Below are 71904 nucleotides of genomic sequence, written 5' to 3'. Positions count from 1 at the left end.
AAACTCATCAACATACAATAGAAAACATTGGGAAAGAACAACAAAACACTAAGATGCCCTTGTTGTTTTTGGGTTTTTTTTATGTTGGTTCCTTCAACATACATGTATCCATGACTGCACAATTCCAGTGTACAAAAAAAACAACACAAAAATATTAAATATATTTACATTTATAGACATTTTCTGTAGACAAAGGCATAGCACAATCTATGTTTCACAGTAAAATTAGAACCTTTTTATTTTTTATCCCTCAAACCATCTTTACACTTACTTTATTATCAGTAGTAGTATTAGTTTTATTTATCTAGGACATTCAAAAGACATAAGGGTGTTAGGAGTATTTTAGCTTTCAGTCTATGGCAGATTTGAACCTATGATGTCATTACAAAACTTTGACAAACAAGTGATAAACATGGATCAAACTGTCAGGAGCAGATTTATGACAGATGTTAGACTGACGCCTGCTGTGTGTAACTTCACAGGTCAAGTACAGTCTGTTCAGTATTTTAAATTGAATACATTTTGAACAAGCGTCCCTCATGGGTTTCAAAATATGCTTAATGATTATGCTCCATTCATCCACAGTGAAAATCGTCTCCAAATCCTTTTTTCCAAACTGATTTCAGTCCCTTATTAATATCACTAACTTCCGAGAGATAACCGTAGATGTTACTTACCAACAGAGGGAGGCGGCCAAACTGTCTATATTCAGAACACTAAAGATTCAGAAGGAAAAGTCAATACAGGTTGTCTTAATTTTGTCATGGAATCCCTTAGTCCTATCTAGAAAACGGAGTACTTTGTTGAAATTGGAAAATGTGTCTCAGATAAAATGTCCCTGACCTGTGGGGTGACCCAGGGGTCAATACTGGGACCCCTGTTGTTCAATCTCTACATGCTGCCGTTAGGTCAGTTAATACGCATCAATAATGTGTCCTACCACAACTCTGCAGATGACACTCAGATCTATATCTCACTGCAGCAGGTGAATATGAACCAGTGGATTCACTCACTGCATCAACAGATCAGTGTGTGGAGGAAAAACAACAAGACTGAAGTCATAGCCTTTGGCCCACAGAAACAGAGAAAGTGTCAGCAGTCACCTCCTGTCTCTCTCTCTCTAAAACCTTCAAATCAGACTAGAAATCTAAGTGTAATATGGACTCAGACTTGAACTTTAACAGCCACATCAAATCAATAACATCTGCAGCTTTTTACCACCTAAAAAACATTGCAAAAAATCAAAGGTTTACTGTCAAAACCAGACTTAGACTTATCCGTGCATTTGTCTCCAGTAGGTTAGACAACTGTAACGGCCTGCTCACTGGCCTCTCCAAACGAGCCTTAACACAGCTGCAGTACATCCAAAACACTGCTGCTCGAGTCCTGACTAGAACCAGGAAGTACGAGCACATAAGTCCTGTGCTCAGGTCTCTGCACTGGCTCCTGTAGCTCAAAGATTAGCCTAGGTCCAAAGAACATCTCCCACATGTTAGAGCCACATGAACAATCTCACACTCTGAGGACTTCAGGGACCGGCCTCCTGCTGGTCCCAGAGTCAGGACTAAACATGGAGAATCAGTGTTTCAGTTTTATGCAGCTAAAACGTGGAAAATTCTTCCTGAAGATGTGAGACAGGCCTCTACTAAGACAATGTTTAAATCCAGGCTCAAAACAGTTCTGTTTAACTGTGCATATGACTGAAAGGTTTTTATTCTGCACTCTTCCGTTTTAATGGTAATTTTATGATGAGCTGAAAATAGAGCAAACAGAGTGATAACCGAAGTGCATGAAATGTTTTAAATCAGTGGTTCTTAACCTGGGTTCGGTCGAACCCTAGGGGTTCGGTGAGTCAGTCTCAGGGGTTGGGCTGAGGTCAAAACACACACCCGACTCATATGATTAGCGGACTGCGAGCGTCTCCAGACGTTGGTCCAATTCAACAAATGCAGCCTTTGATGTGTCTATCGAAGTACCTGCCCAACTTAAATGAGCCGTTTGAACACTGCTCACGCCTCACAGACCCAGCTCACAGTCCTGCGTAAAGACACAGCCCTGATTTTCAGACGCTGTGCGCAGGAGCAGGAGGATCAGGAGGACGTAACTTTCGCCCGTCCCTCATGACGCGCTAAAAAGCTTGTCCGTAGATGTATAATGAAAATCCTGATAGGAAATCGCCACAGAAATCTATTTGATGTAGTAACAAGTTTATTATATCTGTGATAGATCTGCTCTTGTCTCCGCAATGACGTATCACGTATAACACATCAGACACGTCGCCCAAAAGTAGAGCCACAAGAGAGTGAAAATGAGCCAAAACAAAAGTGTTTGGAGAGCTTTTTAACAAAGGGGAAAAGGACAACTGAGGAGCCAGAAGAGGAGACTACGACCTCCAAGAAAAAGGAAGATAAATTTAAGAGACAACACCAGGAGTCCTACTTAAATATGGATTTGTCGCCACAGGTGATTCTCACGCGCACAGTCCGCTCTGTGTAATATGCGGGAAAAACAAATGAGGCAATGAAACCTTCAAAACTGCTTTGGCACATAGAGACTAAGTACCTGGGATTAAAAGCTAAGCCTTTAGAGTTTTTTTTTTAAATAAACTGGAGCAGACTAGACATAGTCACACTGCGGGTACCATTATCTCATCACTCCTCGATGGGTCCACGTCATCCTGTAAGGTATTTTTTAACAACGTAATACTACCCTCAGATGCCTGTAGCCCTACTCAAAGACCCCCACCCTGAGAGGGTCATAAAGCAATCTACAGCACTGGGGCCAAGAAGATAACACCTAGGACCAGGGCCACTTCTTATCTGTGGCCCTGTTCACCAAGGACTGAGTGCCCCCATCCTGTGAGGGTCATAAAACAATGAGATTGATTGACTTAAAAACGCACATTCAGGGATTTTGCCAAAAGGTTTTTAATGTGTAACCACATGTTGCCGAGGGGAAGACCCGCCCCACACACTGGGAGGCCTATAAAAGCTGGAAACAAACATCTCAGGACTCTCTTCCTATCCTTTCCTGAGAGTCCGGTGCTTCATTGTTAACTTTACCTGTGATGAACTCATTAAACCCTTCTGACTTATATTTCAGTCTCTTAGTCCTCTTCTACAATCCCAAAGACTGTCGTAACGGGTGCGGGAAGGACCAAGAGGTGCAGACTTGGGGGGCAAGGTTACAGTGTTTATTTACAAAAGGCAGTGAAAGTCAGTCTTAATAGTTCATATAAGTTCACACGGAGAATCACGGAGCGGGAGGCAGACCAGGCGGGCGGAGTGCAGGTCGGGGACGAGGAAACCAGGACCGGGGTGCAGGCAGGAGCAGGGCGAGACCGGGGCAGGCTGGTCCGGCGTAGTCCAGAGAGCGGAGTCCAAGGCCGAAGGTAAGCAGCAAGCCGGAGACCAAGACGAGACAGGTAGCGAGACGGAGGGATGACTTTACCGGAGCCGGAGCGCAGAGGCAGGAGCGGGGATGAGCGAGGACAGGGATCTGGAGGGTGACAAAATCCAAATGAGTACATGCAGACAGGTACCGGGATACAAAACTGAGCTAGAGCATTCACGTTTACACGCGGACGGTCTGGCGCCGAGTGTAGTCTGCCGAGCCCTCAAGTGCTCAGCAGCAGGTGGCGGTGATTACGCTGATGAGCTCCAGGTGCGGGAGAAGTCTCCAACTCCGCCCAGCTCCAGGCAGACAGGTCGGGGAGGGGTAGAGAGCACAGGAGGACAGGGACAAACGGGCATCATGACAAAGACACAAGTGCAGGGCTCCCTCTGATGCAGCGGTTTGGTGAGTTGTATTTTTTATGCACTTAACTTATTTTTGCCATATTTATCTGCCACGTGTAGAAGGCTTGTCCGTGAAAATAAAACCTACCGGTACATTATTCCGTTACATTATTATTATTATATACAATGTTATCTTCATTTTAGATGTCAAAAAGTATTTGCCGCTCCCAGTGTTTTATTTTCCGTGGAAACTGGATCCAAATGGCTCTTTGCGTGTTAAAGGCCGACCCCTGTAGCGTGATGGAAATTAGATGAACTACTGTTTTAAATGACTTATCTTGGAACAGTTTTCCAATTTTATCAATCCTCTTGCTATACCAGCTTTGCCAAAAGAACCAGAGGTTATTCAAGTGGACACTGCCTGTTATGAAAGGAGACGCTTTCTTTTCCTTATTAAGGTTATATATAAGTTTTGCCATACAGTTTGTGTTTGCATTATAACAGGAGGGAACTTAATGGTAATGTTTGGATTTTGGGACAAATAATGTACAGCATTATGATAAAACTGTTTATCATATTAACATAGAGCTTTTTAAGATTCAGTCTAGGTCTCTTTCCTGCTTTACGCCATATCTTAAAGTCATTATGAGTAACTTTTTAAAGAAACTGTACTTTTCAAGCAGCATACTTTTTACTTCCCATTGTGAGTGAGTGTTTCTTGCACCACTCCTTCAGATATGATTTGAATTTTTGTGTCTACACTTTGAAAATACAAGATTTGGGGCATTATTAATGTTTTGTTCTCTTGAGTAGTAGTTTTCACAAATATTTTTTTACTTAAGTCATTTCTTGGACCACTACTTTGTACTTCTACTTGAGTAATAGTATTTTGAAGTAACGGACTCTTCCTTGAATACAATTTTTGGCTACTCTAACACCTCTGATGAATAAATTTATGAAAAAAGCAAACTGTCAGTTCAGTTCACAAAGAATTCATAAACAGAGTCATCATGGCGTATCAAGTTTTAAGGTCATGTGCCAATGAGCAAGACATGTCACCTCTTGACTCAAACATGACTGTGGTTTGTCAGCAGTTGAGTGTCATATGACCACTGACAGTAAATACATAAATGAAAAAATAAAAGTGTTATTTTTTTCAGTTATATGTTATCATTTATTGTGTTTGTTGTAATAACTAATGCTACAAGTTAATATTATGGTTGCTAGGTAACATCATAGGCACATTTTTCAACCAGGAAGAAAAAAATATGAACTTCACAAAAATGACAGTCTCCGCCCACAGTGAGACAAACTCAGGAGTTTTTCTAGTTCTTCTTTCTTTTACATAAATTGCTGAAGTGAGACTTGTCTGTGTGGGAGCAGTGAGACACTTTGTTGAGCTCTAAACTATATTTACCTATAGCGATCCTTATTCAAATGTAGCCTTAAAGAGGAAGGACCTATACCGGAAAAAGATACCATCTCTCAGTAACCGCCAAGAGCAATGCATCTGCTCCTGCTGTTGTCTCTTTTGCTCAAAGGTAAGAAACATTTCATATTTTCAACAGACACAACATATGAAAACATCCAGACTGACACGTTAATTATGGCATGCAAAAGAGGAACTGAGAGGAGTGTCCGTTGGTTGATCTACAGGGATAGAAGAGTAAACAGTAATGCATAAGGTGTTTCAGCTCAACAACAAACACTACGGAAATATCAGTAGCAATCGTAAAGTTATTGTGTAAAAAAACAAGTTGATGCTAAACCTCCTCGACATAAGATAAGTGTGGCCGGGTTTTATTTTTTCATTTATGTATTTACTGTCAGTGGTCATATGACACTCAACTGCTGACAAACCACAGTCATGTTTGAGTCAAGAGGTGACATGTCTTGCTCATTGTCTTGCACGTGGAGTGACGGCCACAGTGGGGTGCTAGTAACATTGTGTCCTTAGGCAAGACACTTCAACCACGTTGCTCCAGGCCCCAGTATGAATGCATTATTATTATTAAGTTCTATCTGTATTTACCATAAGAAATTCAATAATATATTTAAAATACCAGATTTATTTCAAATTTTCCGGTCACAAAAATAGTAAAAGTAAAAATCGTGTAAAGAAAAATGACTAATTATACTGTGGAAAATACGATCTAAAAGGTGGTCAGCTTTTTACGTTTATAGAAACTGAAATGTCAATGTAAAATGGTCCATCGGCTGAAAAAAAAGACAGGAAGAAGAGAAGTAAAGTTAATTCTAATGAAACAAAGAAAGGACAAATTTTAAAGTTAAATGAGTTAAGTGCATTTTCATATTTGAATATTTAAGAGAAAGACAGAAGACACAGATATGGTCCTCACAATATATTTAACCAGTGGTCTTATTATGGTAGTATTTACAAATATCCAGAGGTGGGTAGTAGCTTTTTAAAGAAATTGAGTACTTTTCTTGAGTAATATTTTTATTGAAGTAACAGTACACATGCTTGAGTAAAAGTTTTGGTTACTCTTCCCTCTGTGTGCATTTACGAGTGACAAAAGCTTTATGTTTATGACATTTATGATATGATTTAGTATTTCTCATTTTGTATTTGTCCTTTGAAAATAGGAGATTTTGTGCATTGTTTAATGTTTAGTCCTTCAAATTCTATTAACTTTAAATTAGCGCATTGTGCGCTCTGCTGAGAAGGTGATTGGCTGCAGCCTTCCATCTCTACAGGACCTGTACGTCTCCAGGACTCGGGGAGAACAGGCCGTATAGCAGCTGACAATTCTCACCCTGGACATGGACTATTTGAGCCACTTCCCTCTGGCAGGAGGCTACGGTCCATTGGGACCAGAACCTCTCGTCATAAGAACAGTTTCTTCCCCTCTGCCATTTGTCTCATGAACATTTTATAATATCTGCACTAAAGTGGACACTTTATAACACCGGTCACTTTAATAAGTTATGTTTGCACTGTTGTTCTGATGCTGCTGTTGTACATATTTTCTACCTCTAAGTATTTTATTTTTAAGCATATCTTTTTTAACTTTGTGCATGCCCTTATTCATATTTGTTCAGTGTGTTTTTATGTTGCACTTTATCACCGCAGTAAGTTCCGAGTTTGGGAACTGTGTTTACTGACGATGGCAATAAAAGGCTTTTGATTCTGATTCTGAATTATAAATTAGATGTTATGGGTTATGTTATGTTTCTGACTGACTGAGTAGTAGTTTCCCCAAATACTTTTAAATTTTTTTTACTGGAGTAATTTATTGGACCACTGCTTTGTACCCACCTCTGATAAGGGAGTGTTCACACTTGCACATGTACAACACCAACATAGGACTAAACTGAGACTAAAGCTGAAACTAAACTAGGACTAAAACAGGACTAAAATCGGATTAAACCAGGACTAAAATAGAATTAAACTATGACTAAAACAGGACTAAAATCGGATTAAACCAGGACTAAAACAGTCTACTATAGGACCATACTGTGCTTAAACATTACCCCTAAACAATGTCTTGTTTATCAGCTCTAACTTCTGCTTTTTCTAACTGCGTGGGTTTATCATGTGTTCCAGTGTCTCGCGCTGATGACCTCACCCCTATGTCGGCGTATGTTGGGGAAAATGTCACGCTGCTTTCAGGGGCCCATCCATCGTGGGACCTTTTAGGCATCACCTGGTCTATATGGACCAACACCACGTGGATAGCCACCTATTCAGAGGGAAAAATAAATGTGAGCAGGTTTTATAAATACAAGGGGAGGCTCAGTCTGGATCGACATACAGGTATTCATGCCAACATCAACGCACACATTGTACACTTTGTAAACACATCCATAAGAATTCAAATTTGACACTGTGATCGTGTCAAAATATCAGAGAAAGCAGAGTCTGTTGTTGCCTGGGTGATAAAAGAGGAGGCATTTTACTTTTATGGGGTATTAACTGCTAACACGTAACATATTTAGATCACCAACTTAACTTTTATTGTTTTAAAAATGTCGTATTCAGAAAAAACAACATATTAATAACATGTTTTAAAATATTCATTTTTGACACTCTTTGCTCCTCATGGTAAGTCACTCCCCCTTCAGAGCACATTAGTTACAGTTACTCTTGTAGTTACTTTTACTTGAGTAGCACATTTCCAAATACTTTTTTACTCTTACTTGAAAAATTTCTTGGACCACTACTTTATAATTCTACTCCAGTAATATTATTTTGAAGTAATGTTTCTCTTAAGTACAATTTTGGCAACTCTACTCACCTCTGATAAAAACAGATTAGGATGTTTGCAATTTTGTAATTGTTAAAACCAAAATTCATAGTTGCAAATAATTTATTTTGTTCCCAGGGAATTTGCACATAAGTAACTTGAGCAGTGCAGATGGATTGGAATACACTGTGGAATTTTACAACTCCGAGAATGAAAATAAAGTTAACAAAATCAAACTCAGCATAAAACGTAAGTATTCATCACATTTATAATATGTTATTGTTACTTAACAGGAACTCTAACAGCAGCTGTTAAATATCACCATAAAACCATTCTCTATGAGCTGATTATTAACTGTTCCCATGATACTAAAATTGTAATTCCTCAGTCGTCCAGGTAGGTTCCATAGTGCTCCATGTGTGTATACTAGTCTTATACTTGTTCTGCTCAAAATCATTCTAAAGCTATTCAGGTTCATTTCTGTCCTGTAAATGTTACTTTTAGTATCGATACTTGCTCAAATGAGTATCTAGTTTTAATTTTAGTCTTGATTGGAATCTGATTTTTGATACTTTTGACAGCCCCACAGCGTACATGTGCTCTGCAGTATTGTTTTGACCACTCTTTTGGGGGTTCCATCATCTGAGGCTTGGAGCTGGGTATGCATTCTGCCATTGTGTCCTTAGGCAAGACATCCATTGGTGGTGGTTTGGGGGGTTGTAGGCACAGACGCCATGCATGTAACCACTTGACAAATTCAGGCTGTCACGGAGATTACATTAGGTTCCTTTTAGAAACTCTTTGCATGACTAATTCATATTTTATTCTATTTCTAACTTCATTTAATGTTTTTTTAAAAACTATTTATTTGCAGAAATAGTCTTAACCTCCTAAGACCCGAGCTTTTGCATGACATGCTTTATTAATTTCTCTTTGTTATTTAGGCTGATTGGACCTGATAAATAATGTAAAGAATTATCTTTTTACATTATTTCTGAGAAAAGTGATGTAAAATGACATGTGGACATTTTATTTTAATAAAACATTTGAATAATGACTTGCAAAAAATATTTATTAAGTGCCTGAACAAGCAACATTTGTCCTGAATGTAAAAACAAAATGAGAAACAACAGTTGTGCCTCTTGGAACAACGTGCCTCGTGTGAAGTGCTGCTGACAGGACCAGGAAAACATGTGCCTTTTCACACACACAAAAAAAAATGTTGTTGCTGTTCGTCTTCTTCTTTGCATTGTGGCCCAGACAACCCAGAATGTGTTGTTCACATATGTGGACGCCAGGTCCTAGGAGGTTAAATTAAAGGAACTGTATGTAAATACTGTCAGTGAACGAAGGTCACAAACATGAACTTGCTTCAGCGATATGGTACAACATTAGACAAAGAATAATAATCTATGATCAAATAACAATAAGGCCAGGCTTTAAAATAAGGTAAAAACTTTAGGCAAAGACAAGGCAAGGGAAAGCAGAGTGCTTTACAGAATACGAAAAGCACAATACAAAGTATAAATAGTCATCATACAATGAACATTAAAACAGAAGAGTGCAGAATAAAAAACCTTTCAGTCACATGCACAGCTAAACAGAACTGTTTTGAGCATGGATTTAAACATTGTCAAAGTCGAGGCCTGTCTCACATCTTCAGGAAGAATATTCCAGGTTTTAGCTGCAGAAAACTGAAACACTGATTCACCATGTTCAGTCCTGACGGTCCCTGAAGTCCTCAGAGTGTGAGATGGTTCATGTGACTCTAACTTGTCAGAGATGTATTTCGGTGCTGGTCCATGGAGAGACTTGTTCACATCCAGAGCTGCTTTAAAGTCTATTCTCTGAGCCACAGGAGCCAGAGACCTGAGCACAGGACACATGTGTGAAGTACTTCCTGGTTCTAGTCAGGACCCGAGCAGCAGTGTTCTGGATGTACTGTTCTATGTTAAGGCTCGTTTGGAGAGGCCTGTGAGCAGCACATTACAGTCGTCTAAACTACTTTTAGTTACTTTAATATACAATACAGCATATAGAGTAAGCAAAATATAATTTGAATTTAAATTTCATAAACTTGTCCTATTAGTCTCTAGATACAAGGTAAACCTGTCCAAATGAAATATAGCTTGATTGATAACAATTATAATGTTAATTTATTCTTAATTACACAAACATTGGACATGACAGACCAGTTATTTGATGTTTATCTAATCACAAAGCAGAATGAGCCTCACATGAGTCTCTCCTTTAGGCTGCCAGTTTCAAAGCTGAAATCTAGTTGGTTTAAACCTCTCTCTGATCTGAATGGTCACTGCCTAAACCCCAGCACCTGCAGCCAGTCATGAATCAGTGCTAGTGCAGCCTCTGCAGCTCAGTGAGTGAATTCTGGAGGTTCTGACATTTCACATGAGGCCTGTCCATATACTGAGAATGAGACAGACTTGTATGTGTCTCTATCTGCAGGTTAAGGCTCTGGCAACACAGGTTCAGTTACCTTTTTAAAACAGAGGCAGAATACATACAGTTCCTTTAAAGATGAAGTTATATATTCAACCTTTCTCCTTTTATGAAGATTTCTTTCTATTTACAGATATGGATTTGTGTCAGATATGTCAAATCCATTATTCTTATTTGAAAATTGAAATAAAATGAAAATCATAATAAAAATGAAACTGGAAGAACAATTCTGTCTGCAAGAAACAAATTGTAACTGATTCACTTGTGCCTAGAAATTTAAAAGTGACATTTTGTAAGCTATTCTTTCTCTCTTAGAGCGACTGCAGAAGCCCAACATCACAACCTTTCAAAGCTCAACAAAAGACGAATGCTTATTTGCTCTGCGCTGCTCCTCTTCGGACTCTGGGGTCACTCTGTCCTGGGAATCGCACCCTCAACTCCAAAGATATGAATCCACCAACAACAGTATCATGGGCATTCTCAAAGCAGCTCAGAACATCACCTGCATCGCCAGAAAAAACACAGATGCTGCCAGCAGAACCGTCTCTGTCAAATGTGGTAGAGTAACGTTACTTCAAAATAATATTACACAAGTAGAAGTAGAAGTACAAGTAGTGGTAATTTAAAGAGTAACTGTCAGGATTGTTTTTCCCACACCAAAAAAAAAACAACAACAAAAAACCTAAATCATATCTGAAGGAGCGGTGCAAGAAACACAAATGCTCAAATCATTTCATATGGCCAACTTTTTTCAACTTTTACTTGAGTACTTCTTGTTTGATCCCACTTTAGTCCTGATATAGACGTACATACGGTAGGTCCTGGTTTAGTTCCAGGTTAATCAAAATCTAAATATGTTGTGTTCACGCCATAAAAACGTTTAAGTCCTGGTTTGGGACTGGTTTAGCTCAGACTGTCAACAATTTTGCCTTAAAGAGGTTAAACTTGGTCTGAAAAGTTTTCGAAATACAAATGATTAAAGGTGCACAACATAATGCATCTGGAGGAGGATTTGCCAGCTGCTTGTTTCCATAGAGATTTTATTACATTTCCACAGTTTAATGCTATATTAAACATAAGTATCTTGCTTTTATTCAATTAAAACTCAAAAATACCTTGAAAAACATGCATTATTATTGTGAGCAGGGACATGTCTCCACAGACCTGACCTGTAACTTGACTTGGTGGCGTTTCCTGCTGGTCTACAAGGATGTTGATTCTCCATGGAGACAACAAAATTAAAATAAAATCTACGAGCAGGCCAGTCAGATCCTGAATGATCCTCTGCTCTGGATCATGAATTGTGTTTTTAAAACCCTGAAGTGGACATTTGTGGGACAGGAGACTGACAAATTGTCACATAGGCTCACAAAATTTAGAACACTGACAGAATTCCATGACACAAGCCTAAAAATGAATTGGAACACTGCCCTATGATGAAGAAGTCAACCATATTGGATCCAAAATCCGTTGCCATTTTGACTGTGTTTGTAGAATGTATCTAATCCTTGTTTTCTGGTCTAAATAAGCTCAAATCGTGAGAAGTCATTGAAAAAAAAACAGGAAATTAAGTTGTTTTTCTTCAGCATGCTATGTGCAAAAAATTTTTTTTATTTTAATCTGAGTTTTGAAAAAATTGAATAATGTTGGCATGATGTTGCGGATTTCTTGTGGTGCAATTTTACATGTTTTTTTTTTTTTTTTTTTTTTACAGTGTATGAACGTGCATTGTGTTCTGCGTCCTAATTGGCTGAAGGACTGTAGACCATTGTCCATCAGTCTCTTCCGTGCCGTGTCTCCTGTACAGTACAGAATGTGTTCAGACAAATTTACATAAATGTCGGATCACAGTGTGACTCTGAAGTGCTGTATGTTTGCAAGTTTTCTCCCCGACGAAACGTTCTGCACCAACAAACTTCAGAATTCACTGATTTCGCTTATTGCAGGTTATTTTTAGAACATTACCCCCGCAATAAACGAGGGACCACTGTATGCATTTTTGTACAGCATTGATGGTAACATGGATAACGCAAGACAGATAGTTTTTTGTTTTTTTTTGTCTGGTACAGATTGATGTGAGTGCTAATGATTATGGGATGTTTAGTGTAGTTACCTGAAATCTATGGCACTTCTCTTTATCTGTTGATTTATTATAAGATCAGGAAATCAAAAAGGCCACGGCGTGACCCGGCAGAACTGAAAGTAGGAAATCAGCTCTCGGCGTACACTGCACACTGCACACACTTTTTCTACATCCAGAATACAGGCAGCTGCTCCTGTTCAACATGTCACTATTATATATTTGCTGATATGTTTGTTTTTTTATGATTTCAGATGCTCCTCCTCTCAACCCAACTGCTGTTCCCCATCCTTGTCCCCAAATAATCCCGAAAGATCCAATATTCTTTGTAGTTGGTTTTTTTGTTGCCGTTCTTCTGAGTTTAGTTGTTGTTTTTCTACGAAAAAGGTGAGATGTGCTAAATATTACGTCGCTTTGCACTTGGGGAAGGAGTTTGTTTTAACTGATGCATGAACTAAAGGTGCACTATGTAACATTTCTGCTGGGACAAGCAACAGGTCATATCCATCTAAAAAAAAGCTACATAGTGCATCTTTAAAGAGGGGGTATTATGCAAATTTCAACTTTTTGAAGCTTTTGAACTTTTTATAACGTTGTTCCCTCATCAAAAACATGCCTGAAGAGCTTTTATATTTCATCCATGCATGTTTGAGTAATCTGTCTTGGGCACTATTCGATCTCTCCTTATGGTTAGCAATACGAGGCTGTCCAAGGCTCCGCCCACAAGCCTAACGTCACTTATGCGCGCACGTGGCCGTTTTCCATAAATATGCAAAAGCATGATACAAAACAATACTCTACAACTTCACAAACCTGATGTGATGTGCAGTAGTTTCGTTAGCTGGATGCGTGCTGATTGTGTTGTGATAGCGCTCTGAAGGGGGAGTGGCTTAGAACTTATAAAATATGTTAATCAATTTTCGGGGAATATAGCATTTTCGAAACCAATAAAAGGTGAATATGTTATATTTTAGCCCCCTCGTTAAATGAAGTAAATGTTCTGTTAGTGAGCAAAACACTTTTTCTGCTCCTGCTTTTCCTAACTCACCCATGCAAAACATTATGACCAAATATGCACATCTAATAGTATTTTTACTTGAATTCACAGAAACTGTAATTGTTTAAATAATAACAGTTCTGGTAAGCACTTCCACTTTTCTAAAAAAAAAAAAAAAAAAAATTGAAAACATTTGTTCCAATTGTAATGTTGTTGTTTTTTTTCTCCAACAGATATTTGAAGGCCTTGCCATTGTGGAACATATATATATATATTTTTATGAAGTTTTAATTTATTATGAATAAAGAGAGTATACTTGTTCTGATACAGCTCAAGATCGTTCTAAAGCTGTTCAGGAAAGGTTCATTTCTTTCCTGTGAATGTGACTTTAGTATCAATACCTGCTCAAATGAGTATTTAGTTTTGATATTAGTTTCAGTATTGATTAGTATTTCAATAGTTTTGACAACCTAAGAGGATTATAGAGTTCCATCAAAACAATACATCTTTTTTTACCGGTATAACATTCATAAAGCTCACTGGTGCATTTAGTTAACAAACTACAAGCTGCACAACAGGAAGTTGTAAAGGTTATGGAAACCACAACATCATGCAGGTCGGTGTGCACAGGGGATGGTTGCATTGAGGATGACACTGACATAATAAATGTAGCTTCAAAGTTTAGCAATTCCAGGGCTGCAAATGATTGAGATGATTCTAGTGCAGGTGTATCGAGTTCAGTGGAATGAAGTGGAACAGAGTGTTTTCAGTTTGAGTTTGTGGGCTTGTATGCACAGAAATTAAGACTGTGTTGCTTATGTACCCTTTATTTTACCCTAAAAAGTGTTTCTAACAGGAAACTGGACTTTTTTATGATAATTTTCCCATTAGTACATTTTCATTGTTTTTTTTGTTTGTTTTTTTTTTTTTGTTTTTTTTTTTTTGTTTTTTTGTACTTAATATAATGCTCACATTCTACCAAACTAATGTGAACTAATCTGGATTGTATTATTTTAATTTATTTTAGATAATAAACTCTTCTTTTAAAGTAATAGGTGTGATTATCAATGTTTGTTTTCATATGGTGTATTTACACAAAGATAGTTTAATTCTCCATAAAATTCAGACCAGTGCAGTTTTTTTTAGGACACATATTCATTTTAATAATTCAGATTAATAAAAGTCCTTATAGAGACAGGTAGAGTTCTGCATTATTATGACACAAATACATCATTATATGTCAATTTTATCAATGCATTTTCTGGCCCTGTTTTTACATTTAACATTCATCAAAATTTTGACCTTGTTCCACTCATAAAATGACCGCCGGATTTGCCACGGCAACAGAGCCACCTTCTGTCTAGGCCTTATAATAGGCTATATGCATAAAACAATGCTAAGGTGTTGAAAAATATTTATAAAACTCTGAATATTGCACAAAATATGATCTTGACAGGATCATGACCAAAATAAATTACCTTACGATTGATTCATGACCTACAAAACGTACTTTTAATCCTATTTGGTACAAAAATATGTTACATTTTATGCAGAAAGTATATTACAGTATAATATTACACATTTGAAGATATAATCTTATTTACACAATATACAATCATCTGCATTAATGCATATATTAAATGTTCCTCTTGGCGAAACATTTTGAGCCATAAGAACAGAATCTTAAGATCTTAAGCCCATTTTCTATAGTCGTTAAGTGTGATGTCACTTCCTGGTTCATCAGCTGATTGAAAACAATGAACATCTTTACAATTTACACATTTCACGTTAAAAAAGAAGTTAAAAGGTTATCAGCATGGATCTATGGTTATTACTGTGACTGAAAGTGAACCAGGTTCAGGTAAGAAGCTAGGCTAGGCTAGGCTAAAATAGCATTAGCGGTGACTGACAGAGAAATATGCAAATTAGTAATCCCATGTCATGATAGATTATTACTACCTTATTTACATATTTGACACTGCCAGTAGCTAAAGATACACTTTTTCTCTTGTTTGATAAAAGAGGAACATAAACAAAGATAGAAATCAGCTGTGAAGCTTCTGGTTGGACCCGGAAGTGACATCATCACTTAACTGCTCTATTATAATCGTCTTGATCCAAGGTTCACTGCTGCATTCGACTGAACTGAATCTGGTCGTACACCGTCTGTGGCTGAAGTAAAAAATAAAACCAATTAAAGAAATATTTTTAAACGTGACTAAATTTTGCATATGATAGGGTTTAGTGTTAGTGATCTTACTTTAGATTGTTGAGTGCTGTGTTTCGCATCCAGAGAGTCGTAAAGTGAACAGGGCTTTGTAATCTGACCAGGGATAAAAAAAAAAAAAAAAAATGGACTGTTGTGAGCTGTATTGTTATAATGTTGTTACCTCCTCAAAAACATAGTTGTGTTTTATTTCATTTACGCATGTTTGAGTAATCCTGCATTATTGCTGTCTACATTTACAAAACTCAAAATGCTCTGTCCCACGTTGTGATGTCATGAAGTGGTAGTTTTCAGGTTAACAGCTCCTTTTACCTTTTGTTCTGTAGAGATGGGCACTGCCAAATAATTCTAGTGAAGTTGTATGGAGTTTAAAAGCACAATGGAGCACTTCTTGAATCACCACATGACATCACAAGGTGGAACAGAGTGTTTTCCATTTGAGAGAAGAACTTGGCCTAAATATGCAGGGTTTGTGTGTTGAACATGTGTGAATGAAATAAAACTCGAGGTATGTTTTTGACGAGGAAATAATAGTATAGCATGAATCAGAAAACAGTGTAATATTGGCTCTTCAAAGTTGGACTAAACACCTAAACTCCGCCCACAACCACATTTGAACTAGAGCTGTTAAACTGGGCAGGACCTGGACGACTACAGAGGAAAGTATTTAATAAGAGCACTCACTTTACCACTTGAAACATCATCGATCTCTGCGTACACTGAGAGTTCATTGTTCAATTCTGAAAAACATTGAGATAAATTGCAGAAGAAGCCATTTTAAGAACAGAGACTTATGGCACAACATGAAAAAGGAAATGTGCAGATCTGTTGTTTCTTACCAGTTTTTGTTTTTCTGTGTCGACAGTATACCACTAAACCAATGATGGTGACAATTATAATACAGCCAATGCATCCTACTGTGACCAAGAGCACCACTGACTTTAGACCTAGAACAGAGGAACTCAGTATTTAAAAGGCATTGCAGACATCATGGTAGATTTAAATAACAGATTAAATTCTCATCATCTGCAGAAATGATTAACCTGTTGGATTGTCAAGTTAGTAGTTTACCTATTTTGGAAATTCCTATATTTGTGGGGGGCAGCCTTTTGTCTAAAAATATTGCAAAAAATCAAAGGTATACTGTCTAAACCAGACTTGGAGAGACTTATCCTGCATTTGTCTCCAGTAGGTTAGACTATTGTAACGTCCTGCTCACTGGCCTCTCCAAACGAGCATTAACACAGAACAGTACATCTAGAACACTGCTGCTCAAGTCCTGACTAGAACCAGGAAGTACTTCACACATGTGTCCTGTGCTCAGGTCTCTGGCTCCTGTGGCTCAGAGAATAATCTTTAAAGCAGCTCTGTGTGAACAAGTCTCTCCATGGACCAGCACCTAAGAACATCTCCCACATGTTAGAGCCACATGAACCTTCTCACACTCTGAGGACTTCAGGGACCGGCCTCCTGCCGGTGCCAGAATCAGGACTAAACATGGAGAATCAGTGTTTCAGTTTTTTGCAGCTAAAACCTGGAACAATCTTCCTGAAGATGTGAGACAGGCCTCTACTTAGACAATGTTTAAATCCAGGCTCAGATTCTGTTTATCTGTGCATATGACTGAAAGGTTTTTATTCTGCACTCTTCTGTTTTAATGTTCATTTTATGATGATTACTTGTGATTATTTATGTTGTTTATTGTATTGTGATATTAATGTTTTCTTATTCTATAAAGTACTTTGAATTACTTTGTATGAGTTGTACTATACAAATAAACTTGCCTTTTTCCATGTCAGTGAGCCTGCAAATACGATGCATTCCAATTGACTTTTAAAGTTAGTCTGGGATAGTGTCTGCACATTGTAGCACAAACTTTATAATGTATCGGGTTCATATGTTGCCTTTCAAGACAACCAAAACATTTTACTTTGCATTATTCATTCACTCCACTCTCAGTAGTGATAATGTACTAATGTACCCAGATCTGCACTGAAACAGACAGAAAATACTATTGGAGCCACAGCTGCCCTGATAAGAAGTGTGGCTGCCGATCTGCACCATCAGCCCCTCCAGCCAACACCAACACTCTAACGCATTATGGACATTACTTGTATGTCTAAATTAGTATAATTTTAGCTTTAATCTACGTACCAGAGGATTGACAGTTGATTGTCCTGTTCTCTGATTTTTCACTGATCATATTGAAAACAATACATGTAAAAGTAATGTCTCCTTCTTGTGTGAGCGGGTACTGCAGCAGGGGCCCATTGTACTCCACGTTGTTCACTTTCCACCTGTACATCACGTCTTTGTCAAACTTTGAGCTGCACTCCATCTGAACCACACAGGAGCCGTTTGAGTTCATGGTGATGTTATTCTCAGTCACTGTGGGTTGTTGTGTCAAAACTTCTGCAGAGACACAAAGTAAAAATAGACTGAGTGTTGTGACCTTTTTCAAAAGCATGGTTTGGTTATGTTAAAAATAACACAGTCAACCAAGGTGCAGTACACAATTTACAGATAAATAATACAATACTTAATATCCATCCATCCATTTTCTTCCGCTTATCCGGGGCCGGGTCGCGGGGGCAGCAGTCTAAGCAGGGACTCCCAGACTTCCCTCACCCCGGACACGTCCTCCAGCTCCTCCGGTGGGACCCCAAGGCGTTCCCAGGTCAGCCGAGAGACATAGTCCCTCCAGCGTGTCCTGGGTCTTCCCCGGGGCCTCCTCCCGGTGGGACATGCCCAGAACACCTCCCTAGGGAGGCATCCAGGAGGCATCCTGAGCAGATGCCCGAGCCACCTCAGCTGGCTCCTCTCAACTGTACTTAATAATAACCTAATAATAACAAATTTGTTTTGGGATTGGAATTCACTTTTGTGAACAAGTCTCTACATGACCCAGCACCAAAGAACATCCCCAACATGTTTGTTTGTTTATTTATTTATTTATTTATTTATTTATTTATTTATTTATTTATTTATTTATTTATTTATTTATTTATTTATTTATTTATTTATTTATTTATTTATTTATTTATTTATAGTGGACAGTGCAGGTTGACCAACAGTAACTGTTTAACATGCCAGAATTAGCCAAAAGGCTAGTTTTCATCTGTTGTCCGTTGCCATGATGTACAGATGGCTCCTTATAAAAACATTTGCAAGCATGGTTAAAAAGTAGAAAAGCATTAAGTCTTAAGAAGTGAATCATAGCGAAGAAAAATAATTAAAACAGACAGGCTATTAAGAACAGCATGCAATTAATAACAGTAAAAGATTATGTTAAAAAAGCACAAGAAAATAAACAAAGGGGCAATAAAAGATTTGTTAAAGCAGAATTACAGAGAAGCACATGCAAAGGATAAACACTAGATGGCAGCAGCAGGAGTTTGGTGTTGACAGGTCTGATTTGTTAAAAGCCAACGTTTAAATTGAGACTTAAAAGAGTTGTATGTGGAGCTCTCCCTGATAATTGTAGGGATGCTGTTCCACCCTTTAGAAGCTCTAACAGAATAGGCTGATTGACCAAATGCTGTCTTTCTGAATGGGATCAGACAGTCTCCTCTTGAGGCTCCTCTAGTGATGCAGTTTGAGTTTGATCTTAGGCTAACAAAGTCATTGAGCGGTGGAGGGGCGAGTCCATGTAAGATTTTATAAACAAAGCAGGCATCTGTGAATCTAATCAGATTCTCCCAACTTAAAGTATTATATTTAGATAAGATGCTGCAGTGATGGAAGTGGCGTGGTTTTTTGTCTAGAACTTTGAGTGTCTGTTTATACAGTGATTGTAGTGGTCTGAGTGTGGTATGGTTGGCCTGGGACAAGCTCGTCAGGCAGTAAGTCAGGTAAGATGTTAGTGCCACATGAACCATCTCACACTCTGAGGACTTCAGGCCTCCTGATGTAGTCCAAGTTTAGACCTGGTTTATTCTTGGTTTAATCCTGGTTTAGTTTTGGTTTAGTACAAGCCTACTGCAAGTCAGGACTAAACATGAACTAAACCAGGACTAAATGTGGACTAAACCAGGACTAAACATGGACTAAACCAGGATTAAACCAGGACTAAACCAGGACTAAACATGGACTAAACATGGACTAAACCAGGACTAAACCAGGACTAAACATGGACTAAACACAGACTAAACCAGAACTATAGGTAATTTGGACTAATCTAGGACTAAACATGGACTAAACCAGGACTAAACCAGGACTAAACATGGACTAAACCAGGACTAAACATGAATTAAACCAGGACTAAACCAGGACTAAACCAGGACTAAACATGGACTAAACATGGACTAAACATGGACTAAACCAGGACTAAACATGAATTAAACCAGGACTAAACCAGGACTAAACATGGACTAAACATGGACTAAACATGGACTAAACCAGGACTAAACTAGGACTAAACCAGGACTAAACCAGGACTAAACATGGACTAAACATGGACTAAACAAGGACTAAACCAGGACTAAACAGGACTAAATATGGACTAAACCAGGACTAAACCAGGACTAAACATGGACTAAACCAGGACTAAACCAGGACTAAACCAGGACTAAACATGGACTAAACATGGACTAAACCAGGACTAAACATGGACTAAACCAGGACTAAACATGGATTAAACATGGATTAAACCAGGACTAAACATGGACTAAACATGGACTAAACATGGGGAGTCAGTGTTTCAGTTTTATGCAGCTAAAACCTGGAACAGTCTCCTGAAGATGTGAGACAGGCCTCTACTTTGACAATGTTTAAACCCAGACTTAGGTTCTGTTTAGCTGAGCATACGACTGAAAGGTTTTTATTTTGCACTCTTCTCCTTTAATGTAAAGTTTCTGATTATTATTTATGTTTTGATTTCTTAGTATTGTGATTTTAATGTATTTTTCTGTAAAGCACTTTCAATTACTTTATGTACGAATTGTGCTATACAAATAAACTTGCCAAGCTTTCCCCATTGCGAAATTAAGCTTTAAGTTAGAAAACGGAAAACCACGTCCCCCAGAAACAACTGATCTAAAATAGGCCAAAGTATAACAGAAAGGAAACAATGACTGTTCACTTTCCGCACATTACACACAGACACAAAACCCTTTCACTCCTCTTCATTTGAACTTACGTATGTTTTTTATTGTCTGTTTATATGTCAAATGGATGAATCTTACTGCCCTTCAAACAACAAAAAAACTTGGGTGATGATAATGAAAGAACACTTATTTTTTAGACAATAGAATATGGTTTTCTATATTAATTAGTAGTACTATCTTTTATATTCCCATGTGGTGTTATATCTGTGTAATGCCTCAGTCGTCCATATATGTTTCATAATGGTCCATGGGCATATAATAGTCTATGTGCTCTTGTACTATTCAGGAAAGGTTCAGTTCTGTCCTGTGAATGTGACTTTTTAGTATCGATACCTGCTCAAATGAGTATCTAGTTTCAGTACTAGTTTTATTATCGATTAGTATCTGATATTAGATACTTTTGACAACCCTTTCTGACAATATCTTATCAAAAGAAAACTCATAAAACATGATTACATTTTTTTAAATGTTGTGTCAGATGAATATATGATTACATACACAGTCAAGGAATCAATAGACACAGCCCAGTGCAGTTTAAAGAAAACACAGGCCGAGACTTTTTCTGCGTATGAAATATTAAACCGTAACATCATCAAATTTATTTTACATTTAGTTCTTTGTAAACCTCAATCTTGATCTAAAAAATCTTAAGAATAAAAACAGCTCCACTGACTTCCTGTCCTGTGGTATTTTTACCAGCAAGCAGTGGATTTTCAGTTTTAGTTTTAGTGTTAAAAATGGCATCATGGTCATGTCTGCTTTTAGAAAGACTGGGCTTTGTGTGTGAATGTTAATGCTAATATTAACCTCTATGAAAACATTACATGTAACATAACAACAAAATTACACTTGTTTTAAAGTCGTCCCTTCTCTGCACTCTTCCATTTTAATGTTAATTTTATGATGATTATTTATATTGTTTTGTTTGTATCGTGATTTTAATGTCTTATTCTGTAAAGCACTTTGAATGACTTTGTGTTCTAATTACACTATAAATATAAACTCGTCTTGCCTCTGCAAAAACCTCATAGAGATAGAACAGGAGCAGAAATGGCTGCACAGACCGACCCTCTGACTGGAACTTCTACTGCTGTGCACAGAGCCAATTATGTCACAGACAAATCAAAATATTACACCTGAGAATATTAAGTTACACAAACTCTTTTGCAAATGTGTAAATACTTGAAAATACTACTGATGTGATTCTTTAGCCATTTTTAGATCAATAATGTGGTTTACAATGAACAAAAGGTTATAGTTTGACACTAAATACCTGAAAAAGCATATTTATGTTTTATAGTTTATAGGATTCTATTAAAGTAGAGAAAAAGCTGTAGTCTCACCTTGTACCACTAGTCTGATGCACTCTGTGGGTCTTTGTCCTGTATTTGTCGATGACACAAAAGTAAAATTCCCAGAGTCCGTGGTCTTCAGCTCCTTCACTTCTAAATTGTAATTTGTTTTGTTCAGTGTCACTCTGCCAGAAAACTGATGTCCAGTAAGATCAAAACGTTTATCTGCAATTTTTACATCTTTATTATATCTCCACTCCGCTGAAGTGAGGTTTTCGGTGACTGATCCTGGAGACAGCACAGTGTTTCCTCCCTCTCTTCCAAACTGCAGTGACTGACAAACAGCATCAAGATCTGAAATAAATAAAACATAAAACATTACAAAAACTGATATTTGCTTGGATAAAGGTGAAGGGTCTCCATCGAGATACTGTTTCTTTGCCTGAAATGTTCCGCAGTGTGGCATTAAACGTGCATATGTTCCATTTGTTACCACTGCCAGTGTCATTATTGTTCAAGGACGCCTCTCCACAGATCTGACCTGTAACTTGGCATGGTGGCACTGCCTGTTTGTGTCCATGGAGACAGACAAATTTAATGCCATCCTGTGGAACATTTTAAGTGAAGCAATAACATCGGCACGGAGACAAGCAGATTGTGGACTTTTGAACAGAAATGTTACAAAGTGCAGCTTTATGTAGAATGCAGCTATAGTTCAGTGTTGATGAAACATTGGCACGTTTACTGAGTGACTAACAATGAAAGTAAATAAAAATACACAAATATATGAGTAATGTGTAATTAAAATGACTCTTTTTTTATCTTTGGCTCTTCACTTTGGCTTTGACTTTATCATAAAACTTACAAGCAAAATAACAGTGCAGTACATGTATGTTTTTTTTAATAGGAGGATTTAATGTTAATGTAAAAAAGAAAACTTTGTCAGACAGTAGAGTTAGACACAATTTAAAGCTGCAAAGTGTAATTTTTTAGGTGTTTTGCTTCTCTCCACATATTTTTAGCAGTAAAAACAACAGTAGATGAATGAATGAAGCATGGATGTGTTTGAACTACACTGTGCAAGTACATTTTTATGAGGTGAAAAGATGTCTGACCCTCCAAATGAAAAGCTACACAGTGCAGCATTAAACAAAAGAGGAAGTCCAAAACTGCAAACGAGAGCAAACTGTGAAGACTCTTTTTGCTGACAAATAAGTAAGTGCAATAGACTATATTATACAGTGCAACTTTTGTATAACTTTTAAAAATAATCTGATCTGTAAATTGCATGTTAACCAGTTCAGACCAACAGTTGCATTTATTGTTGTGGTGCAAAGAAAAATATACAACTGCATAATTTGTCACACATTTTATATTACATTTATATATTCATTAGCTTAAAAAGTGCACTTACCATGAGTGCAGGTTACAAGTAGAAATAGAGCTTTGTAGGTGAAGAAAACAATGAAACCTCCAGGCCCAGCTCCGAGCATGTCTGCATCTGTACCGTTTCCTCTTCTATGTGAGAAAAACTTCAGCAAGTCAACTGAATTAGTGGGGGAGGTGTCAAAACCGCCTGCTACCTCAGGATAGCACATTGCGTGTAGAGATGATATTAGGCTTCCTAATTTGACTTAAATATCTGAGAATTGCATGATGAATTCTGTGAAAATCCTGAACACAAAACACTTTAATAGAAGAAGAGCACAGCCACATTCTGTCCACTACAGTGACAGCTAAACCTGGAGGTGTTGCCAGAGCCTTAATCTGCAGATAGAGACACACACAAGTGTTTCTCATTCTCAGGATATGGACAGGCCTCATGTGAAAGATCAGAACCTCCAGATTTCACTCACTGCACTGATCAGTGACCGGCTGCAGATGCTGGGGTTTAGGTAGTGACCATTCAGATTAGAGATTTAACTGTGTTTGTCATTTGGGGACATTAATATAAAATTAGTTTAATGCCATATCGTGGAACATTCCAAGCACAGCAATGATAGTTCCTAAGCAGGACAAACACAAGCAGGTGATGCACTCCCACCGGAAAAGTGACATAGCATATCTTTAAAGCCAGATTGAAACTGTGAGCTTAGAATAATGATTTGAAGTTCTGTAATGAGTTTGAGTATGAATGGAACAAGAGGAACATAATGTAAAAACAGAGCCAGATTCATTGATTTAAGTGTTTAAAGTGACATATAATTGTGTATTTATGGTTCTAATAATGTAGAACTCTACCTATTTCTGTCAGGACATTTTAATCTGAATTATGGAAATGAATATTCACCCTAAAACACCGCAAGGGTCTATAGTTTAAGCAGAGTTTGTCAGAAACCATATGGACACAACCATTGATAATTATTCTGTTTACGTCACGCCTATTATTTTAAAAGGAGAATTTACTACCTAAAATGAAAACAAATAATTCAAGATTTGTTCACATTAGTTTCATAGAACATGGGCATTAGATCAAGTGTAGATACAAACAAACAGAAATTATAATTCAAAGGTCCTGCACCCTGTTAGTTTGTCTAAGTAGACTTCTACACTCTCAACATGTCTCCTGGGACTGGACATTCTTTACTATAGGTTACCAGAGCAATGGTCTCATTGGTTTGTACAATAACGTGGTGTTTACAGGAAGCAAAGTGAGGATATGTAGTTCCTGAACATGTGTCAAATTTTCTCTGAAAGAAGAAATGAGACGATGACAGTGAGAAGAACTAAAGTGACTCACTTCACTTCAAGAGAAGAGGCCACAGACACACCCTGTTTTGACTCTATGCAAGATTATTACATCCATGTAAGATAGCAAAACATAACACTAGAAAGTGCAATAATAAACAAAAACAATAGTGACCATCTGCCATAGACTTCTTTCCACAGTCTATGGCACTGTTGTGGAAAAATAATAACTCTCTTGATGACTAATAATCCATTTGTGAAAGTGCTGAGTTATAAAAATACATAAAGGTTTTTTCTTTGTTACAACAGATATGGACAGGACAGCACTGAGACCTTCCATGGCCATATACCGGGAGCCTTCCACTGTCCCAAACAAGTCCCCCTGAGTTCCTCCCCCCAGAGCATCTGAGCTCTGAGTATTTATACCAGAATTACAAAGCTGCATACATATCAAAGCAAAGTGTCACACCCATGAGATAATGAACTTTTACACTTTGACAGGTAAGACTACAAAATCGTTCCTGGAGAATGGGACAGACCCTTTACACATGTTAATGTCTAGTCTGGGTCTGACAGACTGACACAGATCAAATGCTTTTACACAAAGACATATGATAAGAATATTTTCACAACAACATCACACTTTTTCCCCTTTTGATTATTCATGAATCATACTTCATAAACAATCATCATCACAAACAAAACATGGAAAGAATGCCATTCATTGTACAGGGGTGGGCAAACCTTTTCACACACTTTTGCCTTTTGCCACAGTGGCCCGGGTGTTACCAGCACTAAGGCAGCTCCATACATGACCTTTGAACCCTGCATTAAGACAAAAAAAAAAAAATCTGTTATTTGTGTTTTGTTGTTTTACAGTCCAAACCTGACTTACATGTTGCTGTATAACTGGTCACTATTATGAAGGATATTGGTGAATTCTGAAGTAAAAGTAAAATTCCAAAAAATACTCAAGTAAAAGTATTAAAGTACCTGTTTAAAAGTGTAGTTAAAGAGTAAAAAGTAAAAGTGTTTAGCTGTTTTAAGATTTTGAGATCTTATAAAGCAGGGCACAAACACTTCACCGAGGGCCATATCTTGAAAAATATTTGACGCGGAGGGCCACAGACCAGTGGTAAATACAGTGGATAATTCAGATGGCGCATTTAACATAGTTTTGACTTCATACTTTAAATAAGGTGTGAAATATTAATATTAGGTCTGTATGACAATGAAATGTGATATTATTTAGGTTATATTGGTAGGACTACTCACATTTGCCATAAAAAGTACCGATTATGATCAATTGGGCCAGTTCAACTGAAGGTTGAAACTGAAAATCTGAGGGCCGCATTTGGCCCCCGGGCCATAGTTTGGACACCCCTGATGTAGATGAAGTCAGTTCAATTATTGTTGACTGAGATGGAGGCAAATTCAACAGTTCACTTTTAAGGAGCACTTTGTGTTCAGTTCAGTTTGTCCATATCTAACATGATTACCTTGATCTTGCTTTAACAAAATGGTGGTGCTGTTAAACTTTTCCCATCACCTGTCCGCTGTTCCTTTGTCCTCCCTCTGACCACACATTGCTGTAGTCTCCCTGTGGTTGAGGACATGAAGAACAGGTGAGGTCCTTTTGAGTCACATCAAATAAAGGCTGAACCTTTCTGAAGTTTTCCTCCAGTGATCATTGTGAAACAGAAGGATGGTTTTAATGATGCAAGTCTGGTTGTGCCCAGGAGAAGACCTTGTGTCCTCCTACTCAGGAGGTGCTTTTGGTTCAGGTCCAGGTGAAAATTCTTCTACTGGAAGAAAACGCTTTGGTTAAATTGCAGCTCTGAAAGAAGCATTTTGTGAAGCACAAAAACTGTTATTGGTTAGTTGTTAGTGTTGTCAGTGTGTGATTATTTCAAAGGAGCATGTAAAGAAAAAGAAGAGAAAATATGCAGTATCCACATCTCTTGTAACAAAACAAGTTACTAAAGAAGTCGCAGCCGCATACTCGTCAAGGATGGTCAAGTTAGTCAAGTCAGTTTAGATTTGTGATCTGATTTGTCATCTGAACTCTTCTTAGAAGATGCATGTCATCAAACTCACTGCAGTGGTGAGGCAAACACACACACACACCCCCCCGCACGCACGCACACAACCCCCCCCCCCCCCACACACACACACATAAAAAGAAAGAAACAGAAAGAAACAAAGAAATCTAAAAAAATGAGTGCATCAGTTAACTGCATCCAATCATTTTCTTGTGGACACTGTTTAGAAAAGGCTCAAAGTTTAAACACATATTTTCTGATAATGCACCTTACACCATACAGTTTGACTGATCAGGTCCCAAAGACACACAACCGTATAGTTGACTTTTGGTGTCACACTCTGTACTTAAGCACAATTTTCTGCAGTGAATCAATTTTTCAGTTGTTTTTTTTTCCTTTTACATGTTGCCACAGTTCTTCACATATAACATTTTGAGCAAATTCGAGAAGTAAAATGTCAAGTGGTGGAAATTTCACTGCCATTGTAGTGTTGACATGACGTAAATTTACATTTATCTCACTTACATAATAGCTCCATTCTTGGACCTGATGGAGGTGCACTGCTCCTTTGAATATACTCTCCCTCATGAGAAAAGTTCAGCCCATCTTTACACTTAACTACACAGGGACTCTCACGCTTTTGCCTTTTACTAGTCAGTAACCCTAGATAGGATTTTGAGTTGCGAGAAATTACTTGTTTCCATCTATATCTATATATGTCCATTATTGTCTTGTGTTGTAGAGTTATTTGATAAAGGATCAGACAGGTTGGGGTGGGGGGCGTTCAGATCTGAGTCAAACTTTGATACAATCAACTGTTGAGACAAAGAGTTGTGCAAGTGAGGTTTCTGTTCACACATTTCAGTTGCGTTTTCAAAGAGAAGAGGTTGCTTTGACATCTTTCTGATTTTCAGTTCAGCTTCATCTTTCCACATTTTTAAACATTCCTTGTAATTCTCAATGCTTTCATGTTTAAATCAGAAATTGTACTTCTTCCATCTCACATAATTTATTTTCCAATGCATGAACATTTTTTTTTAACTGAATGTACCATTCATTGAGAATCCATATTCTAAAGATCTCTTATCTCCTAGGGGCCCCCAGGTAATTTCCAAGACCGCACTTTCCCTCTACCTTCTGTCCATGGCCTTCAGTCTGAGGTCAGGGGTTCCATTTGTTCCACTCCAACGCCCCCACTGGTACCTGGACTGAGTGAGGTGATGGGATTGCTTAAGAGTCAGCAAGAGCAGCTTAGCCAGCTGTCTTAGGCAGTGGCCTCACTGCAGGCTCCTCGGCAAAACAGACCACCGGGCAGTAGCATCGTTTGTCATAAGTGCTGAGCCATTAATCTAACGAATGTGATGGTGAGTGAGTTCCACCATGTACACAGGCAAATTCTGTTGCTGGACAAGCTAACACTGCTATCCATCCAAAAAACTAAAGCCCTCTAAACTGTGGAGCGAAAGTTCAAAAAGGGAGATCACAGATTCACAGATGAAGTTACGAGTTAATGGCATCATGTCCAACCCTTAATCCTGCTGTAGAATATTGGTGGTATGTAACCCCCCCACTGGATCATCAATTCCCGCTATTTTGGGCATGAACATGATCAGTCGATGTTATAAGAGCTGTTTGGGGCATATAGGTCCTCACTGTTGGATTTCCCAGCTGTTACACAGGCCCCGAGCCCAGTCATAGAGGCCCGACAGAGGTGCCATCATGCAGGTTCCCACGTGCCTGAAACTTTAATTGATGCTGTGAATGTGTGAGGCCCACGAGCTGAGAGGATACCAGATGGCAATATGAAGCTGGTCGCTAGCACCTGCCCTAAACCGTTTGCTGGTCAGTCTGCACCTCACTCTGGCCTCTCTGCTGGCCTGCTTGCCTCCCCCTGTCTCGTGCACGTTGATAAGGGCATGGTCTATATCCCTATAGTCAATGTCAGGACAACTAATGCCCTCCTCTATCCTAGGACCAGTCTGCAGAATAAACTTGATACATTGGATCTGTCTGACTTGAGCAGTGAAGAGCAGGCAGAGGTGAGGGTTCTGCTACTGAAATACAGTAACGTCTTTGCGGCACATGAGAACAACCTGGGGAGCACAGGCTTGTTTACCCACGAAATCCATCTGCATGAGGACGTACCCATCTGACAGTGCCACAGACACATTCCACCATCGGAATATGACGCTTTCAAAGCCCACATTAAGCAGCTCCTCGATGCACAGTTGATAAGGGAAAGTGCCAGTACTTATGCATCCTCCATCGTCCTGCTCTTAAAAAAGAATGACAGCTCTCCCAGGAAAAAAATATTGACGGCTTGTGGCATATGCATATGCCATCGTCGAGGACTATGGCCCACTGAATATAATATGACTAACTACAGCTCCATGAAGTTGTAGCTACTTGCTCTCAAGTGGGCCATGACTGACAAATTTAGGGAATGTGTGCAAGTGTGTGGTGTATACGAATAAGCTACCTTGAGTCCACTAAGCTAAGGAGCCCTAGAACACAGGAACACAGATGCCTTTCCCAGGCAGTACATTACCTCAGCAGATTTGGCTGTTAGTGTGTTATCAGTTTGCTCAATGCCTTTCAGCAGGTGGACCAACCACTTGTTACAACACAACAACCAATTTCTGCTCTACCTGGTTGTTCCTTGGGTGACAACAGCTACATCAGGAGCATGGCTACCAGGGCATCAAGAGGACCACAGAACTTGTTCATTGAAGATGCAACTGGCCAAGGATGTTGTCAAACATCAAACAGTGGATGCAGGAATGTGAATGTTGCCAAGCGGCAAAAGGTCCTGCACCAATGTCTTTTTCTTACAGTACATGGGCAATTTACTTGCATCTTGGCCCAATGAAATCTTGGCCATAGACTTAACCATTCTGGGGCCTCTGGTAGAGGTGTGGAAAAAGTCTTGGTGATGACTGATGTGTACCAAGTATACATTGGCAATCCCAGCTGGAGACCAATGGGTGCCCACCGTTTTTCTGAAGTCCTGACCAATGAATGTTTTTTCAAGTTTGGAGTTCAACGCTAAATTAATTCACACCCACCCAGGTCGGAGTTTTGAAAGTGCATTGCTCCACCAAATATGTCATCTGGATGGTGTTGCAAGATCTAGGACCACGCCATACCACCTGGCTGGCAATGGCCAATGAGAACGATTCAACTGGACACTTCACAAATTACTACACACTCTTCCTTTCTCCTGCAAGCAGGACTGGGCCACCTGCCTCCCACAGATGTTGTACTCCTATTACACTACAGTTTCTTGTAGGACAAATCCAAGTTCCTATTGCAGGAACCGTCCAGGACTGGGTGCTGGAGCACTGCTCCAGGCTTAGAGTAACCGTTGCTAGCTTCAGACTCTGCTTGTTTTGAAATGGGAGTGAAGAAAGGAGAAAAATGATTTTGGTGTCAGGGAAGCACCCCTGGAGGTTGACTCATTGGTCTATCTTAGGGACCATAGCACAAGAGGTCGCCATAAGATTCTGGAACCTCTGGCACCAGAAACTCTTTCAGTGTTGAAGACCTCTATCGGAAATGGACCAATCTACACAGTTCCTCCTGTCACCAAGTTGCAAGACCCCCAACAGCAATTCTTCAGGGAGCAGTAGCTCGTGGTTTTTGTGCTCTGGGTCTGTGGCTCAAACGCCTCAGGAACCCTCTTTTCCATCTATTAGTATTCCTCTGGGGAACCCTGTTCCAGATCAAGGGGTAAACACAACAGTAGGCAACTATGCAGACCAGGTTGTTGAGTTATTAGTAACCAGCACTAGGGGAGGGGGATCTATCCTGCCCTCCCCCTGACCCTGCTGTCAGTAAGTGCGTGCTTTCCACCGACAGGTAAGCACCTATAGACTAGCCTTCCTCCAGTTTTTCTAAGACTCACATCTCCTTTTAGGCATGATCTTCTGTGTGCATCCAGAACAATGGCCGCCAGCCTCAGAAATGATCCGGTGTTTTGTCCGCTGATTGTTTTTTGTGTAAAAGTTACTCCTTCTTCCCAAACTGTTCGGGTGTGCAGAGGCCGTGATCTGAGCGTCTTGCTTCATCCATAGCATACGTGCTGGGGGGGCCTTCAGGTGCGTTCTGTTAAAATAGTGTTCATCAACCGAAGGACAATTAAATGTATTTATTTATTTGGTTGGGACAGTGCATGTTAATGAACAGACATGATTCAACATGAACGTAAACACACCAGATTATAGCCAAACTCTAATTTCCATCCGTTGTCCCCAGGGCTGGGGTCACATAAAAATTGCACACTGCACTCATTGCTGCACACTACACTCATTGCACAGTTCCCATAGTTGCACATTACACACATTTCACATTACACATTGAACAGTTTCCATTATTGCACCATCCAAAATATTGCACATTACAGTCATTTCCAAATAGTCCCTGTCTCATGCAGGAAAAGACCATTAAATTTAGTTTATCTCTTGTTTATTTGGGTTTTGCATTATTTCAGCTATTGCCCTATATCTCCTATGTTTAATGCTATTTAACTTTTTCTATTTATTCCTATAGGCCTATAGTATTTTAATCATTGTGATAAAATAAATAAAATAAATTTGTACATTTGTAATACTTTCTCACATCCCTGTCTGGTGTCCACGTCTTCTGTGGTCTCACAGTTAAAATTGTGGTCGGTTCTGAGGCCATTTCCTCTGGTGACGATGTTTCAAAGCTATTTTACGTTTCCTTAAAATCATCCCCTCATGTCACACATGCATCTGTGTGCAGTTTTTTCTCGAGGGTCTCAAAGCGTCTATTTGCCTCTCTAAACCTGTCTGGAAGTTGAGCCTTCTCTGGTCGCCTGGGTAACTCAACTTTGTAGCGTCCATTTCCAAACGTGTGTTTAAAGTTACTTCTCACATCTAAGAGCGTTTACTACACCTAATGACTCCACTTCCCAGAATGCATGTAGCTATTTTGAGATCTGTTTTCCAACTAATGTGCATGCAGATGGTGCCTGTAACACTAGAGGTAGTCACTGGCCCTTGTAAAGCCCACCCAAAAATCCACTCAATTGCTCCTTAAGTTTAACCTTTTGAATTTTACCAGTAACTACCTTCCTGTAGTATTTTGCGCCTATCAACACTTGCAACTCTTGGTCGTTAGTACCGCCTAGTGGAAAGTCTGCAAGCTGCAACCCTTTTTTTCTCCATTTCTGACCGAATGAGTTATCGTGGGACTTTATAAAGTAGTACTAAACACCTAAACTACACCCACCACCACATTTCACATTTTGGTCTAACAATTATCTACACTTCAAACTGAGACCCTACAGCACACAGAGATCTGCACATTTACCTTGTTTGAACTTAAATTGCCAACAAAAGAATTAGGAGCAGTAGGCAATGTGTGTTTAGTTCCACTTTAATATAGAAGGGCCAGGTAAAATGAATGTATCACAACATCAGGATGTTCAGCACTCTCTGCAAACACCAAGATTCAAGTTTTACTGATAACTGTGCCAAGACGTCTTTGTGGCACACGGTATGAAAACAGTTTTGCTTTGACATTAATTGACATTTGGTCACACCCTGCATTAAAACAAAAGGTGGTTCTGGTTCTGGTTTAGACTAGTTCTGGTCCTGGTTCTGGTTTTGGTCTTGGTTTAGACTGGTTCTAGCCCTGGTTTAGTACTGGCTCTGGTCCTGGTTTAGACTGGTTCTAGCCCTGGTTTAGTACTGACTCTGGTCCTGGTTTAGAGTGGTTCTGGTCCTGGTTTAGACTGGTTCCTTTCAGGTTTAGTACTAGTTTTGGTCCTGGTTTAGTACTGGTTCTGGTCCTGGTTTTGGTCCTGGTTTCGGCCCTGGTTTAGACCGGTTTTGGACTTGGTTTAGTATTGGTTTTGGGCTTGGGCTAGCGCCGGTTCTGGTCCTGGTTTAGTACTGGCTCTGGTCCTGGTTTAGATTGATTCTAGTCCTGGTTTAGTACTGTTTTTGGTCCTGGGTTAGACTGGTTCTGGTCCTGGTTTAGACTGGTTCTGGTCCTGGTTTAGTACTGGTTTTGGTCCTGGTTCTGGTTGTGGTTTAGAGTGGTTCTAGTCATGGTTTAGTACTGGCTCTAGTCCTGGTTTAGAGTGGTTCTGGTCCTGGTTTAGACTGGTTCCTTCCAGGTTTAGCACTAGTTTTGATCCTGGTTTAGTACTGGTTCTGGTCCTGGTTTTGGTCCTGGTTTCGGCCCTGGTTTAGACCAGTTTTGGTCTTGGTTTAATACTGGTTTCGATCTTGGCTTAATACTGCTTTTGGCCCTGGTTTGGACTGGTTCTAGTCCTGGTTTAAACTGATTCTTGTCCTGGTTCAGTATTAGTTTTGGTCTTGGTTTATTACTGGTTTTGGTCCTGGTTCTGGTCCTGGTTTAAAGTGGTTCTGGTCATGGTTTAGAACTAGATTTGGACTTGGGTTAGCACTGGTTCTGGTCCTGGTTTAGACTGGTTATAGTCCTGGTTTAGGTCCTTGTTTAGGTCCTGGTTTAGGTCCTGGTTTAGACTGGTTCCGGTCCTGTGTTAGTACTGGTTTTGGTCATGGGTTAGTACTGGTACTGATCAGGGTTTAATACTGGTTCTGGGCCTGGTTTAGTATTGGTTTAGGTTCTGGCTTAGTACTGGCTCTTGTCCTGGTTTACACTGGTTCCTTTCAGGTTTAGTACTAGTTTTGGTCCTGGTTTAGTACTGGTTCTGGTCCTGGTTTTGGTTCTGGTTTCAGCCCTGGTTTAGACCAGTTTTGGACTTGGGTTAGCACCGGTTCTGGTCCTGCTTTAGTACTGGCTCTGGTCCTGGTTTAGTACTGGTTTAGATCTTGGCTTAGTACTGCTTTTGGTCTTGGTTTAGATTGGTTCTAGCCCTGGGTTAGTACTGGCTCTGGTCCTGGATTAGACTGGTTCTGGTTCTGGTTTAGACTGGTTCCTTTCAGGTTTAGTACTAGTTTTGATCCTGGTTTGGGTTAGCACAGGTTCTGGTCCTGGTTTAGTACTCTGGTCCTGAGTTAGTACTGGCTCTGGTCCTGTACTGGTTTAGATCTTGGCTTAGTACGGCTTTTGCTCTTGGTTTAGACTGGTTTTGGTCCTGGGTTAGATTGGTTCTGGTCGTGGTTTAGACTGGTTCTGGTCCTGGTTTAGTACTGGTTTTGGTCCTGGTTCTGGTTTAGAGTGGATCTGGTCATGGTTTAGTACTGGTTCTGGTCCTGGTTTTGGTCCTGGTTTCGGTCCTGGTTTCGGTCCTGGTTTAGACCAGTTTTGGTCCCGGTTTAGTGATGGTTCTGGTCCTAGTTTAGTACTGGTTCTGGTCCTGGTTTAGTACTGGCTCTGGTCCTGGTTAGTACTAGTTTTGGTCCTGGTTTAGACTGGTTCTGGCCCTGGTTTAGTATTAGTTGTAGTCCTGGTTTAGTACTGAATTGGTCTTTGTTTAACCCTGGTTTGGTTTGGATTTCAGCCTGGTTTTGTTTAGTCTTTTTTGTAAAACTGTGACATTGGGTTGTTGGCATTGTCCCAGTACTGTAGTATGACAGATCACCTGACAATTAAAAATGTGGGCAGTGTCTGTTACGAAATAAAAACTATGTTTAGTCACAATTGGGAGTGAGTGTAGTAGGATTAGTTTAGTCTTTGTTTGAAGAGACAATGTACAGAGACTTTAAGATAATAAAAAAAGAGATGTTCCACACCGGATTAGAACTAAACAGTTACTTTCCAACAGCAGTCCCTGTTTTACACAAATAAATTATACAATACATTTACCTTCAGTCAACAATGAGAACAATTCAGTGTCCATTCTCTGATCCAAACACACTCACACAACACCACACATGTACGATACAACCACACACCTCAACAAAGCATTAGGTATTCACAAAAACATGAGTTAGGTTAGAATGTAGTTTATGAGATGAAGCTACCATTTCTACATTTCACTATTACATCAGCCCATAGCTTAGAAAAACATATAATACCATACCATAGTCTATTGCCTTTTTCAGAAGCAAGCATATTATTATTTTCCCTTGACTTTGTGACGATACTTCCATAAATAATCCGACGTATCATTTACCTGAGTGTTATTGTTATTTTTTTCTTTATTATATATTTTATTTTTCTACTCCTGTGTTTTTTATTTTATTTATTTATTTTTATGTTAGCATACACATGGCCTAAAACAGGTATTTTAGCTATAATGGGTTGAATATATATATATATATATATATATATATATATATATATATATATATATATATATATATATAAAACATTACAAAACGTGACTAAAACTATTATTTATTTATTTATTATTATTATTATTATTATTATTATTATTATTATTATTATTATTATTATTATTATTATTATTATTAAAGAATTACAAATAATGTCACTTTTCTGGTTTGGATTTTTTTTAATTACGTGACATTTCCTGATCCAAAACACTTAGGAAAACATTGTGTAATCCCTTACTCGTCCAGTTATAAAAGTTCCACAGTGCACCTTTATACATCTGTAAAATACAAATAAAACGTCCTACAGCCACAATTATGTTTGTATCTTCACTCATTTAGTTGATTTAGTGAATAAACAGTCAGATGTAATGTCAGTAGTGCGGTGGGGGTCAATGGAGGTTTGGAGGTTTCGGGGGGGGACTGGTCGGACTCGTCGAACCCGCCTCTAGCGCTCTGTTCTCGGTCTGTCACCGCGTGAGGAGGCGGGCCAGGTGAGAGGAACCGGAGGCGGCCCCGAACCATAAAGTACAGCGTGTTTTCTACCAGCCGTGATTCACCATGTGCCGCGCGACAGCCAGAGGACATCTATTTTAGCTGCTAGCTTAAACTTTCTGTCAAGTTTCTGCGTCGTTTTAAAGAATTTGCCATTTTTTCATGACTTGTAACGATGTTTTAAAGTTTAACTAGCAATTTTAGTCACGGTGTTATCACAGTTAAGCTTTAAATTTCTGTTTTTATTAGCAATTAGCCTGTTTTTGTTAGGATTTGCGTCGCTTTTTGTGTCTTAGCAACAATGGACCCTCCTCACCCGTTCATCCACGAAGTTAAACTCACCAAGGCGCAGAGAATAAGGGTAAGATTACACGGATTAAACTTATTTTGTACGACATTTGACAATAAAACTGGACTTGTATGTGGCAGGAAATGCGGTGACTTAAATATAGCCAATTAAGTCCTCAGTCAGTCACCATCAGCAATTAATTTAAGGTTAATTAATGAGGATACCGTTATTTTTTGTTAGGACAGTTTTGTCCTGGGTTAGCCCACTGGTTTAGCCCACTGGTTTAGTCCTGGTTTAGTTCACTGGTTTGGTCCAGAGTGTTTAGTCCTGGTTTAGTCCCCAGGTTTAGTCCCCAGGTTTGGTCCCCAGGTTTGGTCCCCAGGTTTGGTCCCCAGGTTTGGTCCCCAGGTTTGGTCCCCAGGTTTGGTCTAGAGATTTGGTCTGGAGGTGGTTTTGGTCCTGGTTTAGACTGATTCTAGTCCTGGTTTAGTATTAGTTGTGGTCCTGGTTTAGTACTGGTTTGGTCTTTCTTTAACTCTGGTTTGGATTTCAGCCTAGTTTTTAGTCCTTTTTGTAAAACTGAGACATTGGGTTGTTGGCATTGTCCCAGTACAGTAGTATGACAGATTACCTGACGATTCAAAAATGTGGGTAGTGTCTGTTACAAAATAAAAACTGTGTAGTCACACTGGTTTGGGCCGGACAGTTTAGTCTGAGTATTGGTTTGGTCCCTTGGTTTGGTCTGGAGAGTTTAGTCATAATATTGGTTTGGTTCACTGGTTTAGTCCACTGATTCAGGTGTAGTCTTGGTTTAGTCCCCTGGATTAGTTATAGTTTTGGTCTGGTCCCCTGGTTCGGTCCCACTCTGGTCCTGGTTGTTTAAATCCTGTGGCGTATTCCTGTTTTAGTTTCACTCTCGCATTGTAAACATGCATAAAACAACACTTACTGCTCCACATTTCTCAAACATGTCAGATCTGCTCTTATAGTTAATAATATGAGGCAAGCCCATGCTAACTATGGCCTTTACCCATGCCTTCTTTAAACATATGGGGCCTTTATTTTATCTGATGTTAGGGCTGATTAAAAAAAAAACTCTGTACCTCAAAGATTGATATTAAGAGCTAGTACTGAGACTAGATACTCATCAAGTATCTGTTTGAACTGTTTGAGACGTAGTATAGTATTTTCTTTGTGTTTAAAGGACCCACATGTATTTAGATTTTAAATTTTGTAAACTTAACCTAATCCGTGTCTCAGATACAACGTAAACAAGTTCAAATCAAATATCCCATTTACTGGTGACAACTGTATTACTGATTTATTCTTAGAAAAACAATGGACATGATGTCAAGTTTTTTTGGTTGTCAAGATGATTATCCAGTCAGAAAGCAGAATGAGTCTCACATGTGCCTCATTTAGGTTGCCTGTTTCAGTCTTCTCTCTTGACATAATTTAACTTTAGTAGTTGTTGTTTCCAGGGCATGGTTCTGGGCAGCGTCCTCTTCCCTGTGCGCATGTTCCTGGGTGCTCTCCTCTTCCTGCTCATGTGGCCTATTGCTCGCCTTCGATTGGCCGGTTTGTCCGAAGAGGAACGTTCCCGTCCGGTGACTGGCTGGCGGCAGTGGCTGTTGCATCCGTTCATGTGGATGCTGAGTCGTGGGGCGTTCCTCTGCATGGGGTTCTTCTGGTTGAAGGTCAAAGGTCGTCGTGCAAGTAACAAAGAGGCTCCAGTTTTGGTGGTGGCTCCTCACCGTGGCTTCCTGGACATGTGCGTCCTGCTGCCCACACAGCTCCCCACAGTGGTGTCGCGCTCGGAGAACACAAACCTGCCCGTCATCGGAGGTGAGGCAGGTTTAAACATCCTATATCTGATTTTTACTGTCTTAAAAACCTGAGAAACAGAACAAGTTCATTTTAAACGGTTTGCATTTGTCCAAAATTACTCCTCATTTATCTTATCCATTCTGAGCATCCTAATTATTAACCACAATTAGTTTTTATCCTCTTTTCACAACATTCAGAGGCCGGAGAGGAGTTGTTGCATTATAGCAGCTGACAGCAACTAGCAAGTTACGGTGCACTTCTTGGGTGGTGGATGATAAATATGCTAAATGAGAAAAAAATGGATGCAGACAGCACACAATGATATAATTTTGACTGTAAGAGCTGGTTTTACAATAGATCTGTACTGGGACAAGACAAATTCTGCTCCAATACATGCAAAAATGTAAAGTAGTTTGGGCTGCTACAATTAATCTGAACAATGGTTCTCTGAGACTGGTCTATGAGCCACCAGCGTGAATGGCTAGCACTCTTGCATCACAGCAGGAAGTTACCTGGTTCGATTCTCTGGGATTTCTGTGTGAAAATTTCCCTACGGGAACAATAACCTTGTTACTCCACAGTTTAGAGAGAGCTGGTTTATTTTTAAGCTCTGATTCGAAGCCCTCCAGACACACAGGTGGAAGTGACAGTACTCCCCTCTGTGGTGTTTTGTCCATCTGAGGCTTATTTTTAATATTATTTGACAGTTCATATTAATCAGTGCTTCAGCAAGCAGCTTCAACATAAATACGCTGACGTTCATACAATAGCTATTGGTACAATTCATCTGTTGTCCCAAGGCAGGTTAAAACTCATTCTTCTGCCTGGGGTTAAAGTGCATTTGACAGATTCATACATTTTTCACATTGTGACTTTGTTTAGTGAGGAAGTACCTGCGGTAAATATTTATCATAGTTTTACATCAGTCAAGTAGTGGTTTGTGAAGAAAAGTAGAAAACTACAGTTAAAAAATATAGGAATTTGTTGTGAATTCTAAAATGCAATCCCTCTACCTCTGTCATCAACTCCATCCAAAATGCAGAGACAATTTGTGGACAAGGAAGAGATTTTTCTGAGAGTTTTAGTTTGGTAACATTATGGTTGCTAGGTAACACAACATATCTATGTCATATCTACTGCTTATGTCCAAACAGGAAATGAAATTATAACCTTCACCAAAATTGCAAGACTAGAAAAGACTATGCAGGATTTTGGTAAAATAAAATAATAATGTTAACTGTTTTGGACAAATTGGTATCTGGAAAATTCAAACCTGACTCTGCTCATCTGTCTTTACCTCAGGACGACAGATGATATTCAGCTATTGTATTAACGTTAGTGTATTCATGTCAAAGCTGTTTGTTGACACTTTAAATGGATGCGATTGACATTGCACATTAATCAAATTGAGTTATGCATTTTGGTTTCAGTTGGACAGTCCTATTAAAGGGCCCATATACTTTTTTTTTCTAATCTGTTATTTTGTTTCCTCATCACAAACATACCTGGAGTTTTGTTTTGTTTCATGCACACATGTTTATCACACAAATCCTGCATATTTAGGCTGAGTTCTTGTCTCAAACAGAAAACATTCTGATCTACTTTGTGATGTCATGTGGTAATACTGAAAGTGCTCCACTGAGTTTCTAAAGTCCACACACTTTCAATGGAAACATTTGGCCCTGGGATTGGCAATCTCCATTGAACTAAAGGTAAAAGGTAGCTGTGTTAACTTAAACTGCCACTACATGATAGAACATTTTGAGTTTTTGAGATGTAGACAAACTAATAATCAAACATCTGTGAACAACACCAAACACAACTCCAGGTATGTTTTTGAAGAGGTAACGACAACATTCTAATGTGGCTTAAAGCTAAAGAGAGTTTTGTGTCTTTTTATAGGACCTTTTTAAAAAGTTTAAACATTTTAGAACAGGAAAATAGGATCCAGCTCACAAAAATCTAACCCAATGTGTGGAAGCCTGACTCATGGCTGTGGCCTCTTCCTCTGGCTCCTCTGCTCTGTTTATCATGTGTTTCCATGGACACTGGATTCCCGAAATACTGCTTAAATTTGCTCTAACCTTATTACTTTTTATAATTGCCTCCCAATTTTGTGTATGTATAGTATGACATTTTATTCCACAATATTAGAGGTGCATTTTACAAGCACTGTATAATTGATCCTACTGAACAGCTCTTGGATATTGACTAAAATAAATACATTAGCAATACATTGCACTCCGAGCATTCTAATTATTCACAGTGATTAGTTTCTAAGTGCTTTTAACAACTTTTAGAAACCAGTGTGGAGTTTTGCTGTTGCAGTAGAGATAACAATTGGCATGCTAACAGCGCACTTCCTGATGATTGAACACTAAAATGCTTTATGCTGTACTTGTATAAGCAGCTCTTGGTCAAAATATCTGTACTGCGGCAAGACACATTTTGCTCAAATACATGAGGTACAGAGCCTCAAAGTAAACAGTATATATTAGTGTTGTCATGATGCAAAAATTTCAAATTCGTATTTCGATACTAAGGAATAGACCTGATACTCGATACTGATTCCAATACCACCATGATGATAAAAACACTTTCTTAAGACAACAGAATGTAATTTTCATCCTTAAATGGTAGTACTTTCTTTTATAATCTCTCAGTCGTCCAGGTAGGTTCCATAGTGGTCCATAGGCATGTACTAGTCTATGTGGTCTTATACTTGTTCTTATACAGCTCAAGATCATTCTAAAGCTGTTGAGGAAAGGTTCATTTCTGTCCTGTTGTAGTGAATTTTTTGGTGGTCCATAGGCATGTACTAGTCTATGTGGTCTTATACTTGTTCTTATACAGCTCAAGATCATTCTAAAGCTGTTGAGGAAAGGTTCATTTCTGTCCTGTTGTAGTGAATTTTTTGGTATCGCTACTTGTTGAAATTAGTATCCAAGTTTGATACTAGTTTTATTATCAATTGGTATCTCATTTTTTATACTTTTGACAACTAGTAAATGTATATATATTTGTGCCTGTGTTTTAGCTCTTCTTGAGTATAATCAGTCGGTGCTGGTGAGCCGTAAGGACCCTGAATCTCGTAAAAAGGCCGTGGCTCAGCTCAAAGAGAGGCTCACATCCAACGGGTACTGGCCCCAGGTACAAAAACAGTCACATATCACTCAGAGTTTGGCATTAGCTTGTATTTTTATGCTTTATTTTCTATCAGAGTTGTTTATTGTATTATTGTCTCTAGATGCTTATGTTCTCTGAAGGAACAACAACAAATGGGAAGGCGCTGATCAAGTTCAAACCAGGTATGTAGTAGAAACATCTGATCTGTTTTACTGTCATTGGAGTCTTAAGCTATTTATCACTGTTGATTTTTATAGATGTCACAGTAAAGGAAATTTCATGAGATAAAATTTCCCTCTTTTCATTGGTACCACAGATGTTGGTGGTGAAACTCTAGCACTGTTACCATTGCAATGAATAATTCAAAACTAAATATTAGATCTTTTTGAATGGGTAAAAGTATGTGATTGTGATTAATCTTGAAGCTCTAATCCACAAAGAATTTCAGCCTTTACAATATGCCAATTATGTCCATTCAAATTGCAATTTTGAAGTACCATAATTTCATCCACAAACAAAATATCTGCTAAGCCTGTAGTTTAGATCTGTACAAACATGTTCTGAAATGTGATTCTTGTATTAGTTTGTCAGTTCAGATTTCACTCTTTTTGTCAACTGGAGAGGGAGGTTTAACAATGCCACCCATTTTTAAAGTTTAATGAACTAAAATTGTTAATGAGCCGAACTTTGTCAACAAAATTGTGCAGCCAAACCTTGTCAAAGCCTGATCTCATCAGATCTCTGACACGAAGCACGGCCGAGTCTGGTTAGTACTTCAGTGGAAGATCACTGGGACTACCAGGTTCCTCAGTGAGGCACCAGTGGCAAAAACTACTGTTGTCTGGTGAGTGTTGGTGGTGGTCGAACGGGCCAATAGTGGCAGCCTTACTTTTGTCAGTTTGCCAGGGCAGATGTGGCTGCAGAGTGTGAATGAATAATGCACAAAATTGTAAAGCAACTTTGAGCATCTGGAAAAAGTGCAATATAAGACCAATGCATTATTATTTTAGATTTTTTTAAACTGCAAATTGCCCCACAGAATTCTTACCTGTCCTCCAGATCAGTTTAAACTATGGGCAGTCAGCAAAGTTGTGATGTCATGTGAACGCTATTTATTAACATGTCTCTCCTTTCTTAATCCTAGAACACTTGGTTGGATTGAAATTAAATATGATGTCACCATTATATTTTCCCCGGCAAGTCCAGAATGATATCAGTATTTTTTTCATCAGACTGATATCAGTCTGGTCCCCACGCCTTCCACTGTGTCTCAAGCCTGGCCAAACAGATCGTGCAATCAGAAGTGTTTTTTATAGTGACTCATGTGAAACGAACAAATAAAATAAAATTTCTCTCACCTCAGATTAACAGTTTGGTTCGCTCATTGATTCTGCAGATCTCAAATCTGTAATGCTTTTTCCCCCTGCGACATTTTTTTTTTCCTTTTTCCAATGTAGACAGACAATTCGTGTCCCAGATTGGCTAATCCAGCCAATCACGCCCATTTGAAAATGGGGAGATGCACTGGTGATGCACAGGCTCACATCTTCACAAAGTATTGAAGTGTGGATTCTGGATTCCAGGTTTATATTAGTTCAGACCGGCAGAAGCGGGTCTGGTTTTCCTGGGTTCTTTAGGCGCGTTTGAGGAATGACTGGCATGAGATGAGGTGCAGCCGACATTGTTGTGGCTGCTTCCTGATGATGTCTGCTTGTTTGTTTTGTTTTAGGTGCGTTTCTGGCCGGAGTCCCTGTCCAACCGGTTCTGCTGAGTTACCCCAATAAACTGGTGAGTAATGAGCACTTTCACAATTCCCTGGGTTGAGCAGACTGTCAGTCAAACTGTAGGCCTACTGAATGAATGAATGGCGTACTGAATGAATGGTTCAACTTTGTCCTAGTTTTGGTTTGGTGCCCTGGTCAAGAGCTTTCAAAAATTAAATAATAAATTAAGAAAAAGTCACTGAAAAAAGTATTGTACAACTACTGATATAAAAACTGGTATCATTTATAATACAGAAAAAGGTACCCAACCCTAAGGAGGAGACAGTTGGTACTATTTACTCTAGTGTAATGTATGCTGCAAATCCTGAGTGAGCTAATGATTTATTTTTTTAACGACTCACTCTTGGAGCATTGGGGCGTGTCTCATGTTTTTTTAAAAGCCTGGTTTAGAAGTATATAAAACCAGCTTAACATGAATCAGCCCATGTTTAAAATCTGTTATGTTAACAATGTTAACGTTGCACAATAGTCATGATTAGACTAATAAAAATGGAACACCTTTTATGTTTTTAAATGAAGATTTGAACTGCCTCTTTGTTCGTACATTTTCTCTGCATTTTGGATGGAATTTTTGATGACTCACTACTACTTCCTTTAGTTCTGTACTTTTTCTGTAACTGTTTTCCCATGTAAAATATTTTTATAGTTCCATTAAACACAGGTACCATCCCACAGAGCCATGTAACTAGAAAAACATGAAAACCTGTCATATGCACTTTAACTTCTGCTCTCCTTAAATATTGAGCAAAGGGCAAGTCCAAACACGGCCTCTTTGTCACAAACCTGCAGTGGGTCAGATAAACTATATTTTATTACATAGTGTGTTATAATGAACCCTACCCATGTTTGCATAAGGTTCATATCGATGTCGTTATAGAGCCAGCATAAGAAAATACTGGGAAATGGAGCGGCTTGTTGTCAGTGTAGAAACTTAAGCTAGAATTTTGGATCAGTGCCAGTTTTTAATGTACTTTTATGACCCTCACAGGACACCGTCTGCTGGACCTTCAAAGGCACAACATGGTGAGTTCCTCTTTTTATTCCCAGACAGTATTCAAATAAAGCCTTAAAGGGCCTGTACCTGATTAGGCCGAGCACCACAGCTGGCAAAGGGCCTAATAGTATTATAAAGCCGCACACACAGTGCGCACGCATGGAGAGTGAAGCACTCCTCTTCAAACACAGTCACAAATCAAGTCATGCAGGTCCTGTGCACACAGGTGAGTAGTGCACAAATTGAACGGTATAGAGGTGAGTGAAGGAATAGTGTTTTTGCATCAGAATATTCTTCCTTTTTATTATTTTTTTTCTGGACCAACCCCTCATTTTTCAGCCAATGAACAACAACGAAAACTCACGAAAATTTGCCCAAAATTATACCTTTGTAATTCCTGGCCATTTCCAGTTTCTGAAGATGCGTCACCTTCTTCATTTGTCTTTAACAGATTAGTCTGCCCCTTTTTTTTTTTTCCATTGTCAAAACCTGCACAGGTGTGAACAATCAGATTGCTCACATCAGATGTCAGATTACTGAAATGTCATGTAAACCGACTTCAGAAATTGGATAATGACCAGATTTTGAGCATGTAAGCATAACCAGTGTAAAATGTTAATCTGTTTCATTTATAATATTTTCTCCTTTTCCTGTTTAGGCTGGAGTGTTTGTGGCACACTGCCTCTCAGCTGTACACTAACATGACTGTGGAGGTATGTCACATGTAGAATATGTAAGGCATGTGTCCTAACATACTTGAATGTAAACTTTAAACTCAGCCCTGCTCGAATAAGCCCCCCAGCTGCACCTAAAGGGCCTGTACCCAATGTTTTTCTCCCGTGTATTTGAGCTAAATGTGTCTTGCCTCAGTACAGATGTATTATATAAGCAGTTGTTGAGGTCATTATAAGTCCACTGTGTACTGCCTGCATCTAATTATAAAGCGATAATCAGACTGTCTGCGCAAGTCCTGCTAGTTGTTGTTAGCATTGCCATGACAACTCTTCTCTGCGCTCATAAACTAATCACTGTGAATAATTAGGATGCTTTGAATGCATAAGATAAGAGGAATAACTTTAGACCACTGTAAACTGTTTAAAATGAACTCAGGTATGGCACCTTTTTAATCAGAAACATCTTTATTTAGACTCAAAGGTTTTCCCCTGATAGATTATACTAGTTTTAAAATGAACAGTTTTATTTAGTCCTGTGAAATTGCACTATATTAATCCATTGTATTAAAATTATATTGAACTGTTTTATGTTGCAGTTTCTTCCAGTTTACAACCCGTCAGAGGAAGAGAAAAACGACCCCAGTCTTTACGCTGACAACGTTGAAAAACATATGGCGAAGTGAGTGTGGTCATAATAGAGAGGAGTTTCCCTTCTTTAATTTTTCAATTTGATTAACATTTGTGCAGTAGTAACTTTGGGGAGTGACATGCCAAAAAAGATTTAATACACTTGGGACCTTTTCTTTTCAGTTCTCTCAGTTGTCACTAGATGGGGCTAAATTCCTATACACATTTCCACATGAGGATAATAAAACAGTTATAATATTTTTTATAAATTACAATATAAATGTATATTTTAAACGGCCAAAAAATGTTTGGCTGGAATCCCTCTACCTGTGTCATAGAATATAACGCACACACACGCAACTTTATTTTCATTTACTTATAAAACTGATATTTACCACAGGTACAGTCTCACCAAACCAAGCCTATACTGACTTTACTAATATACTGCAGAGCTCTGGGGGTCCCAGGCACAGACTATCTCCTGGAGCAGTTGTAGTTTGTATATACATTACCTCTCTAATGCACTGTCCTGTGCACTGCAGAGCTCTGGGGATTCCGGCCACAGACTACGTCCTGGAGGGTCGTGGCCCAGTGAGTAAACTTGGAGGTTTGTCGCTGCCATTTGAATCTCCTCCAAGAGAAACACTCGCCCTGCTCCAAAAGAATGGGTAAGAAGCATTGCAATTGCGATTAGATTTGTGATTTTATTTAATAGGATTCTGTTCAACGTTCACATTTTATGAACTGACAAACAAACAAGAACCACATTTCAGAACATGTTTGTACAGATTTAAACTACAGGGTTGGCAGTTTTTATGCAGAATAAGACGGGAGAGGAAATTATGGTACTTCAAAAATGTCGATTTCATTGTGATTAATCCGGCAGCTATACCTCCTGTAATAAGAAACAATAGTTGGCCTAATTAAACCTGTCCATTCTTCATTTTATTTTCAGTTTCACCTCGTCGGACATTGAAGCCGCTCTGGGCAGGATGATTGACAGGTGCCAGTCACAGAGACAGGGACAAAGTTCAGAGTTCAGAGTCAACGTGGATGATCTCATGTCACTTCTGAGGCTGAAGGACCGAGAAACGGCTTTAGCGATCTGTGAACTGTACTCCAAGGTAAAGGAAAATCTCACATTTAAACCTGTAACACGTACACATGGTGAACCTCATGATTTTTGTGGAAAGGCTCAGTAAATTTCAAATCTGACATCTGACCGTTAAACAGCAACTTCCACCATAGTTATTAGCTGTTGTCCTCCCCAGTTTTGGACACAATTAATCAAAATATAGTTATAACACACCTTTAAAAGCAGCCAAAGCTTACAAACAGGGCTGAGCAATAGAGGTAGCATAATGGCATAAATCATACTAGTAAGCAATAGAAACAGTAATTGTATAAAAAAAACTATTAATAATGTGCCAAGGTGTCTCTTCCTACCTCAGGACAATGCCAAAGGAAAAAGATTGGTTTGGTCCCAGTTTAATCTTGATGTAGACTTGGGGCAAAATCTGGAAAAAAAACAGACCAATTTTTTATTGCTCTGTGTAGAAGTGTGAATACTGTTTAAGATTGTATTATGCATTAAACGATGTGATCATTATATCGATTTTTGCTCAATTACTTGTATTGATATGTTTTGCTCAAAATTATGTCATTTCAAGGTGTGATTTGATAAAGCTTGTCATAGACTAGACGAATGCTGATCTATTGGACACAGTGAAAAGTGAATGAAGGATTTCACTGTTTGGTCATGAGCTCAGTAATCATAAATAATTGTGATATTGTCCTTTCTGATTGGATAATTGTCTTCTCCAAAATGCCAAATCATAATGTAAATCAGCAGTCATGTCCAATGTTTTTGTAATTTAGAATAAGTAGGCATAACTCTTGTCCTTGCTTCAACATTCATCAGAGCCTGTAAAAGGAGTCTTATTTCCACAACAGGTATTGCAGTTGTAAACCTGGTCAAATCAAATATAGCCTTTTACTGATGACTCATCTGTGTCCCCCAATACGAGGTTAACAAAATCTTGCATACATTTTCTTAACACCAAAATTTGATATTGTGAAATGCCCAATTACTTCTTTATCCCCAGGACGAGAGTGTGGACCTCAGGCAGGTTTATGTGAGCGTAGCCTCCATCTCTGGGTTTGTCTCCTTCAAATCACTGCTGCATACAGCCTTCACTGTAAGTACATTCATTCTGTTTTGTACAGTTGGCTACCTGCACCTTTTTTGACACGCATTTGAATCCCATGCATTTCAGAACATGTTTGTAGAGGTCTAAACTACAGGGTTGGCAGCTTTTACATAGATCACACCCCATGGAGACCCAGCGACACACTATATTACTTAAAGGGTTGTCAAAAGTATGAAAAATCAGATTCTAAAGCTAGTATCGAAACTAGATACTCATTTGAACAAGTATCGATGGTAAACGCATCACATTCACAGGACAGAAATTAGCCTTTCCTGAATAGCTTTAGAATCATCTTGAGGTATACCATAACAAGTATAAGACCACAGACCAGACTAGACTAGTATACACCCATGGACCACTATGGAACCTACCTGGATGACTGAGGGATTGCACAGATATTACACCACATGTAAATCTAAAAGAAAGCACTACGATTTAATGTTGAAAATCACATTCTATTGTTTAGAGTGTTTTTATGATGGTGGTTTCAGAATAGGTATTGAGTATCAAGTCTGTTCCTTTGTACTGAAATGGTTCGAAATTTTAGTATCGTGACAACATTATTACCTAAAAAATAATTGTAGACTGAGAATGTTTTACCCCCATGTTTTTCTGTTTGGTTGGATACATCTTCATTTAATTGCCTACAGCTGTATGACGAAGAAGGCAAAGGCAGCTTGAATGCAGAGGAGCTGCCTGGCATCATGGGGGCGCTGTTGGGTGTTCCGCAGTACAACACGTCAGAGCTCTACAGCGCCGCCTGCAAACAGGATGGAGTCACTGAAGGTATGAACCATTCAAATGGTGGATCTATAATAAAAATAAGATGTCCTCCGTCTGTCCTGGTTCGAGTTCTCAGAATTCTCCCATAGAGCACAAGTCATTTATGTGAATTCATTCTAACTGCCCATGTTCTGTTGATGAGGCGTCGACAGCTTTCACAAAGGTCGGGTTTTGCAGGGATTCATCTGTATTTTCACAACATGAACTTTTCAGAATTTTTAAATCCTTAAAGCAGAAGTTGGCTTTGTATGATTTAGACTAGCCTTGCATCGCTCTGATTGGCCAGAACTGATGACACATCTTGACCTTAGCAATTTGCCCCAGTAGGCACAGACTGTTTAAAACAATACGACTGCATCTTTGGTTCATCCAGATCTTATTATATTTCCATTTTTCAATCATGCACTTTATTGTTCAATAATTCAATAGTTTGACAGTTTAATCACATCTAACAGTTTTTAAAAATTCTGTTTATTTTTCTCCAGATGACCTGTTGCGAGTGTTGACTACTCATCCAACCTATCAGAGAGTAACAAACGAGTACCTGCAGCCCGAGGCGGCGGGTTCTAGGCTGCCAATCACTGCTCTGACCAATGACAACACGGTGAACAACAACAAAAGCTTCACCAATGACAACGGGACACTACACTCCAAGAAATCTGACTGAAAAAACCAATACATCTTACATTTTCATGGATTACAAGAAAAAGTCACCAAAGATCATCTCAGGTTGAAGTTTAAGCGGCAAAGAATGTTTTTACAATGGACAATCTCAAAAATCTTATTTTTATATCAATTGTGTTGATGCTTAGTGTTGAAATGGTGTGTGTATGTTTACCAATGTGCCTTATTGCCTCAGAATGCTTTTCAAATGCTGAATTCATGTTTATCGTTTTAGCCATAATTGTTATTTATATTTGTGCATTGATATTTTAAGGAAAGGAAAACATACTTATAAATGTGATATTTATTATTTTTTTCTTTTTTAAATATTTAACATTTAATAAAACAGAATTTATTTTAATTCTCGTAGTTGATTCACTTTCACTGTGCCTTCGACTCATTATTTTGGTTTTCCCAATAAAGTGGTATGTTGCTGAAACGACAGTTAAAGAAAGGGCATTATGCAAAATTGATGTATTTTACCACTTAGCACTTTTAATATTTATTTATGCAAGCACAGTAGAATTTGTTTTTCCAAAAATGTTCATAAAAATTTGATGTAAGACCATCGCATCCTGTGGATTTTTATTAGCCAATAATTCCGCCTCACGTAACTCAACTGAAACTTTTATTTGGGTCAGATTCCCCATGGCCATTGAATTTGTAGGTTTTGTATTTCAATTTCACTTTTTGTACCTAAGGTACAATTTTCGCACATTGAGCAGTAAAATACAATAATAGAAAAGCTCAAACAAGTCTGCAGCTCAACCAGTCGGGTCATCAGATCCTGTGTCAGGACCGTGTCAGGGCAGTGTGAGTCCCTTAGGACAAAAGTCTCTCCTCTGTGCTCTGTGTCCTGCAGCATCACAGCAGCCTCCAGCATCTGTCATTTTTGGTGCAGAAAGTCTCTAGCTAGCTGGTTAGCATATCTAGCTCCATGCAGGGTTACCATGGATACAGGAAAGACGAACTGTACATGCCGAACTTCTTAGTTTGTCAAAATCCCAAAATGTAAAGTAAAAAATGTAAGATAAAATTTTTTAATGTGCTCAGTGTGCCAGCTTGTCAGCCACAAGAGCAGCCAACCACTGCCCTGACAACAATGGTTGGGGCTGGATCATTTAGAGATTTCATGTATTTCTCTTATTTGACCTCTGTTAACCGTTTGTTTCTGTTGTAAGATTTTCTAAATGTAATTAATTCTCATGTTGCCCAATGAGAAAATTAAAACAAATTCTAAATACGAGTTTTAAGTTGGTAAGAATGTTTGAACTATTTTGTGAAGAAATAAAAAACGTAATTGGCAAATGGCAAATTATATTTGTGCAGCTATTACGCATACTGCATATGTATGATGACAATTTTTACAAAGAAAATATGGCAGTGTAGATTCGTGGGTTGGGTAACAAACTGTTCCCATGTTGCTTAGCGGCAGTCTTCACCGGATATCCGCTCTTCACCGGATATCCGCTCTGCTCAGAGTCTCCGTCACACGTGGAAAGAACACTTGAACACTGCACAGCGCGTTTTTAGCGATTTAGGTTAAAAATATAAAGTTTAAATCATTCTTGGCCTTTGAGGAAACAAGAAAAGCGTCGGATCAAGATGTTTCTGCAGTATTATCAGGATGAAAATGGCGACAGAGTCTACACGCTAAAGGTAGTTAGCTGGTAGCATCGTGTTGTTGTTGTGATTGTTAAAGTGTATATTTATTTCAAACCTCATGTTGTGAAATAAATACACTTTCATTTATTTTGCGATGTTGCCAGTCTTGTAATTTACTTGCATTTTAAAACATGTATTGAGGGTCGTTTTAATGCCACTACTTACATATGTACCAAAACTATTCATATTATGACGAATTGAAACCAAAAAGTTAAACAAATATAGCCATATACTGCAAAAATAATTTGTTCTGATCGTTAGTGGTGTGTTATGATAAAAATAAAAACATATGTTTAAATGGGCTGTTATTAAATCGAAATTTCAATCTACATGCTATTAGTTTGGTATTATAAACCTGAATAAAACCGTCTCTATGGGGTCTTATTCTATGTAAAAGCAGCTAACCCTGTAGTCCAGACCTCTACAAACATGTTCTGAAATGTTCCTGTGTTTCAGATGCCCTCCCTGTGTCTCTACTGGGTCTTATTCATGTCCATGTTTGTTTTATAGAAAGTGGCTCCAGACGGTCAGCCAACCAGTTCGGCGCATCCAGCTAGATTTTCTCCAGATGACAAGTTTTCCAGACACAGGGTCACGCTAAAGAAAAGATTTGGACTTCTCCTTACTCAGCAACCCAAACCTGTTCTGTGAGGAAAAGTAGAGGAAGAATGGAAGTGAGATGGAGAAGCTATGGAGATGGGAGAAAAAAGACTGGAACATCAATTTACTGTGACTCTTGAAAATTACCATATCAGGAGTTGGCAAGGAGCTGTCAAAATGAAATGAGGATTTATTTCATTTTAAAGAGGGAGTATTATGCAAATTATTTTTATTGCTGCCATGTTATGTTTTCTCATTAAAATCATGTGGTTAATTGTAAGATTCTGGTTTAACAAGATTCTCTCCAATGCTCAGCCCATAAGCCTACGTCACCCATGCTCCCACAACAATTCTCCATAAATATACAGAAGCATGATACAATGCACTACGCGACAAACCCGTCATGATGTGCAGTAGTTGCATTAGCGGGATGCACGCTGATTGTGTTGTGATAGCGTTCTGAATGGGGAGTGGCAAAGGGAGAGGAGACTCAGCCTCAGAAAATAAAAGTGAAACTTAGTAAATGTGTTAATACATTGTTTTCCGGGAATACAGCATTTTCAAAACAATAAAATGTAACACAGTGATCTAAATGTTATGTTTTAGCAGTTAATACCTCATAGAAGTGTAATACTCCCTCTTAAAACCCTTTTAGTCATTTGTCCATGTTTTACTTCAGTTTTTCTAATAAATCTGAGTTTGCTGAAATACCATCTGTTTGTTGTGCATTTGAACAGTGACCGATTTTGGTCTTCCTTTGGTGTTTTCTGTATAGTGAATGGAACAGGGACCAGGTTTTTAGACATGCGTATATGTGTGTGTGTGTATATATATATATATATATATATATATATATATATATATACATATACAATCTCTAGTGGGCATTCGAATGAGTCACTGGCTGTTACTGTTACACATGCACTCAAATTCTAATTAGTTATAGCAGTATTAAAATGATATGTACTGATGTATTCAGTTTATGTAGTGCTTTTTTGAACACTCAAAGATGCTATACAGTGCAGTTTTCATTCACTCCATACTCTGTGGTGATAAGCTACTATTCTACAGCTGCCCTGAAACTCTTGTGAGACTCATTCAGATTTCTGAGTGGATAATCTTCTTGAGAACCAAAACACCAAATTATAACAGGTAAATAGACTACCATGTCCACTTGTTTTCTATTTAAGAATAACTCTACATTAGAATTGTTATCAGTAAAAGCTATATTTGATTTGAAACTCATCTGGGTGCACAGTTTTGTCATGTTTATAGAATTTAAAATCATAATATGCCTTTTCATTAAGTTGCATGAAAAAGCAGTGACCTGCTGTATTGGTGTAAGTTTTAATTTAGGTATTAGGAACTGTAGAGCACCTGCGGCCAGACTCTACATTAAAGAACTGTAGAGTCTGGCTGCAGGTGCTGGGGTTTAGGTTGTGACCATTCAGATCAGAGACAGTTTTTTTTCAGGTTTAAACCAACTGGACTGAAGCACCTCAAGTCAGGCTCATTCTGCTTTCTGATTTTATAATTGTCTTGAACCAAAACACCAAATTATAGCATAACGAACTTAGCCATCATGTGTAGTATTTTTGTAATTAAGACTAAATCAGCATTATAATTGTTATCAGTCACTATATTTGATTTGAACATGTTTACCTTTTATCTTGTGACAATCTAAAATCAAAATCTTACACAGTTCCTTTAAGACTAGTTGAATTGGTCAAATGGATCGTAGTCCTCTGGTGGTGTCAGAATGGACTTCAGAAACTCGGATATCACGGGTGGGACAACCTCTTGGACAACCTCTTGGATCACTTCAGGTGCAGGGGGGAGATCTGGCAGAGCAGGGGGCTCTATGGGCACCATGGGCAGGGGGAGGGGAAGGGGCAGTGGGGGCTTCTCTGCAAAAAACTTCATCACTTTTGGTAGCACCAATATAGCTACCAGTGCCACACCTGCTACTCCAGTCATAACTGCAGCATATTTGGCATAAGGCGGGCATCTTGTTGCTTGGTCTATGTATCTATCGAGGAGAGAGTTTTTGGCCTGCTCTCTGCTCTCCTCCAGGCTCAAGCCGCTGTCAGTGTGAATGCGGCTCTGCTCTGTCTGAATATCATGCTCTACTTGTTCCAAAGCATCATTGCTTAAATACTTCTGGTTTTCATCAACCATTTTCTCCACAGTATTCAGGATCGCTTCCACCTAGGGGTGTCAAGATGATTACGTTAATTAGTAGTCATGATTATTCAGGTCACAATACAATCATAAAAACAAAATTCAGAAACAAAATAATATGGAAGTAATTTCCATTTAATTTAAACTTCAAAAAAGTATCATCAATGTGCCTGGCAAATCCAGAATAATATCTCTCTGTATTTTTTCTACAGATTGATATCAGTCTGATCCCCTCGTCCTCCGTTGCGTCTCAAGCCCGGTCGTCCAATCAGATCTGTTATTTTCAGTGATACATGTGAAATGAAAGGAACTCATTGGTCATCTATTATTTACAAATGAAATCAAATTTATCTCATCTCAGATTAACAGGGTTTAGTGCTTCACTCATTGATTCTGCAGAAACCTGTGATGTTACTTCAAAATATTATTTCTCAAGTAGAAAGTACAAAGTAGTGGTCCAATAAATTACTCATTTGAAAAAAAAGTAAAAGTACTACTCAATTAAGAGTGACTTAAAAGAGGAACTGTCGGAACATAACATCTGATATAATTATAATTATATCATTTGGAGTTAAACTTATTTGAAGGAAAACTAAAAAAATAACTAAACAATGCACAAAATCTGTTATTTTCAAAGGACAGACACAAAAATGTGAAAAAATAAATCATCTGAAGGAGCGCTGTTCAAATAATTTAATATTGTCAAGATAAAGCTTTTGTCACTTGTAGATTCACTTACAGTCGGAAGAGGAACCAACATGTTTACTCAAGTAAGAGTACTGTTACTTCAACAAAATTATTACTTAAGTAGCAGTGAAAGTACTCTGAAAAGTACAATTACAAAAGTTACTCAATTAAATGTAACTGAGTAAATGTAATTGAGAACTACCCACCACTGCACAGAACAGACAAAAGTCATAATCATTAAGCCCTAAATCTTACCTGAAACTCATTGCTCCGCTGTGGGTCTTCCTTTTGCCGCTCTTTGGTCCAGTGCTTGTTGTTAAACTCATCGCCGTGAATAATTATGATGCTCTGAACACATGAGGTAAGTGAGGAAAAACTGTGGACCACTGCAGACTGTTTAAAAAGAACTAGTTCTGTTTTTTGTTTTTTTTTACTTTTGTGGTAGAGGCTTTGCCACTTAGAACCTGGAAGTAAGCACAGAGAGCAGCGTTCTGATTGGCTGAGCTTGGGCGGTCCACCACAGTTTCACTTTACCATCTGAAAAAAGATGTTTTAAAACTATGCACAGATTTATGCATGTGGATATTAACTATTTACCAAAAGGTTTGTGAGGGCTAGGCAGGGCTGGCCCTAGCTTTCAGGGGGCCCAAAGCTGAATTTGCCTGTGGGGCCCCTGGCTCAACTGTTGGTGATTCACATTTGACAACATTATAATTCTGCTCTCATCACCTTGACCAGTTGTATTTGTGTTTATGTGACCAACATCAGACTGAAAATATCCAGAATGTCACAACTACCACAGTCACAAGAACAGAACACAAACATATAAGGGGCGTTAACATGTAAAAAATTCTAGACATTTTTTCTTCATTTCTGGTGGATTTTGTTCCAGTTGGCGACAGTGGGCTTAAATTTACATTATGTCGGGTCCTTGTACCAGTGTAAACACAGAGCTGCCCTCACCTCTGCCCGACTCAAAAACAAATGGACAGATATTTTGCTACTATAGATATAAAACAAATGTAATCGTTTGAGAGGGATATTTAGGCTGCTGTAAACACACAAGCCCTGTGTCCAATAGAGCGTGATATATTATTTTCAATCTAAATATTTGGGCTCTTGGGGGCCCTCTGGTGGCCTATAAGCAGCTGCTTATTCTGCTTATAGGTTGGGCCGGCCCTGGTAGTGTGAAAATCAAGTAATTCAGCTTTAAAGTCCAGGTGTGATTGATCCATGGCTTTTACTATGGATTAGACCTGGGATTACACAGATACTGCAGCTTTAAAGTAGCTAGAACTTACAATATACTGGCTGTGCTATAGGATAGATAATAAATATAGAACATAGACATTTTAAATTATTTCCCAGGACGCACCTCTTCCCCAAACTGTGTCTTGATGTGCTCCACCACAGCCTGCTCCTGTCTCTGTACCTCTGCACGGGCATCACCAGCAGCAGCGCGTGAGGCCCCGGAGCGCACTGGACCAGGCAGCTCAGCCATTCACAGTGTCCCTCCAGCTCCGCGCGCTGCCACCCCACGCCCTGGGTTCCCACGACCCCTGGAGTGTAGATCACCGTCACTTTGCGCTCTTTCAAGGTCCTGGAGTGAGTCTGAACGCTTCGGATCTTTGAGTCGCTCCTGTAGCTCACTCTGAAAATCTTTTCTCCCAGGCTGCTTTTCCCACTGCCGTGTTTCCCCAGCAGGACGATTCTCAGCGAGTTTGGCTCTGAATAAAACAGAAAATATGTCAGTGATTGAGTCTTATTATAGTGGCTCAAATTCCCCCAAGAAGAAGTGAAATGGCGGCATCTAGTGGCCATGATACAGAACCACTGAGAAAGATTCAACTGTTAAAAAATAAATAAATAAATAAATCTCCAGGGTTCATCATAATTAATCTATATTTAATGATTCATAATTCCAATAAGTATTTTTATCTTCATGGGTTTCAGGCATAAAGATTCCTTCCTGATTCGAAGGGTCTGGCATGACAGCATCCCTCTGTCGCTGTAGCAATAACACAATTCAAAACAAAGTATTATATCTTATGAATGAGAAAAGGTCCTTCTTCAAATCAGGAAACTACATTTTTTTGATTGAAACCCATGAATTGATACTTTGCAGAGGATGTTGTCAACATTCCCTAGTTCGCTGGGGTTGTGATGATGCTAACGAGGGGCACTGCTCTGTCTGAAGCTCAATTACTCAAGTTAGACTTTAATCTGAGCTTTTCAGGAAGTTGTGGGACTGGCAAAGGTTTTAAACGACAGTGAAGGAAATCCAATCCTTTCATTCCTCCTTATTGCTGTGAGCAGAGTGCAGTCAAGATGGAGAGTTTGAAGTCTTCAGATTGAACTAAAAGACAATGTAAAAATAATCCAAGCAATTACAACTGAAGTTAAAAGACAAGCAATAATGTATTGATATTTAGATAGACCACAGTCCCGTCTTCAGCTCTGGGAGGGACCTTTGCATAAAGGCTGGAGATGAGGTAAAGACCTTTCAAAATAGACAACACTGTAACTTATAACTTCCACATATTCACTAGGTACCAGTCGCCCTCGGACCTCCAGTCCAGTCTGGATAATTTGTTGCTGCTTTGTGTTTATTTTAAGGTTTTTCAATTATGTGATAATTAACTGTAAGCTGGGCCTTGTTTGACATGTACTGATAATGTCTTTGTTTTCTACTGCACAACCTTCATTTTTCTCAGGAGCCAGTCACTGTTTTCCCCTTAGTTTTATTTAATGATTATTTGGGCCTATATAGAGTTTGCTTTGGTTTTCATCTCTTTATTTTTTGTTTGCTGTGGACTTTGCCTATTTGCTCAACTCTAACACACAGCATATTTTAATATAGTCCAGAAACTATTATAATTTAAAGGTACTGTCAGCCATTTTAAGATATCTTTTGGAAATAAATAATAATAATAATAATAATAATAATAATAATAATAATAATAATAATAATAATAATGATAAATTATTATTATTATTATTATTATTATTATTATTATTATTATTATTATTATTATTATTATTATTATTATTATTATTATTATTACAAATACAACTCTATTAATTGTTTAAACATAAGCTCCTATTTGAAATATTTAAGTAATTATTTGGTCACATTAATTTTGGTTCTGTTGTGATTTAGTTTAATAAGGTTCAGTTAAATTCTGTATTTCAGTACAGATTTGTTGTGTTTTGAAGCTAATAACCTAATATAAACAAAAGAAAAGCCTTTTATCATGACTGTCTGAATAAACTTTGTCTGTTACCACTATACGCTGCTTTTGTCCTTTGCTTTACTCACTTGTCCCCTGGGTTACATCACATTAATAACACACTCACAAACAAACATACGAACAACAAATCACAAACAATCACTCACATTCATTTATCTAAAGGTCTGTGGCTTGTGATTTCCAGGCCATTTCTGTAGCAAATACTTGTACTGTAGTTTACACTTTATTAATTGTAGTCCAGTGGTGGATGAAGTACTCAAGTTTGTTACTTAAGTAAAAGTACAAATATAGAGGTAAAAAGTTACTTAAGTAAAAGTATCACATGGAAAAATCCATGTAAGTAAAAGTATTAAAGTACCCATTTAAAAAGTTATGTTAAGAGTAAAAAGTTAAAGTATTTCACACGAGTGTTGTGTAAATGTACTGATATTGATAAAAATGATACATATTTTGGTCAACAGTATCAATACAAATTAATATCTTAATTTTTCTTATGAATTTTGTGTGTTTATTTTTGTTTGCTCAAAGTCGAAGCTTGAACTCAAAAACTATAATGAAGATGTCACCACAAACATGGTAAAAATAAGCCCTCAAATCATATGAAAAGTACTTTTTACTTTTCAGTCCTGTGCAAAAATGTAGTGGAGTAGAAAATACAGATACTGCTCTCAAATGTAGTGAAGTAACAGTAAAAGGTATCCACTGTAAAAATGTACTTAAGTAAAATACAGATTCTACTTAGATAAAAAAAATCTACTTAAGTAGAATTTTTTTTACTACTTGTACTTCGTTACTTTCCACCTCTGTTGTAGTGAATGGCCTGTGTGAACACCAGGGGGCGCTCACATTGGTACAGAAATGAATGGATGAGAAAAATGAGTTTGAACAACATGCATCTCCTCTCTTGGAAAAACAACTGTAAAAGCCAAGTCTTTTCCTTTAAAAGCAGAGTGGAGAAGGCCTACCTTGCATGGTTTGGTTTGTCTGGACTCTGCTGTCTCCAGCTGCACTGGACTGTCACTGTACTTTCATTTCTGAAGCAGGCGGAGTCACCAATGCACAAGCGTACACAAGGCCCTGGGACTTCAGGCATAGTGATTTGGATAAAGATTTGTTCAACAGAAACAATGAAATTGATCCTAACTGTTTTATCTGAATGTGTTCAAAATAAACCCCTCAGATTTTTTCAGGTTTCTAACAGGGGGTAACGATACTCGGCGCGGTCAGTCAGAGGTGGTTAAGTTACAGATAGCTGCAGTCTGTGAATTGGCTAAATCGATGTCGGAGTCCGTGTACTTCTCTGGCCCTTTTCTGATTTCATTTCAAGTTTAGTCTTGCATTGGGAAAGGATTGTTATAGTTTTTCTTTTTTTTCCCTTTTTTTAATGGATTGTTATAGAGATTTCAACATACATGTAGACAACGGCAGTGATTGCCTCAGTAATGCTTTTGGCGCGCTCCTGGATGGAATCGGTTTCACCCAGAGTGTGAATAAGCCGACTCACTGTCACAATCACACTCTAGATCTCGTTCTAACCTATGGTATTGAGATTAATGATCTAATTGTCCTTTCTCAAAACTCTATACTCTCTGACCATTTCTTAATTACCTTTCAATTTATTCTAAAAGACTATCCAGCCCCGCAGAAAAAAACTATAATGAAAAGAACATTATCAGATAAATTGGTTACAGAGTTTAAAGAAATTATTGAGCCATTACTGAAAGATATGTCATGTGACAATGAAAATAATTTTAATCCAATTGTCACTGATCAATTGGTTGACAGAACAATGCTCACCTTAAAATCTGCTCTCGATGTTGTAGCTCCGCTAAAACAGAAAAGCATTAAACCAAGACCTCCGGCTCCATGGTACACGTTACAGTTCAGGACACTCAAACAACATGTAAGACGCACAGAGAAGCTTTGGCGTCGCTCGCGCTCTGAGCAGTCTCTGAAGGCATGGAAGCTCTGCCTGCTCACTTATAAGGCTGCTTTGCGGAAAGCCCGAACCAGATACTATTCAAATCTAATAGAAGTAAACAAAAATAACCCCAGATTTCAGCACTGTAGCCAGGCTGACAAACTCCCACACTGCTAATGAGTCTCTTATCCCCTCGAACATTAGTTGTGATGACTTTCTTCACTTCTTTGATTACAAAATTACAACCATTAGAGACAAAATCAACAAAGTTACTCCAAAATTCAGCTCTGAGCTAATCCAGTCTGTAATACCACATGGATCCTCTAATAGTATTAGATAAATTTACTCCTGTTGATGAGGTGGAGATTACCTCAGCCATCATGTCGTCCAAACCATCAACCTGTTTGCTCGACCCTATTCCAATCAGACTCCTCAAAGAAGCCCTCCCCCTAATAATAGATTCCATCCATAATAAATATGTCGTTAGAAAATGGCTACGTTCCTCAGTCCTTTAAGTATGCTGTGATTAAACCCCTTTTGAAAAAACCTAACTTAAATCCTGATGAACTAGCCAACTACAGACCTATCTCTAATCTTCCCTTCCTCTTAAAAATTCTAGAACGAGTGGTGGTGAAACAGCTCTGCCGCCACCTGCAGGACAATAATATATTTGAAAAATTTCAATCTGGATTCAGAGCTCACCACAGCACAGAGACTGCTCTGCTTAAAGTAACAAATGACTTACTACTAGCTGCTGATAACGGGCTGGCTTCAGTCCTGGTCCTACTGGACCTCAGTGCAGTGTTTGACACCATTGATCACAACATTCTACTGCAGAGGTTAGAATGTGACATTGGAATCAGAGGGACCGCCCTCAAATGGTTTAAATCCTATCTATCAGATAGGACCAGTTTGTTAGTATAAACCAGAGCACCTCTCCCTGTTCTAAAGTAGCCTGTGGTGTTCCACAAGGATCTGTGCTTGGTCCAATCCTATTTACTCTGTATATGTTGCCATTGGGTAACATTATCAGAAAACATGGCATTAATTTTCACTGCTATGCTGATGACACTCAGCTGTACTTATCAATGAAACCAAATCAGACTGATCAAATAGATAAACTCAGTGCCTGTGTGAAGGACATCAAAACCTGGATGACCTTCAATTACCTGCTCTTAAATCCTGAAAAAACAGAGGTCACTGTCGTTGGTCCCAAAGGTCAAAGAGATTCTCTGTCGGACCAGATAATCTCACTCGACAATGTGAGTATTGCTTCTAGCCCTACAGTAAAAAATCTTGGAGTCCTATTTGATCAAAATCTCTCATTCACAGCCCATATAAACCTATCTTGTAAAACCGCATACTTTCACCTGCGAAATATAACTAAAATTAGAAATATTTTACCTAAAAATGATGCTGAAAAACTCATCCATGCATTTGTTACTTCCAGACTTGATTACTGTAATTCTCTGCTCGCCGCCTGCCCCAAAAGTACTATAAGGAGCCTCCAGTTGGTCCAAAATGAGTCCTAACAGGAACTAAAACAAGAGACCACATCAGTCCTGTACTAAAATATCTGCACTGGCTTCCTGTCGAGCTTAGAATCAAATTCAAAGTCCTCCTCCTGACATACAAAACCCTAAATGGTATGGCCCCATCCTATCTGCAAGATGCTATTGTCCCGTACCAGCCAAACGGAGCACTCCGCTCTCAGAATGCAGGACTATTAGTGGTTCCTAGAGTGTCCAAAAGTACAGTGGGAGGGAGAGCATTCAGTTACCAAGCTCCTGTGCTATGGAATCAACTCCCTGCTGATGTTAAACAGGCCCCCACAGTCTCTGTATTTAAGACCAGGCTTAAAACCTTCCTCTTCGGTATAGACCAGGTTACATAGTGAGGGAGTTAGGGACATTAAAACCCGGGATAAGATAGGCTGCAGTAGGAGATAACTAGCTGGGGGAAGTATGGCAACCTGAGCACTATCCTCTGCTTTGTCCTATTTTCTCATCAGCAATGCTATTCACATGTTGTCCCCTGTCCCACTCCCCCTGTGGAGTGTAATTCTTTCAGATGCCTTTTGGGTTAAAACCCAAAAGGCGTTGACCTTGGTGTGGCTTAGGGCAATTCAAGGTCAGCGCCCGCTGCAGGCTTGCCCGCAGCTCTATATACGTGTTGGTGCGGGGGGAGTGCTTGTGCGACCAGTGGGGAACGAGCCCGCTTATTGGCAATTTGCCTGCGAACTCGGGTGACACTGCGCTAAGCGCTACTGTGTCATCCGAACACTTCAATTACATTCAAATTTATATAAAGGGTCCGAACCGTCTCCTTCCTTCGGTCATGGTGCCACTATTTCTATTGACTTCAAAATTTAAAGGTCTATTCAAACCAGACTCTGTTGATTACAAGTGTGTGTGTGTTTGTGTTTGCAGGCTTGCACATTGCCTTTTAAAATGTCACATTATTTCAAGTATAAATAACAAAGAAATACAAAAACGCCTTTGGAACAATCCCATGAGTCTTTGCGCGAGCGGCGCCAAGTTCACGTTCTTCCGGGAGTGTGCTGCGGATAGCGCCCTCCCAAATCCTCTCAGAGCCGCATGGGGAAGCTGTCAGCGACAAGTGTCTGGACTTGTTTGTTTGTTAGCGGTAAGTTTAAATGTATTCTATATTTTTGCTGTTAAAAGCGTTGTAGAGTTAAAGCACACGTTTTATTGTCAGCCCCATGTTTGACAACAAACTTGGACATAATAGCAACTTGTGTAATGCGCCCTCTGTAATGTCTTTGGAGCGTGTATTTGGGGACGATAAGAGCAGGGCGTAAGTATAATAGTGCGTGTTAATGTGGACTGTTGTGGCGTCCCTGTCCACTAAATTGACGTAGTAATGCCTCTGCTATAATGTGTGCTTTTGGGCAGCTGTGCACAGTTGAACACATTACCTTTAGAAGAGTCCGCCTTCCGTTCTTATTTCCAAGTTAAGGGATCATTTGCTTCGTAACGATTTGCATATGCTATTACAGCACGGAAAGGATGAAGTTTATTTAGTTAATATTAAGTTCTTAATGATAATATGACAATAGTCTATAATGATTTATGAATGAAATACTTAAAATCCCGTGTGAAATGAATGGCAAAATTGCTTTCTGGTGGATTTGTAGTCAGTGCAATGGCTAAAATTGTACATGTGAATGTTAAAAAAAAACACTAACGTGCTTATAATAATCATAACTTGGTGCATAGCAAATATTCAATAACAGCAGGTATACTATACTATGATTAGTATTGTTTCAGGGCAGTTTATAGGGGTTAAATATTGTGCAAGCACAAGTATGTAATACTACCAGTATTACTTAGTACTGTTCCTGGGCAGTGTACGGGGATAGTTTGGAGTGAGTAAATGTTGTGCTCACTTGCTAATGTATAAGGATTATTTTGACTATTACAAAGTTAGTTTCTAAATATAACTCAGTGTTTATGTGTGTTTCCTTTCAGAATATGTACGCATACCGTGATCAGGATTGGCCGCTGCGGTGCCTGTGACGGGCCGGAGCAAGAAGGAGATGTTGGCGGAGGATCCTGGTGACCTGTTCCTCGTGCTGGCTCGCGGCAAGCTTCAGATGGAGAAGTACCAGGGTCAAAGGTTCCGGTGGCTGCTGGAGCATTCCCCAGGGTATAGTGTGTATCTGACCCTCAGCTTTTCCGGAGAGGAGGAGAGGGAGAACCCGTCCGTCGGCCGATAAGCATCTGAAGGTTGGACACATTGTTCAGCCTGTAATTTGGTTCCTACGACGGAGTATAAGGGTCACTTAAAAAAAAAAAAAATGCGGGCGCTACGAGAAAAAAAAGTCGTAGTATTATGAAAAAAAAGTCGTAGTATTACGGAAAAAAAAGTTGTAGTATTACGAAAAAAAAAAGTCGTAGTATTACGAAAAAAAAAAGTCGTATTATGAGAATAAACTCAAAGTGAAAGTGGGAGACGAAGCTAAAGAAGCAAAGGGAACCTTCTCCTTCACCCGGGTTTCTATACCATCTTTTCGAAGCAGGTAATGACCATTATCTTATTATAGGTATGTGAAATATTATTTTTCAAACATTTACAGTGTGGAGGCCTTTTGGCTAGTGGCCCGAATTAGTCTAGATGCGAGTGAGGCTCCCAGTGAAACCTCCCCGGTGCTTATGTTCTTCCTATAGCATACATCAGGCCGTGGGTAGTGCATGAGAGTTCTGCTAGCCAACCTCTGCGCGCACCTGGCTAAGGGACCGACTGCGGGGCAGGTCTGCTGTTTGCTCATCACGGACAGAGGGAGTTTGTTCACATGTGTCCACACATGTATGAACAGTCGTTGTCCATATGTGGTCCTTAAACTTATGGGTTCACGAGTTTAAATGTAATGGCGCATGGAGCTGCTCTTAGCCAATTTTGTCTGGTTTGTACGCTGCGTTAGACCCGGTTTGGTCCGGCATTAGAGGTTTTAAACCTGGTTTAGACAAGCCCACCGCGAGGTAAGCATGACCTCCGGGGTAGTCCCGCACCAGGCTGTTCTCGCTGACCAGGTCCAAGAAGGATGTGGCACAGAGAGCTCACGTGGGGATGAGGAGCGCACGGGAACTGATCGAGCGGCCGACCGTCACTCATCACCAACACAGCACTGATCATCCCCGGAGAAATGTGCTAGCGGTGCGGACAGCACTATCCCTACTATGCTTATCCGCAATTGACCCATCACTCTCCCCGCATACAACTAAGACTAAACCGGGCAGCTCCATGCGCCATTACGAACAACACCAATGTTGTTTAAAATATCTACAAGAATACAGTACTGTCCCCGTGAGTTGGTCCAGTTTTGCTCAAATTCTCTTATTCTCTATAGTAGTTGTGGGTCCCCATACCAGTGCTAGCGGACAAAAGCATAAATTTAAGAATAGCGGTATTAAAAGCCATAATTATGCATGTATTGAATATCTCCATTCACCAAGGCATGTGTTCACAGTGGATTGTGGATCTGGCCATATCCAGTTTTGGAGGAAGACTTGCTTTGGATGTGAATATCATGATATTAGTAAGCTTTATGCTGTGACTAGTGTATAATTAAAAGAGACAGTAAATGGACAGATAATTATTGGCATATTTTCTTGTCTTTTACAGATCCATAATGAATGATTCAATTTCTGAAATAGTGGCATTTTTAAGAAGGCGTCAGGTCTCAGAAGAAACCATCAAATGGATTGAAGACCAAAAGGTTACTTTTATTGTAAAATGCACCCTCATATCATATGGGCTATGTTTAGATGCTATTGCAGTTGGGCCAATACATGCACCTATAACAGTTACATTACAAATCAATTACTTGCCACTTTTGTTTCACTGTTAACAATGATGTCCATTTATTTTTCCAATCAAAATTGTTTGATCCCAACACTTTCATTATTTTGCACTGCTTGCAGATTGACAGAGAAGTAATTTTGCTGATGGAAGATGCAGATTTGGAGGATCACCTGACATTCTATGGAGACAGAATTGCATTGATAAATTTTTGCAAATCTCATCCACATTCAACCATACGAAAACAGGGACTTTTTGAGAAACTAAGGGAAAAAATGAAAGTTAGAAAGCAAACTCAAACTGGGGAAGAAGAGCCAGGATCATCTAACAAAACAAAAAAAGAGCTAAACCATTTAACCGAATAATTGAAATAGGCTGGATCCATCCATCCATCCATTTTCTTCCGCTTATCCGGGGCCGGGTCGCGGGGGCAGCAGTCTAAGCAGGGACTCCCAGACTTCCCTCACCCCGGACACGTCCTCCAGCTCCTCCGGTGGGACCCCAAGGCATTCCCAGGCCAGCCGAGAGACATAGTCCCTCCAGCGTGTCCTGGGTCTTCCCCGGGGCCTCCTCCCGGTGGGACATGCCCAGAACACCTCCCTAGGGAGGCGTCCAGGAGGCATCCTGAGCAGATGCCCGAGCCACCTCAGCTGGTTCCTCTCAACGTGTAGGAGCAGCGGCTCTACTCCGAGCTCCTCCCGTGTGACCGAGCTCCTCACCCTATCCCTAAGGGTGCGCCCGGCCACTCTGCGGAGGAAGCCCATTTCAGCCGCTTGTATCCGCGATCTTGTCCTTTCGGTCATTACCCAAAGCTCATGACCATAGGTGAGGGTAGGAACGTAGATTGACCGGTAAATCGAGAGCTTCGCCTTCCGGCTCAGCTCCTTCTTTACCACAACGGACCGATACAGCGACCGCATCACTGCAGACGCTGCACCGATCCGCCTGTCAATCTCACGCTCCATCCTTCCCTCACTCGTGAACAAGACCCCGAGATACTTGAACTGCTCCACTTGGGGCAGAGACTCACCACCCACCCGGAGAGAGCAAACCACCTTTTTCCGGTCGAGAACCATGGCCTCGGATTTGGAGGAGCTGATTCTCATCCCAGCCGCTTCACACTCGGCTGCAAACCGCCCCAGTACCTGCTGCAGGTCCTGGCTCGAAGAAGCCATCAGGACAACATCATCTGCAAACAGCAGAGATGAAATCCTGTGGTTCCCAAACCAGACCGCCTCCGGCCCCTGGCTGCGCCTAGAAATTCTGTCCATAAATATAATGAACAGAACCGGTGACAAAGGGCAGCCCTGGCGGAGTCCAACATGCACCGGGAACAGGTCTGACTTACTGCCGGCAATGCGAACACAGCTCCTGCTCCGGTCATACAGGGACCGGACAGCCCTTAGCAAAGAGCCCCGGACCCCATACTCCCAGAGCACCCCCCAAAGGACACCACGAGGGACACGGTCGAATGCCTTCTCCAAATCCACAAAACACATGTGGACTGGTTGGGCAAACTCCCATGAACCCTCGAGGACCCGATGAAGAGTATAGAGCTGGTCCAGTGTTCCACGACCAGGACGAAAACCACACTGCTCCTCCTGAATCCGAGGTTCGACTATCGGTCGGATTCTCCTCTCCAGTACCCTGGAATAGACCTTACCGGGAAGGCTGAGGAGTGTGATTCCCCTGTAATTGGAACACACCCTCCGGTCCCCCTTCTTATACAGAGGGACCACCACCCCGGTCTGCCATTCCACAGGTACTGTCCCCGACCGCCACGCGATGTTGCAGAGACGTGTCAGCCAAGACAGTCCCACAACATCCAGAGACTTGAGGTACTCAGGACGGATCTCGTCCACCCCCGGAGCCTTGCCACCGAGGAGCTTGCCAACCACCTCAGTGACTTCAGCCAGGGTGATGGACGAGTCCGCCTCTGGGTCCCCAGTTTCTGCTTCCTCCTCGGAAGACGTGACAGTGGGATTGAGGAGATCCTCAAAGTATTCCTTCCACCGCCCGACAACATCCCCAGTCGAAGTCAGCAGCTCTCCACCCGCACTGTAAACAGTGTTGGTGAAGCACTGCTTTCCCCTCCTGAGGCGTCGGACGGTTTGCCAGAATCTCTTTGAGGCCGTCTGATAGTCCTCCTCCATGGCCTCCCCGAACTCCTCCCAACCCCGAGTTTTTGCCTCTGTGACTGCCCGAGCCGCGGCACGCTTGGCCCGCCTGTACTCATCAGCTGCCTCAGGAGTCCCACGAGCCAACAAGGCTCGATAGGACTCCTTCTTCAGCTTGACGGCATCCCTTACTTCCGGTGTCCACCACCGGGTTCGGGGATTGCCGCCGCGACAAGCACCACAGACCTTACGACCACAGCTACGAGCAGCCGCATCGGCAATAGAGGTGGAGAACATGGCCCACTCGGAGTCCATGTCTCCAACCTCCCCCGGGATCAGGGAGAAGCTCTCCCGGAGGTGGGAGTTGAAGACCCCCCTGACAGAGGGCTCCGCCAGACGTTCCCAGCAGACCCTCACAATGCGCTTGGGCCTGCCAGGTCTGTCCGGCTTCCTCCTCCGCCAGCGGATCCAACTCACCACCAGGTGGTGATCAGTTGACAGCTCAGCCCCTCTCTTCACCCGAGTGTCCAAGACACGCGGTCGGAGGTCAGATGACACGACAACAAAGTCGATCATCGACCTCCGACCTAGAGTGTCCTGGTGCCATGTGCACCGATGGACACCCTTATGCTCGAACATGGTGTTTGTTATGGACAAGCTGTGACTAGCACAGAAGTCCAATAACAAAACACCGCTCGGGTTCAGATCGGGGAGGCCGTTCCTCCCAATCACGCCCCTCCAAGTGTCACTGTCGTTACCCACATGGGCGTTGAAGTCCCCTAGGAGAACAACGGAGTCCCCGGTTGGTGCACTGTCTAGTACCCCTCCCAGGGACTCCAAGAAGGCCGGGTACTCTGCACTGCTGTTTGGCCCGTAGGCCGACACAACAGTGAGAGACCTGTCCCCGACCCGAAGGCGCAGGGACGCGACCCTCTCGTTCACCGGAATGAACCCCAACACGCAGCGGCTGAGCTGTGGGGCAATGAGCAAGCCCACACCAGCTCGCCGCCGCTCCCCGCGGGCAACGCCAGAGAAATGGAGAGTCCAACCCCTCTCAAGAAGTTGGGTTCCAGAGCCCAAGCTGTGCGTGGAGGTGAGGCCGACTATATCTAGCCGGTAACGCTCAACCTCCCGCACAAGCTCAGGCTCCTTCCCCCCCAGCGAGGTGACATTCCATGTCCCCAGAGCTAGTCTCCATGTCCGGAGATCCGGTCGTCGAGGTCCCCGCCTTCGACTGCTGCCCGGATCTCTCCGCACCCGCCCCTCATGGCTCCTCCCGCAGGTGGTGGGTCCACGGGAGGACGGCCCCACGTCGTTTCTTCGGGCTGGGCCCGACCGGGCCCCGTGGGGAAAGGCCCGGCCACCAGGCGCTCGCTGCCGAGCACCCACCCCAGGCCTGGCTCTAGGGTGGGGCCCCGGTAACGCCAGTCCGGGCGACGTAACTGGCCTCGTTGTAACTCTATTAACTCTATTCAGGCTGGATCCACACTGAAAACAAAATAACAAAGCAGGTCAGAGCAAAACAAGGAGGAGGGACAAGAAAGGTTAACATCAGCACCCAGGCAGGATTTAATGACATTTTAGAACAAGGAAAATCCTTGGTTTTTTTCCACAGGGGAAATCTAACAAAGGCGCTGAGACTGATTTCGATTTTGATGTTTGGGATTTTAAACAAAATCCCCTACCTCATGAAATGTCTGTAGAAGACATATACAATACTGTGAAGCTACCAATACTGAGGTTTTATTTGGCAACCCAACCCAAAACAGTGATTGTGGATGATGATGATGATGATGATGTTGATGATTATACACCTTTTGAGGGAGATGAAGAGCACCCAGAAGCTATTAATAACCCACAAAAACTGTTACCAGAGATGCAGCCAGAGGTCTATATTTTTTCAGAGGATATGAGCACAGGGTTAGCCTATGCAGAAAATGGTACAGATTTTACAACATTTCATGTTGATAGTTCAGTGGCTATACCTCTGGATACTTCAGATTATGCTCAGAGTATTTCTGTTTTGAATGCTACCAACTCTGACCCAGAGATTACATTTGGCCCAGACCCAACTAACAGTGAGGCTTCTCTCAGTGATACGCTCATTTACCAGCCTGATGGTACGCTCCCACCCAGTCCACAAAGCATCATACCAGAGGTGACTTTGATGTTACACCATGCAAACAGCTTCAGTGAAATGATAGGGGCTTTTTCAGATGATGACATACTACGCAAAACTATTAAAGTTAAGCGTTTTCTTCCAGACAACAGACTGGAGAAGGGTAGTGGTTCAGGTTTACTCAAAGATGTCTACATTAGCTTCTAGGGAGAGTTTTATGAAAGGTGTACTCTGGGAACCACCTATAAAGTGCCTTTTCTTAGACATGATTTTACTGAAGTAACTTGGAAGGCTATTGGTAGGATCTTTGTTAAAGGATTTCAAGATTGTGTGTACCTGCCTCTTAAACTTTCCCCTCCGTTTCTAGAGGAAATGCTTTTTGGGAAGATTTACAGTGACCTAATCAAAAGTTTTCTCCAGCTTTTCAGCTCCCATGAGAAAAATGTTATCAGCAAGGCTCTTGTTAACCTTGATTCTGTCGATGCTGATGAGATCACAGACCTGCTATCTAACTATGAATGCCACAGAAAAATCTGTTCTGAAACCCTTCCTGAAATATTGCTTGAGCTAGCACACAAAGAAATAATCCAAAATCCAATGTTTGTTATTGACTGCTGGCAGGGGATTGCACAGCCACATATGCTACTCAACCCTGAAGAACTGACAAAAATGTACAGTGAGCGGAAACCTACTACAAAAACAGTAGCTGAAAAGTTACACTTTCCTGATACAATGACACCAAATGAAGCAGAGGTGGCACAGTACTTGAAAAAATATGTCAAAGAACTTAGTGAAGAGAGAGTCGAGAAATTTCTGAGGTTCTGTACAGGGTCAGATTTGCTGGTATCTGGTTTTATCGAAGTCGAATTTGTTGTTCAGACAGCATTTACTCGTAGACCAATTGGGCGTACCTGTGCATCACTTTTGCATTTGCCAGACAGCTATGATAACTTCCCAGACTTCCGCAGTGAGTTTAACGCAATCCTTGACAGTAATATCTGGATAATGGATATTGTTTAGACATGAGTATGGCACTGTTTCAGTTTTCTTTGTCTTGTTTTTTATGACAAAGTAAATGTTTATTTACTATGAATGAACATTGTTTCATTTTTCACGTTTTATTTTTTTGACAAATATGCTACTGTTACGGTTCATGTTTCAAACCAAGTGTCTTTACATTGCCTCCGGTAGGCACATTTGCAACTTTTGAATGTTACACATTTTACAGAAAAGCAGTTTTATGCACTTTTGAATGTTCAATAACAATAATTAATAATACAATGTTCAAATAAAACATTCTGCTAAGTTTTTTCTCCTTCAAATACAAACAACTTTAGCATAACACCTCTCAGTAGAGGTGGTGAGTTCAACAGTTCAAATATAGTTAAGTAGTTCATTTCTTAAATGTATGTATAGTTCCGCAGCTGTGGAGCCATTTACTGGAGCACTCCATCCATTTTCATCCATGAGGACAGTGCAGAGTTCAAAGACAGTTGGATCACAGGGGTACTGCCCTTTAGGTGTGCACTCTTCTTTGCATATTGCTATTTCTTCTGGTGTGACTGGCTGCAACTTGTCCTCACCTCCATGAAGTTGTGGCATGGTGTACATGAGAACTGGTCTTCCTCCAAGCATCCCAAAGCCACGTCTCGTCATTATGTGGTGTGAGTTCCAGGTTCTGACCACACCATCTATTTCGCCCTATAATACGATAAATAGATACGTTTAACTGGAAATAATAACAGGGTGTCAAATGTATCAAGCAGTTTTACACTTTAAAAGTAGATCCAATATTTTCAGTAAAATTCGAATCGTTTCTTGAGAAACAACAAATCCTCTCTGTATAGCTCTATGGCGTCACCACCAATATCCCTGCAGCCGACCACTTCCAGCCAGTTCCTCTTCCACAAAAGTAGCAATTTCTTCCAAATCTGTATGGTTCCTCCGACGAAACAAACTCAAACGCTTGCAGTGTCGCTTCAAAGTACTTAGACTGATGATAGTGTGGTGATGGTGGGCTAAAAGACACAGTATTTCATCATGCGTAAACCCCAGTTGAAAGTATAGCTGAACAAAATGCTCCAAATTCTCCATAACGCATTGGTCACTCATTCACGCACAGCAGCCTGTACTCTCATAAAAATACGACTTTTTTTCTCGTAATACTACTTTTTTTTCCGTAATACTGCTTTTTTTTCCGCAATACTACGACTTTTTTCCCCCGTAATACTACGACTTTTTTTTTTTTTTTTGTAATACTGCGACTTTTTTTTTGTTTTTTTTTGTAATACTGCAACTTTTTTTTCGTAATACTACGACTTTTTTTCTCGTAGCGCCCGCATTTTTTTTTTTTTTTTTAAGTGACCCTTATACTCCGTCGTAGGTCCCATCTAGTGGCAGATGTGTGTATTTTTTCTCTTTTTCTGTTTCTTTTTTTTTTTTTTTTTTTACCTACAATATAAAGTTCCGCTGTTCATCCAAAGTCCAGGGCCGTTCGAAGTACCCATCGAAGTACACGGCCGAGAATGTGTACTCCTCAGTGTAGCCGCCATCTTGCCTAAATGGGACAGGCCTACACCATGGACTGTACTTCCACCACTGTATTTGCACGTTATTTTTAATTATATATTATTTAATAGAAAAAGAGTCAAGGTGTCGTCGCAGCCGTTTATTTCTGTTTAGACTGAATGAAGTAAGGAATTAATGTTTCCCTTTGAATATCAATAGACAAATATAAGGTTTGAGGTGATTTTTTTTCCCAATTGTAGCTTCTACATAACTTTAACAAAATATACATTGTTAAAACGTAATAACAGAGGCAGAAGTAACAATATCATTTTTACATTCATAGTCTATAAACCAGAAAACACTGATTAGTTGTACATAAAGTGGGATATTGCAGTTTAACAGTTCTGTATTTGGGCAGGTTTAATTTGATCTATGGCTAAACCACTTTAACACCAGTAGAGGGCGCTGTTTGCCTTCTATGCTCTGTGCCAGTTCATTTCATTTTATTGGGGGACCATATAAAAGCTGTCACAATCACATCTCAGGACTCTCTTCTGTCCTTTGCTGAGAGTCTGTTGCTTCATCGTTCACTTTACCTGTAGAACTCATTAAACCTTCTGACTTTACTTTTCAATCTCTTGGTCTTTGACGCTTACACCAGAAATGAACATTCTTACATTATACTTATTATTGCAGTAATTTCTAATGTTAATAATGTCTTCTTAATCTAAATCCCTTTAATCCTCAAACACACTGTACACATCTTTATTCAAATTTAACAGTTTCATGTTGCACTGTTGTAGGGGATGTAACCAGTATGAACATTTGAACATGTATCGCTTATTGTTTTAGTTTTTAGCCTATTTAATCAAACTTAAATATATTCAATGCAATATATATCCATGCCCCTTTTTTCTTTAAATTATTTTGATGCATTATGGGTAATGTAACGTGTATCCTTGGTAAATTAACCACCTTCTAATCAAACAGA

At 39.8% G+C, this 71904-nt stretch overlaps 4 protein-coding genes across 4 annotated transcripts; 3 read left to right on the top strand and 1 right to left on the bottom strand.

The window, feature by feature from the left end:
* Window positions 1-5096: 5096 nt before the first annotated feature.
* On the top strand, window positions 5097-14532 carry si:cabz01074946.1 (SLAM family member 9). The gene is made up of 7 exons (XM_033983863.2): window positions 5097-5278; window positions 7306-7515; window positions 8084-8194; window positions 10721-10963; window positions 12740-12872; window positions 13594-13625; window positions 13716-14532. Exons 1-7 carry the CDS (start codon window positions 5242-5244, stop codon window positions 13721-13723), a joined length of 774 nt encoding a protein of 257 aa, XP_033839754.2. The 5' UTR covers window positions 5097-5241; the 3' UTR covers window positions 13724-14532.
* A 94-nt stretch (window positions 14533-14626) lies between these two features.
* Window positions 14627-23624, bottom strand: LOC117386703 (uncharacterized). The gene is made up of 7 exons (XM_033984115.2): window positions 23521-23624; window positions 22158-22460; window positions 17864-18121; window positions 16549-16656; window positions 16394-16449; window positions 15743-15805; window positions 14627-15654 (listed from the first exon to the last, which is right to left on the bottom strand). The coding sequence occupies exons 1-7, from the start codon at window positions 23597-23599 to the stop codon at window positions 15607-15609; spliced, it is 915 nt and encodes a 304-aa protein (XP_033840006.2). The 5' UTR covers window positions 23600-23624; the 3' UTR covers window positions 14627-15606.
* An 11942-nt stretch (window positions 23625-35566) lies between these two features.
* On the top strand, window positions 35567-49108 carry lpcat4 (lysophosphatidylcholine acyltransferase 4). The gene is made up of 13 exons (XM_033983677.2): window positions 35567-35926; window positions 37336-37699; window positions 40719-40831; window positions 40929-40989; window positions 42537-42595; window positions 43580-43614; window positions 44244-44298; window positions 44856-44938; window positions 45429-45554; window positions 45842-46010; window positions 46992-47084; window positions 47747-47882; window positions 48365-49108. Exons 1-13 carry the CDS (start codon window positions 35867-35869, stop codon window positions 48544-48546), a joined length of 1536 nt encoding a protein of 511 aa, XP_033839568.1. The 5' UTR covers window positions 35567-35866; the 3' UTR covers window positions 48547-49108.
* A 928-nt stretch (window positions 49109-50036) lies between these two features.
* On the top strand, window positions 50037-50875 carry nop10 (NOP10 ribonucleoprotein homolog (yeast)). The gene is made up of 2 exons (XM_033983800.2): window positions 50037-50201; window positions 50718-50875. Exons 1-2 carry the CDS (start codon window positions 50148-50150, stop codon window positions 50856-50858), a joined length of 195 nt encoding a protein of 64 aa, XP_033839691.1. The 5' UTR covers window positions 50037-50147; the 3' UTR covers window positions 50859-50875.
* Window positions 50876-71904: the final 21029 nt, after the last annotated feature.

This window comes from Periophthalmus magnuspinnatus, chromosome 18 (genome assembly GCF_009829125.3).
Source record: "Periophthalmus magnuspinnatus isolate fPerMag1 chromosome 18, fPerMag1.2.pri, whole genome shotgun sequence".
In the NCBI taxonomy this organism is placed as follows: Eukaryota; Metazoa; Chordata; class Actinopteri; order Gobiiformes; family Gobiidae; genus Periophthalmus; species Periophthalmus magnuspinnatus.
Note: the sequence above shows the minus strand (reverse complement) of the source record. Positions and strands in the feature narration are given on the sequence as shown.

Excerpts from the sequence above, each read along its gene's own strand:
- nop10 (XM_033983800.2), top strand. The coding sequence starts at position 50,148 with ATGTTTCTGCAGTATTATCAGGATGAAAATGGCGACAGAGTCTACACG. Across the intron at positions 50,202-50,717 it reads ACAGAGTCTACACGCTAAAG|AAAGTGGCTCCAGACGGTCA; the intron begins GTAGTTAGCTGG and ends TTTGTTTTATAG.
- si:cabz01074946.1 (XM_033983863.2), top strand. The coding sequence starts at position 5,242 with ATGCATCTGCTCCTGCTGTTGTCTCTTTTGCTCAAAG. Across the intron at positions 5,279-7,305 it reads GTTGTCTCTTTTGCTCAAAG|TGTCTCGCGCTGATGACCTC; the intron begins GTAAGAAACATT and ends CATGTGTTCCAG. Across the intron at positions 12,873-13,593 it reads GTTGTTTTTCTACGAAAAAG|AAACTGTAATTGTTTAAATA; the intron begins GTGAGATGTGCT and ends TTGAATTCACAG.
- LOC117386703 (XM_033984115.2), bottom strand. The coding sequence starts at position 23,599 with ATGCTCGGAGCTGGGCCTGGAGGTTTCATTGTTTTCTTCACCTACAAA. Across the intron at positions 16,450-16,548 it reads ACACAGAAAAACAAAAACTG|AATTGAACAATGAACTCTCA; the intron begins GTAAGAAACAAC and ends AATGTTTTTCAG. Across the intron at positions 15,655-15,742 it reads ACAGCACTCAACAATCTAAA|CCACAGACGGTGTACGACCA; the intron begins GTAAGATCACTA and ends TTTTTACTTCAG.
- lpcat4 (XM_033983677.2), top strand. The coding sequence starts at position 35,867 with ATGGACCCTCCTCACCCGTTCATCCACGAAGTTAAACTCACCAAGGCG. Across the intron at positions 45,555-45,841 it reads GCCCTGCTCCAAAAGAATGG|TTTCACCTCGTCGGACATTG; the intron begins GTAAGAAGCATT and ends TTTTATTTTCAG. Across the intron at positions 47,085-47,746 it reads TGCTGCATACAGCCTTCACT|CTGTATGACGAAGAAGGCAA; the intron begins GTAAGTACATTC and ends AATTGCCTACAG.